The sequence below is a fragment of the Chanodichthys erythropterus genome, chromosome 23, assembly GCF_024489055.1.
Source record: "Chanodichthys erythropterus isolate Z2021 chromosome 23, ASM2448905v1, whole genome shotgun sequence".
NCBI lineage: Eukaryota > Metazoa > Chordata > Actinopteri > Cypriniformes > Xenocyprididae > Chanodichthys > Chanodichthys erythropterus.
Genome location: NC_090243.1, coordinates 22,037,802 through 22,098,749, shown reverse-complemented (window position 1 = coordinate 22,098,749; position 60,948 = coordinate 22,037,802). Strand labels below are relative to the sequence as shown.

Here is a 60,948-nt window from a genome sequence, read left to right as displayed (position 1 = left end):
ACACCAACTTGTGTACAGGCAATCCACTTGACCTGTCCCTAAACCTAACCGTCTCAGCCCCCCTGCCCCTAACCCTAACCGTCTGTCTCGGCCCCCCTGCCCCTAACCCTAACCGCCTGGGCCCCCCCGCCCCTAACCCTTACCCGCCTGGGCCCCCCTAACCCTAACCGCCTGGGCCCCCCCGCCCCTAACCCTAACCCTTACCCGCCTGGGCCCCCCCGCCCCTAACCCTGACTGCCTCCCGCCCCGGGCGGTCGTTTTGGGGGAGTTTAGGTGGTCAGGGGGAGGTTCGGGCGGTCCGTGGACGCGAGGAAGACTATGGTGGAGGAAGGTTGGTCAGGGGGAGGTTTAGGCCGTTCGTGGACAGGCGATGAAGGGTCGTCGGTCGGCAGGAGGTTTAGGCCTTGCCCTGGGGGTAAGGCCGAAACCACCCCCCCGCGCGCTAGGAGATGGGGGAGCGGGTTTCCACGGCGAGCATCGCTCCCTCCGACCCCCTAGACGTCCCGTGGCCGTCAGAGCCTATGGGCGGCGCGGGCCACGAACGGCCGGTTCCCTTGCCCCTATTAGGGAACTCCCTTACCCCCGCCGCCAAGAACAGCCTATTTTGCACTCGTGGACGGCTGTTCCAGGACGCTGACGCCGAGTGTCCATGAACGGCCGTACACGGAGTGCAAAGTAGGCCGAAAGTGGACAGATAGTACGTTCCTGTATGGGGCGCCAACGCTAGGATGCGGTGCGGAGTGTCCACGAACGGCTGTCCAAGGAGTGCGAAATAGGCCGTTCCGACACCCCCGAGTAAGGGCACTTCCCTAAGGCAGCGAAGGGAATTTAGGTCGTTGGTGGCACCCCATTCATTTAGATTGCCACTGTACGTCTAGTAACTCGGAGGGAGCGCTGCAACAAATAGACGCCCGTTTCCTTCTTAAATGAGCGGCCAAGTGTACGTTTTCATCCTTACCTCTGGCATAGGCCGAAAGGGGACAGAAAGGACGTTCCTGTACGGGGAGCCAACGCTAGGGGGCGACGTCGAGTGTCCACGAACAGCCGTACACGGAGTGCAAAATAGGCCGAAAGTGGACAGATAGGATGTTCCTGTATGGATTGCGGACGCTAGGGGGCGGTGCGGAGTGTCCACGAACGGCTGTCCACGGAGTGCGAAATAGGCCATTCCGACACCCCTGAGTAAGCGTGCTTCCCTAAGGCAGTCCAGGGGTCAGAAAGTAAAAGTCCTGCTATATATTTTTTTTCACCCGCTGAAGCGCTGTTAAAGTTAATGAGATAATTGATAATGATAATAAGTGATTAATTGAGTGATGATTGACCATTATTGAAGACACCTGATGATAACAAGCAGAATCGCCAAAGGAGATAATCACAATTTTTAAGCCACCATCACAGAGGTCATGGTTTGCTTTAGTTGGGCTCTTGACCCTTCACTTTTTAATATCGGAATTTCTTTGGTGATTCTGCTTGTTATCATCAGGTGTCTTCAATAATGCTCAATCATCACTCAATTAATTACTTAATTATCTCATTAACTTTAACACTGCTTCAGTGGGTGGGAAAAAAAATATGGCAGGACTTTTACTTTTTGAGCCCTGGGCTTTCCACCTCTGCGCGATACCTCCACGGTGGATCTGCCACGGAGTCCTTTTGCTGTGTGGGTTCAGTCTACTCCTAGTAGCCACATACTGGTCGGCCCGAGTCTGGTTCTCAGACATCATAGCACTCCTAGCAGGCACCCCTTTGTGAGATCCCCATCAGACAAGACCTGCTGTCGCAAGCTGGGGGTCTAATCCATAAGCCCTGAGGGGGACCAGCTTCTGAGCACTGGTCTCTCAACCAAGGTTTTTGAGACCAATATAAACTTTAGAGCTTCCTCCACAAGAAAACGTTATGCCCTAAAGTGGAATGTGTTTCCTTTATGGTACAAAGAATTACAGTTGGACCCAGTTGCTTCAGTGCTGGAGTTCCTCCAGAGCCATTTCTCTGATGGTCTTTCCCCATCTACGCTAAAGGTCTGTGTGGCAGCCATTGCTGTCTTCCACATGCCTTTTAGAGATGGCCCTCTGGAGAAACTCCCATTTATTATTTGTTTCCTTCGAACCACTTAAGAAGGGTTCCCCTGCCTCTAAACATTGTGGAGACTATCTCTTAAGCATATGAGGTGTGCAATTTGCCCACTTGACCAGAGGAGTGTCATCCTCCAAGGCGCTGTTATCAGGGGCTTCCCTTCAAGAGGTCTGTGATGCAGCTGGCTTTCATGAGATGCATATACTTGCATAAGATATTACAGCTTTGATCTGCCCTCCACACCGGGTTCTCAAGTCATCTTGTCCTGTGTTCACACCAAGGTATACTCTGGCTGGTGTGGCACAGTGGGTATTTCGTTCCCCTAAGCTTCGTTCTGATGCAGCAGAAACATTTCAAATTTTTTTGACAATTAAAACCTTTGAACTCAAAGGCCTCGAAAACGTACAACATCCTTGAGTCATTTGTGTTCTGAAGATGAACGAAAGTCTTACAGGTTTGGAACGACATGAGGGTGAGTAAATGATGACATAATTTTCATTTTTGTGTGAACTAACTAACTGTTTAACTCTACTCAAGGCCAAGTGTGATGAGCAGGGCGGGCGAGAGCCGTGAGGGAACGGCGCGAGGCCGGTGACGCGAGTGATAATGAGCGTCACCTGCGAGGCGTGCCGGCCTCGAGTCTCTCACGGAGGAGCTCCGGAGGCATAAAAGGAGGAGCGACATCAGTGAAGGACGAGAGAGGACCAGGCCTGGACTTTATTTTATATTTTATTATGTTTGAGGATGTTTTATTATTACTTTCGTTTTGTTGTTTGTTTATTTTTGAATTAAAGTTACGTTGAATGTTCGCCGGTTCCCGCCTCCTTCTTCCCATATCTACTAACCTTGTTACAATGGTGCCGAAACCCGGGAGGAAGGAGGGACATGCTGTCGGAGAGCCCTCGCTGCTGAGGGGGATCGCAGTGCTGCGGAGTTCGGGCAGCGCGGAAGTGAAGACCGCGAAAGGCTGCCCGAGGCGGTGGTGCTGGAGCCTTGTGAAAGGTGGGACGGAGACCCGGATGCCGTGCTCCTGGGACGAGGTGGGGTGGCTGCTGTCCTGGACCTGGAGGGAGCGGAGGAGTCGCCGCCGTCTGCCGTGGGCCGGAGCCTGCTGCCGTCCGCCATGAAGGGGAGGAGCAGGGGACGGGGGACTCGCTGCCGGCTGCCCTCAGTCGGAGGAGCCATCGCCGGCCGCCAGGAGGCGGTCGAGGATCGGGCCGTCCACCGAGCGTCCAGTGCCACCGCATGGCACCGCGAAGAAGAGCCTCTTGGCAGGCTGAGGACCGAGCGGCAGTGTGTCTGGGAGCCGGACCCAGCATTTTTTTTTTTTTTTTCTTTCTTTTTCGTCTCACCCCTCTCTCGTCCTGTCGCTCCCCTTGCTTCGTCTCCTTTCTCTCGTCTCGTCTGTCCTTACCCCCAGGTGCTGCGGCCGCCGAGACAGGCCCCATGGGGGAGTAAAGCGCAGTCTCGGAGGTACCCCCCGGCCTGCGAGGGGCGTTGGGGGTATGTGACGAGCAGGGCGGGCGAGAGCCGTAAGGGAACGGCGCGAGGCCGGTGACGTGAGTGATAATGAGCGTCACCTGCGAGGCGTGCCGGCCTCGAGTCTCTCACGGAGGAGCTCCGGAGGCATAAAAGGAGGAGCGACATCAGTGAAGGACGAGAGAGGACCAGGCCTGGACTTTATTTTATGTTTTATTATGTTTGTGTGGCCGGCAGACATCCGCGAGGGTCTGCCGGCATTACTTTCGTTTTGTTGTTTGTTTATTTTTTAATTAAAGTTACGTTGAATGTTCGCCGGTTCCCGCCTCCTTCTTCCCATATCTACTAACCTTGCTACACCAAGTGTTAGCTTTCATAACAATACTGTACACAAAATACATGATGATTTAGTGAATGAATGCTAATGAACATGCTAATTCATCTGACCTTAACGGTTGTCTGAATCATTGCCATATATTGTTTGAGCACAAAATAATGAATACAATGATGTACACATGTTAAAATGTTTTATTCCTGTTGGGAGTTTTTGTTTTACTCTTTTAAGGATGACGATAATACAATGAATATTTATTGAATTAGCATAGGCCTATATCGATGAAAACATAAAGTTATTATGATGGTTAATGTTATTTCAACCAACCCCACCCACACACACACCCATAAAGTATGATGTATGAAGGATAAAGTACATATGTGACAAAACTGTTAGTAAATCAGTGAAAGTTTTCTGACAGCAGTATTCTCACATGGCCCCTAGGTGTCAGTGTTTCCTAATTTCAACAATCCCTTTGCAGGTTGTGAAAGTTAAACTAAAATGAATATGTGTGTAGTTAGTGAAATGTGTCACTTTTCTAGAACTGTCTGTAATACAAAATATCAAAGTGTAGTTGACCCTGCACACTATCATTATGGTAAATGAGTGTGTTTAGAGAGAAATCCATCATCAGAACTTCTTGTTTTGTAAGGATTCAGTTGTTATGTGACGAGTGAGTCGCTGTTGTCATGGTGAATTTAAAGAATGGAATCCCTATATAAGGTGGCTTTACCACTCCATCACAGTGCTGTGTGCTAGTGCTGACCTCTTTAACATACACTGTAAAATCTAGACAAACAGTTATATAGAAAAAGAAAGTCTTATATATATGTCCACTTTAGAAGAATCAGATACCAGTGGTTTTCAACTGGTTTGGCTGTGGGACCCACATTTTCACATTTCTTATTAAGCCATGACCAAATGTATTCCTCAAATGGCTGACACACTGTCCCAATTTAGTTACATATAAAATGTTAGAATATCACTAAAAAATAAATTGTGTAATGTGAGGTTATAAAATAGCAGTCCCTAGTTTTTCATCCTACAATAAAGTTAGAAAGTTTGTATGAGCCATCACATTCATTATAAATCATATAGAAAATAGCACAAAAAATAGTAATAAAGTGTTATTTAGGGTTACAAAAACTAGGGTAACACTTTATTTTACAGTGTCATTGTTACATATAACCCAAAACCAAGCCAAACCCTAATCCAAACCCTATAGTAAGTGCATGTAGTTACTTAATATTACTCAGTACTTAAATGTATAATTACAGTGTAAAGACACCTTAAAATAAAGTGTAACCAAAACTAGTAACCATGGTAAATACTAGGATGAACTGTTAAAGGGACAGTAGCCTAATGAAATATTTGTCATTAATGCTAATCAAACAATGGAATATTTTAAATAAACATACATGGTAAATAAACCTACTGTATTTGAAAAACATCATAATATTATAAAACATATTATTTATGCATATTAAACAAGGATGATTGTTATAATTGCCTTTTGATCCACTTTGATAACACCCGCAATCTGCGACGCGCGTGCTCTCCATGTGATCATTTTGTCTCATCTCTGTGACGTCATACATAGCGCCCGTCATATAGACCTCATGTAGCTCTGCCCCTTTTCAACGCTTCACTCGTTGTCTTTTGACTTCCGGTTTGGATTTCCACAGCGATCTTGTGTATTTATGAATGAACTGCTCGTTTTAAAATCTTCCCTGTCTCCTGACATTTGTTAAGACATCTGTTTTAAACATTACAATGCTCATGATAACTTATTATATTATATTACTTATTATATATTAATATTAAAATATAAAAAGGTAAGGTCTTCATTTTTTTTTCATTCACAGCACAGCAGAACAACTTTAATAACACATTGTATTCCTCCTTTCAATTATTTAAGTGAGAAAATAATTATTACAAATTACTTTATTAATTTATTTTTTTGTGATCAGCTCAATTCTGACCTGTGTTACACAAGTGTTTGCTTAATAGCTAACTATCTAAAAAAAAAATAAAGGGTGAAAAGCCCAACTAAAGCAACACTACCACTATGATGGTGGCATCTTTTTTTGACCATTAACACAATATTGTTACAAGTTGCTGTGTAGGAATACACACGACGAGGCATAAAGATCAAAGAGTCAAACTTTACTAGGCAATCCAATGGAAGATACAGGAACAGAGGTTTACACACACAACATTAACACGTAAGATAACGGACAATGGTGAGAAAGGTGACTGTTTATAAAGGGAGTGCTGATGAGGGACATGCAGGTACAGAACAGAAAGGGTGCTGGGAAACGTAGTACTGGAGCTGGTGACTGTGACAGTACCTCTCCCTGGAATATCCAAAGGGGAATATCCAAAGGGGAGGGCAGGAGGGGGTTCAGGAGGAGGATGGTGAAGCTGGAGGATGAGCCGGATGGAGGCCCAGTCCCCAACCAGGATGATGGAAATCGGCTGCGACGCTGGAGGGAGGAGCCATGGTGGTGATGGTCTCAGGGCTACCTTGGAGACGAATGAAGGCGGCCTCAGCGATGGAAGAGGAACCCACGGCATAGATAGAAGGCAGATGGAGCGGTTTGATGCTGAGGTCAGGGAAGAAGGCTGAGATGGAGATTCGATCAACATTTCCAGGAGAGGATGTGGGAGAGGGAGGCTGGGAGGGATAAGTGAGTCCAATATAGAGTGGTTAAATAGCTAAGGGGCTTCTGACCTGCTCATCGTCTGATGAGAGATGGGGGACAGCCAGAGCTGTCCAGCTACACCACCATCACCTCCTCTCAATGATGTGGTTACATCGTGGGAATATTGTAAGCCATCTCCTCTGGGGCGTAAGGACCCGTGGCTCAGCCTCCAGCATCTGTCCTCGTCTCTCCTCCTCGACCCGTCACCCTGACTCCTTCACCTACGCTCCTCCCTCCCTCGTCGTCACCTACTCCCTCGAAGCTGGATGGGACCACCGACTCAAACTTCTCCTCTGATGGAAACTCCTCAGGCTCTGGGGTGATGTCAAACTCGATCGCTCCTCCTGGTGCGGGCTCTGACGTCACGGCGTGGTCGTCGTCTCCATCTGTGGTGGGTCTCTGGTTGGGAACTGGGTTCTGTGGGGTTCCGGATCGGGGCCATTTGTACTCCAAACACTTAAGCAGTGTCTCCTTCCAGTTCAAACCGGTGGTATCTGGGACATTGCAGGGTCCGTGGTAGTTCGTCCCTATCCAGAAAAGTTTTTTCAAGTCTTCATCCTCCAGCTGGCATTTGATGGCAAGGTGAACAAACTGTGACATGAAAAAGAAAAAATTGTGGCTCTCCTGAGCCACATCGATGAATTTGGCCCATTCATCCATAAGGGCGGTCCGTTTTTCTGTTACAAGTTGCTGTGTAGGAATACACACAACGAGGAATAAAGATCAAAGAGTCAAACTTTACTAGGCACTCCAATGGAAGATACAGGAACAGAGGTTTACACACATAACATTAACACATAAGATAACGGACAACAATGGTGCACTCTTAGACCTTGCTGTAGAAAAACAAACCATTTTCCATTAAAACAGTAATATACTGTAGAAAACAATGCATTCTGGGTAATATTTGTCATTTTGGAGAAAATAGCCTACAGGAATATACTGTGAGTTAACATCGCTCAAAGTCGACACTCAGAGGCTTTGTTCTAAATCACACCCTATACCCTCATTCACTATTTCCTACATTAGTTCACTAATTTAGCCCACTTGACAGACTTAATTAAGGCCATGTCCACACTAATACGTTTTCGTTTGAAAACGTATATTTTTCTCTCCGTTTTGGCCTTCCGTCCACACTGAGACAGCGTTTTAAGTCAACGAAAACATAGCTTTTGGAAAACGCTCTCCAAAACGGATACATTTGAAAACGCCGTCTACGCGTCGTAGTGTGGACTGTGAAAACGGAGGCTTTTGAATACGATGATGCATTTTTAGTCATGTGATGCAGTCATATGACCAATTCAGCCAAGACACATCTCCCAGTCTACATTCTCGCTTGCTTTGGCCACTTTATACTCCTGTGTTACTCGCAGCAACAACTCCACCACACTGTCGGTCCATTTAAAAAACTCAGTGCCTTTCCTCAACATTGCCTCAAAGTTTCAAAGAGCCGGAAAGTAAATAAACGGCTAGTGGGAATGACGCCGGTCGAAGCTTTACTCATGCGCAGTAGGGGGATGTAAGCGTTTTCATACGTTTCAGTGTGGATAAACAACTTTTGGAAAACATTTGAAAATGATAGTGTGGACGCGGAGCGTTTTTAGACGAAAACTCAGTTTTCAAATATATCCGGATTAGTGTAGACGTAGCCTAAAAAGAGATGAGCAGAAACACAAAAACTACAACTGACTTCAGCCACAAACCAGTTTGACATTATTTCTTTCATACATGTACAGAAGTTCTTGTTGAGAATTAACAGCTATGGATGTTGATGTTTTATTGAAAATAAAAATGTATTGAAGTTTACAGTCACCATCATGGAGATCGGTGTCTGCTTTAGTTGGGCTCTTGACTCTTTTCCATTATCTTTCTCTGGCTGCTGTAACTTAGTGTTTCTTGATATGGCAAAAAAAAGCCAACCACAAAGTTGGTCAGGTTTTTTGGCTGTTGTGATGATGCTGTAATCATCTTGGACTTGTTTAATTCACTGATCTTTTTCAGTGTTTAGTTTTTTAATGGGTATTTTATCTTTATTGATTATACTATATCTGTAATTCAACAGCATAAGAACCAGCAACCTTTCAGTTATTTAGGAGAATATATAAGTCTTATAGTGCATAAAATATTTTGAGTTTCTGCAAAACTTGCACAGCAGAGACATCAACAATCAGAATATGAATCTCTACAATGTTGACATCCAAAAGTTTAATGTTGCAATGCATGCTGGATGCCAGCATTGTACAAAACTCCCAGCATGCACTGCAGCATGAATAAATTATGCAACTTTATTACCACCATTGTTGAGACTGATGTGCTGATTTTTGATACCTGTGTGTGTCTAAATAATGCTGCAGCTGTTTTTTTGTGCATGGTGTTTAGAAATAAACTATTTTTAGCTGATTGTTGTTGGAACTCTTGCTGTAGTTTCACAGTGGTGATAATGTAAAATATCAGTCTGTTAATAAGGTAACAATAGATAAAACACAGTATGAATTCAGTGAATCAAGAGACCAACACAATAACCTGTGGGGTTGAAAGGTGTAAGATAAAAAGACACACCCACAAAATGTATTTTAACAGTTACAAACTGTAAGTTAAAAAACAGTTATATACTGGCGACACTGTTACCAGTAGTTTACTGTAAAATTGAGTTTTGTGGGTCACCATCGTGCTGAAGAGTAGAGCCTGTGCTTAAGTTCAGGAGAAGAACAAGTGACATTGGTGATATGCTGCATGTTGTTTTAATTAACAGGTGATGACTTTGTAGTTGCTGTTGCAGTGAAAATCTTTTTATTTAAGTTGTTGTTGTTTGTTTTGTTTTTTTTTATTCTAAAGAAATGCGTTCGTAGTTATAATGTGCATATGTTATTAGCATATAATTAAAGTTAGCTATTAAATTTAAATGGCAGTCTGAGGCAGTTGGTTTCTGCAAATGAAATGAGGTAACACAAGTTTTATTTGGTGCATGGTATCTTTACAGTAACAACCTGTAGATTACAGTAAATAACTGTACAATCAATTATTATACTGTAAAAAAAAAAGCCCGGCAAGGTCTAACAGGGTCAGGAAGGTGACTGTTTATAAAGGGAGTGCTGATGAGGGATAATGACGGTGAGTGTCTTCAGGTGCGGGTGATGATGATGAAGTGCAGGTGCAGAACAGAAGGGGTGCTGGGAAACGTAGTGCTGGAGCTGGTGACTGTGACAAATATTTTTTTTTTTATTATTATTTAACAGAATTTTATTGTAACATTTACAAATAACAGGATATATACAGTAAATTGAATTACAATGTTAAATTGTAATTTTGTCATGTGAAATTACAGGAAACTCCTGGCAACAGAGTTGCATTAAATATACAGTAAATTCTAATAAATTACAGCATTTTAATGTAATAATGAAATAATTCCCTGTGAAATTACAATAATTTATTTTAACAGTGCAGTGTTAAAATCATCTGCATAAGGGAGCTTATTCATTATCAGAAGAAAACAAGGAAATATTTTGTAACCTGTATTAATGTGACAATTTTTGTGTAACCAGTGACATCAAAAGTAGTTTGAGAAGAAAGAAAATATTTGCTGCAGAATCTTAAAACCATGGCTTCAAACATTAAAAAAAAAAAAATCAGACAAGATTGTTTAAATCAAAGACAAAAGTCAATAATGATGTTATCAAACTTTATTCGGAAAACGCCTCAGGTTACGTATGTAACCATGGTTCCCTGAGAACAGGGAACGAGACTCTGCGCTGACTGCGCTATGGGGAACGTCCTCCGTGACCCGTGCTCGAAATGCCAAAAATCATCACACTCCAATCCTATTGGCCGGCGACAGCCTGTCACGTCAAACGGCATGAACCGTGACGTATAAAGGGAGCGCCTGGGGAAACAGCCGACATCTTCTTGTCTTTTCGAGACTGTAGCAGGCATCCTGCAGCATGGCATGAAAGCGCAGAGTCTCGTTCCCTGTTCTCAGGGAACCATGGTTACATACGTAACCTGAGACGTTCCCTTTCAAAAAGGAACTCCACTCTGCGCTGACTGCGCTATGGGGAACAATATACCCATGCCGCCATGCTAGAGGAGAATGCCAGTCGAAATGTCTGGACACACATCCGGCAGTTCCAGGGAAAAACCGGGGGCAGAACTCCAAGGCTGTCAGTGACAGCATTCCCTACGGCCAACAGCCCAAGCTTAGCCTAAAAGAGGCCTTCTGAAAAAAGCCTACCATGGCTGCTCGAGCATCTGGAACCAACAGCCCGAGAGGGGGATCCCTTTAAGGGAATGTGGCCAAGGAACAAAAGGAACCTCGGCCAGTCACTCGGGGGGAAAATTCATCCCGCTGCCACCAAGGAGGCCTAGCCAGATCCAGCGAAGCTAAATCTGGCCTAGCCAACCTTGTCTGATATACAGAATCTCCAAGCGCAAACTCCAGAGAGGAGAGCAGGAAAGAGCAACTGCGAAAAGGCAGTAAGCAACTCAAACCCACACGCAGAGATGGGCATCCTGGAGAGCGGAACTCAGCTAAACGCTCTGGACCCTTGTATGAGGGGAGTACAACCACTCATCCAAAGGATCTGCTCAGCCGTTAACAAGGTGCTGAGGAGGCTCTGTGCTAAAGACCCCTGACCCAGGGGAGCACAAACCAGCCTGGGGGCCGGTCTAACGGGAGACTTCATAGAAGTCTACAACCATACCAGCTTAGGGAGCTAAGCACAATTACGCAGTTAACCCCGAGGGGAAGTACAAAGCTCAACCTAACAGACAGACTGTAAGGCGGGCACATAGTCATGGAGGCCGGGAAAAGGGCCTACAACATAACCAGAGTTCACCAGAGAACTAGAACTGAATGCAGACGGCGGTAGCCCAGAATGGCCTGTAGGGCCACACCCTATTGCATATCAAGGTGGAGCAAACACCAAGACATAACAGCTGCAAGTGCCCACGAGACAGCCCGTCCAAACCAACGAGCAGTGCACTCGGTGAATTACCTTCTACTCTTTAAGCAAGAGGAGTACAACATATGCCATCATGCGCTAAGGAAAGGCCCCGTGGGCCTATAATCCCAGCAGGCACATGGCATCAGCTCTTCTCTCTAGAAATTTGGCAAATAGTCTTAGAGCTGAAACATGACAAACCAGGGCCCAGATCAGGACGCAGACAAACTGGCTAAACCGACCGTCTGCTAGCCGCCTCACGTCACATAACTCAGATAATTCACAGCACATAGAAACACTTTCACCTAGATATTATCACATAGAGACTGTGTCTGTACCTCGAACTAGTAAATACAAAAAACTTCCAAAACCTTTTAAGGGTAAAAATTTAATTGATGTTCAAAAAATGAAAATCACAGATAAATCAGATAAACAAATGATAAAGCTTGGGTTACTGAATATTAGATCTATTTCTTCAAAAGCACTTATTGTAAATGAAATTATCACAGACAATAAACTAGACTTGCTGTGTTTGACAGAAACCTGGCTAAAACCAGACGATTACATTACTTTAAATGAATCTAGTCCTCAAGGTTATGATTATCGACACAATCCTCGACAGAAAGGCAAAGGGGGAGGTGTTGCTGTAATTTATAGTAATATATTCAGAATCATTCAAAAGAATTTCAAATATAATTCCTTTGAAGTGATGGTGCTTTATGTAACATTATGTAAGTTGACATTTGTGCTGGCTACTGTATACAGGCCACCAGGGCACCATACTGACTTTATCAAAGAATTTGCTGAGTTTCTATCAGAGTTAGTACTGGCTGCGGATAAAGTCCTTGTTGTTGGTGATTTTAATATCCATGTAGATAATAATAAAGACGCATTTGGATTGGCATTTGCAGATATTTTAAACTCTATTGGAGTTAAACAACACGTGTCAGGACCCACTCATTGTCGTAATCATACCCTAGATCTAATACTGTCGCATGGAATAGATATTGATGCTGTTGAAATTCTACAGCAGAGCGATGATATATCAGATCATTATTTAGTCTCGTGTATAATACAATTAGCCAAGGCTACAAAACCACCACCCAGCCATAAATATTGTAGAAAAATCACGTCTGCCACTAAAGATTGCTTTATAAATAATCTCCCCGAGCAGTTTCATCGCCTTAGTATACCTGACAACTTAGAAGAACTCGATGCTGCAACAGAAACTATTGGCTCTCTCTTTTCCAGCACATTAGATGCGGTCGCTCCTTTACGTCTAAAGAAGATTAAGGAAACTAATCCAACGCCGTGGTATGATGAGCACACTCGGGCTCTAAAACGAGCTGTTAGAAAAGCTGAACGTAGTTGGAAGAAAACAAAACTAGAAGTTTTTCGCCTTTCGTGGAAAGAAAAAATGATTGAGTACAGAACAGCCATAAGAAATGCTAGATCTACTTATTTTTCAAATCTCTTAATAGAAAACAAACATAATCCTAGGTATTTATTTGACACAGTGGCTAAATTAACTAGAAACAGAGATTCAACTGCTGACGTTTCCATAGAGCACAGCAGTAATGACTTTATGAACTTCTTTACTTGCAAGATTGATAATATTAGAGAGAAAATTATAAACATGCAACCGTCTACAGTTTCTCTTCAGACAGTGCACTGTAGTGTCCCTGAGGTAAAACTAGAATCATTCGCCGCTATAGGAGAGGAAGAATTATCTAAACTTATCAAATCATCAAAATCAACGACATGTATGTTAGACCCAATGCCGACTAAACTACTGAAAGAAATGCTTCCAGAGGTCGTAGGTCCACTTCTTGATATAATTAATTCATCTTTAACACTAGGACATGTGCCAAAAACCTTTAAGCAGGCTATTATCAAACCTCTTATTAAAAAACCTCAACTAGATCCGAGAGATATAGTAAATTACAGGCCAATCTCGAATCTACCTTTTCTGTCAAAGATACTAGAAAAGGCAGTTTCAACACAACTGTGTTCCTTTTTAGAAAGAAATGGAATCTGTGAGGATTTCCAGTCAGGATTTAGACCATACCATAGTACTGAGACTGCTCTCGTTAGAGTTACAAACGATCTACTCCTATCATCCGATCGTGGCTGTATTTCTCTATTAGTGTTATTAGATCTCAGTGCTGCTTTTGACACTATCGATCATAACATTCTTTTAAAAAGACTTGAAAACTATATTGGCATTAGTGGAATTGCTTTGGCATGGTTCAAATCATACTTATCTGACCGTTATCAGTCTGTGGTAGTTAATGAAGAGATGTCGTATCGATCACAGGTTAAATATGGGGTACCACAAGGCTCAGTATTAGGACCGTTGCTTTTCACTCTGTACATGCTGCCCTTAGGAGAGATAATTAGGAAGCATGGTGTTAGTTTTCACTGCTACGCTGACGATACTCAGCTCTATATTTCCTCGCGACCTGACGAAACCTACAAATTCACAAAACTAACAGAATGCATAGCTGACATTAAAAACTGGATGACAAGAAATTTCTTATTATTAAATTCAGAAAAAACTGATTTCCTAATCTTTGGACCAAAAACTTCCTCACGAAAAAACCTTGAATACTCTCTAACACTTGACGGGTGCTCCATTAAACCTTCGTCCTCAGTTAGGAACCTGGGTGTGCTCTTTGATACCAATCTTTCATTTGAAAGTCATGTTTCTAGTATCTGTAAAACCGCCTTCTTCCATCTAAAAAATATATCTAAATTACGACATATGCTCTCAATGACAAATGCGGAACAGTTGGTTCATGCATTCATGACCTCAAGACTAGATTATTGTAACGCTCTACTGGGTGGTTGTTCTGCTCGGCTTTTAAACAAACTACAGTTGGTTCAAAATGCGGCAGCTAGAGTTCTTACTAGAACCAGAAAGTATGACCATATTAGCCCAGTTCTGTCAACATTACATTGGCTCCCTATTAAACATTGTATAGATTTTAAAATCTTGCTACTTACTTATAAAGCTCTAAATGGTTTAGCTCCCCAGTACCTAAGTGAGCTCTTAATGCATTATAGTCCTTCACGTTTATTGCGATCTCAGAATTTAGGCCAGTTGATAATACCCAGAATATCAAAATCAACTGAAGGCGGCAGATCATTTTCCTATTTAGCACCTAAACTCTGGAACAATCTTCCTAGCATTGTTCGGGAAGCAGACACACTCTGTCAGTTTAAATCTAGACTAAAAACACATCTCTTTGCTCTTGCATACACATAACACATTATCAATACATTAACATTTTTCAAATCCGTTAAAGGATTGTTACGCTGCAATAATTAGGTCGGCCGGAACCGAGAACATTTCCTATAACACTAGATATACCTGTACATCAGAACAAGAATGGCATCTACGCTAATATCTGTCTCTCTGCTTATCCTGAGGTTTGCCGGGTGCTGGATCCAGGCCGTATCCAGGTCAGATGGAGAACCTGCGTCTGGACCTGACTACAACGTAGCCCAGGATCCCCGTATCCGCTTGCATATATTTATATATAATCGATTTTTAATCTCTATAATAAAAATGTACAATTCAGATTTTGATCTCCATATACATTTACATATATATATCTTCCAAGGGGTTTTTTCCCTCCTAGGACTTTTTTCCCAGTGCTAGCACGCTGGGTTTTTCTCCTAGGGGGTTTTTTCCACCCCTGGAAGTCAGCCGACATTGGCTTAATGTAGCACCATCTTGTATATGTTACATATTACCACGCTTGTTTGTACAGTTTTAACCACTTCCCTTTTTTTCTGTGCTTCTAATATGTAAAGCTGCTTTGAAACAATTACCAATTGTAAAAGCGCTATATAAATAAATTTGACTTGACTTGACTTATCAGGGTTCAAGCTAAACAGACTGACTACACAGGAGGTCATAGTCAACCTGAGACCCGGCCAGCCGGCGAAACCATCCCTTTTTGTTTGTCAAAGGTCAGCATGCTCCACAGGAGGCCTTTACGGCCTACCCGTCACATGCAACATCAGCCAGCGGCCACTAACGTTCTAGGAGCAAAAATAGAACCTGTTAGATAGACAGAAAATATTTTAGCTCGACTAGAGCTAAAGGGAATAAACGCACAATTTACTCAGTAAAAACATTTTTTTTTTGTTCTACTCTCAGCGAGAGGAGTACCAAGCTAAACTCCGACATGCTACCAAAGGAAGGCCTAAAAGTGGCCTGTAACCTTAAAAGCGCGCGGCGATAGCTAGTGCGTTTATACAACACCCAAGGGGGATGAGACATACAGAAACCCATACAAGCTAGGTAAGACATGAAAAGAGGCCTCAACGGGGGCCAACGACTTCCATAAACATCTGGCAACAACAGAGTAACGTATGACTCATCATGGAATGATGCCCGTACACGACCAGCATAGCTGGGCCAACAGGAAGCTATAAGAGAGACCTGGAAAGGCCTGCTACTTAAAGAACCATGTGGCACCAGCCCGTGGTCATGACAGGGCCCTAGCTACAAGGAAGGGCCAGTATAACCTAAAATGATAATTTTAAGGGAACTAGCTACACAACCTGAGCCTAGGCATACACATTCCAGCAGGCAATGTTAATATGCTAAACAGCGTGAGCGTAAGCAGCATCGTAGACCAACAGTGCTGTATCCAAACAAGCTGCATACAGAGAGGCTAAAAGGCAAATAGCCAACAATCAAACAGCAATGAACCCCAGATGCTGTGGTGCAAACTACCGGGAGAAGTCTGGTAAACAAAATTCCCTACACTCACCCTGAGTGTGCGATCCAACAGGTGATGCACTCAGTAATACACAAACCCTAACCGGGGAGTACAACAACACCGTATTCATATATAGAGGCCGGATAAAGCCTGCTATCATAGAAAACAGGTGTAACCTGTGGCAGCACAAGCACGCTCACATAACACGCCTGAATAAACATATGAAGGGGAAATATGGGCAAAAAACGGCCAGCAACTTCCGCAGAAGGAGGCCAGAACTAGGAACTATACAACCGCAGGGGGATAGTCATAACAGGGGGATGTAAACAAACATACACCTAACCTAGTTCTAGCCTAGCCGCTAGCTAAGGACTGTATGTAGACCACGCTACACTCGGGCTACAAATTCCCAAACACACGGAGAAAGCAGCGTGAGCGACAGCATTAGGTGGCCGAAAAACCGGCCAACACATAACTGACAATAGCGAAAGCTAGTTCTAGCTATATACATTATCAGCCGAGAAACTACACCAACGCTAAACAACAAAGCGGCCATAAAGGGCCTGCCTGTAACAGTCAGCCTAACATACAGTTATTTGCCCAAATAACCCCTAAAAACATGAACAGATGACAACTATATGCACGGGAAGCTATACAGGAAAAGCAAGGTCTATATTGAGAATGAAAAAAAAAAGGACCTGGCTTACCTCCTGCGGCTCGTAGAATGCAGATTCCTCCCCGATTCGTCACACGGAGGGGAAAAACCAAAGTCCCATAAGCCCAAAAGCACTTTCACTATCAAGCCAGACGGCGGGCCGTCAGGAATATATCCATCATAGGCCCACAACATCAGCCCGACTGTAAAGCCCGCAGCATATAGATGTCACAAACGCTACTGGGAGGCGAAGGAAGAGCGAGGGCGAGAAAAAGCCATCGCGAGAGCGGAGATCGATTACCGGCGCTGCTGGCACCGCTCCTCGATCACCTCCCTCAAATCTTGATTCTTCCTTCTAGCATCTCGCCGTCTCTGCGACTTATTCCGAGGAGGAGGAGGCGCACGAGCGGCGACACTTTCCCTCTGGGCCTGCCTCTGAGCCTCGGCTCGAGACGGCCCGGGATCTCCCGGCTGTCTGGGCCCAGAGCTCGATCTGAGCGGGATGCAAGATCTAAACGCCGCGGAGCGCGTCTTCGCCTCCCTGATCAAGATCCGTAAGCAGATCAGCCTGGTACGCCAGAAGCACCGTCATCGTGTGCAACGCTGCACCAGCCTGACCTGCAGCGGCGTAAGCCCTGCCATTCAAACGTGACGTCACCTTCAACACTCTGGACGGTAGGGCCCTCGCCGGAGTTGCCGGGCCATGGGTAGAGAGAAAAAGATCGTCTAACCTGCTGCGAGCGGGTTCCCTCCTCACGCGCTCCCAGGGCAACTGCAGTCTGCTCGAAGCACGTTCCATAACCTCCAGCAACTCCGAAAAACGCCGCGCAGGCATCTTCTGTTCTCCGGGGCTTTGGACCAAGAGAGCACTCGCTCCTGAGTCCGAGGATGTTAAAAATAAAACATCGACGTCATCCGCCAGAAGCGCGTCCTCGTCAGTCGCTTCAGCTTGAGAAAGATAGACACCCCTCTCAAATTCTTCAGTGAGCTCCACCTGCAAGTTCCGTGATTACAATCGCCGCTGAGCCTCAGCACGAGCAGGGCCGGATCCACCAGGCAGTGGTGGTGGCACCTCTCCCCTCGAGGAGAGGGCCAAACGAGAACGGAGCATTTTCATAGGAAATTGCTCACAGTTAGCACAGGCAGCACCCTCGAGTACTGTCCGTGCGTGCTCCTCGCCCAGACAAAAAAACGCACAAGTTGTGTGTGTCCTCCGGTGTCAGAAACCTGGGACAAGGATCAGCACACTTCCCGAACAATTTAGCAGACCTAATTTCTTTTGGCAGAGTGAAAATGGCGCGAGCAAAAGCAGTCGCGAAAAGACAAGAGGATGTCGGCTGTTTCCCCAGGCGCACCCTTTATACGTCACAGTTCGCGCCGTTTGACGTGATAGGCTGTCGCCGGCCGATAGGATTGGAGTGTGGTGATTTTTGGCATTTCGTGCACGGGTCACGGAGGACGTTTCCCATAGCGCAGTCAGCGCAGAGTAGAAGTTCCCTTTCGAAAGGGAACCATTCATTTTTATCCATTCATATCTATTCATCAAGAGTATTTTTACTAAAGCTCATAAAAAGATTATACATAAGGAGAAGAATATATATGTACAGTGTTTTAGATGTTAAGATGAAGAAAATACAGAACTTTGCAGTTTACAAGTACAGTATATGTGTGGTACTACCACACATACCTTTACTTACGTTTTCATACACACAAAATCGTACAACATAGATGTGCTTATAGCACTAAAATGTAAAAAATACTTATGTATTAACAGCAATAAAACGTGTTATGTAAAGTGTGAATATATAAGAATTCCCATGAATTAATATTAAAATCATGGAGTATTATTACTAAAGCTCATAAAAAGATTATACATAAGGAGAAGAGTATATCTGAACAATGTTTTAGATGTTAAGTAGAAGAAAATACAGAACTCTGCAGTTTACAAGTATGTAAATGGCTTAACATCATCAGCAGGTTACCAGCATCATGAGACAGAAATCAAATAGGACGATGTACTTGTGTGTGTCAGGGCTCTGATTATTGAAAAAAAGAAGGTGTAATAAAGGGTGGCACACTTTTTGGTGGATCTATATTCTCCAGTCTTTTCTTTACACTGTCATACTCTTTTTCCCACTGCTCCTTAGAGAGAGAGGAAGGACTGACCTCCAGAAACTTGTAGGCATCTTTGGTTTGGAGCTTAAAGATGACAAATTCTTTCTTACAGCCTGCACCAAAACTGCTCCAAGCCTGTGGAATTAAAACATTTACACATTAAACTTTTAGATGAAACCTTAGAATATCTTACTGGAAATGTTTTTGTAATCATGTAAACATGAATTTTACCTCTTTGGCTGTTTCGATTGATTCTAGAAATTCATCTTTTAGGTCAGCAAGGTCGTCAATAAGATCTTCTCCAACAAAGGTCTTTTTTTCCAGGGAGTCCAGCATTACAGAAACACGCAGCCAGAAGTGTTTAAGCTGAATCAGAATGGCCTGAATTTTTGTCAAGCTACTCTGAACTTCTTTTAGATGGATGGGGTCGGGTATGGAATCTGCAGAGGGGAAATAAATGTTTCGACAAGCCACACGTTCGCTCCCTTCTCAAACTACACTTGAATCTTGGCACGGTCTTACTATAAGCATGACTTTTCATATAGGTATACTTTAAACATAAAAGAAAACAGACTCACTCCGGTCAAAACTGGCTTGGCCAGCCTTCATCTGCCCATCAATGAGCTGGAGTTGCGTCTGCCACTCCTTTTGTTTCAGAGCAGTTTTATCAGCGATGAGGCGATTCAATTCAGCTTCAAGAGCCTTCTTATGTGCAACATTTTCAGGATCATGAACAGCATCATAAATGCTTTTAACAAGTGGCCCGATGAATGGAACGAGTGCAGCGAAGATGCCAAGGCTTTTACTTGTTTGGGTTATGGATCTGGCAAATTCTTGAATCTCTTGGCTTTTGCTGTTTATCTTTTTCTCAGTTTCAGCAAGCTCGTCTATTGTTTTTTGGTATACAGATTTCAGTTCATTCAGTGCACTTTCATCCTGCTTCAACTCCTGGTCTTGTTCTGTAATATTTTTATATGTATCATCTTTTTCCTTGACAACATCACTGGTGGACGATGCTACATCTTTGTTGTGTAAATCATACCTATACAATGTTGAAGAAATGTTGCACTAAAATTAACATTTTATAACATTGGGCTGGTGCAACTAAAGTTTAGCTGAAAACATGTTCATACTTTTGCCGGATTATAGAAGAAGAGTAATTCAATTGCTCAAGCAATTCTGAAAAACGTTTTCATGAGGAAAATGTTCTTACTTCTCCACTATCTTCTCCACATCAGTGATAATGTCTTGGATCCAGACTCGTGCTTTCTCTAGGAATTTAACTGCCAAAATAGCCTTATTTTTCTCCACAGCTTTCACCAACATGGGAAACAGCGACTGATCCAGATTTTCACTGGTCAAATTACACTGAGAGAAGGAAGAGACACAAGATCAAGTATCTCAGACTTTAAAAAACGACAATGATGATGACGAAACATTCAAAAACATTCAGAACTATTATTGTCTGGTAAATCTTGCTGTTCATAATGCTGCTGTATTAACTTTTGTTATTATAATTTAAGTTAAAATGTAAAGAAAAATGTAAGAAATGCATTTAAAATTTATAAGCATATCAAACCAAGATGATGTGTACAAACTCTTAAAGATTTTATGTAAAATATCAGTAAAAAAAAATTATAATAATTTGATATTGTGACAAATTATGTATTTATTTTCAGTAAAGGGAGAGACTATCATAACTAATTTAGCTAAATTTAATCTCTAGCTAAAAAACAGAGTATATCTATGGCATGCTATTCACTACAGACCCTTATTGTTTGGTGAATTGACACAAATTTTCCTTTTTTTTTTTCTTCTTCTAGGTGACAGAGATGAAAATACTGAAATCAAGAGAAATCTGAAACTTACTTTCAACATCGTTGCATCAGAGGAGCCAAACAGAAGCTGGTTTTCCACAGCCCGACTCCGGATGATTCTCTCCAGGTTGGGGAAGTTGGCCAGGCACAGGTAAGAGAGCTGGTAGAGAAGGGCTGTCTTCTCGGCAGCAGGGAGAAGATCTTTTACAAACCCTGGGCTCCATTGGGTCACAGCCACTGGTGAAAAAAAAAAAAAATCTATATTTTCAAATACTAAAAAATGATGGCTGGTATTGTTTTCAAATCTGTTTGATGAAATAAGATAATACTTGCTTTTGCTATCAGCCATCCTTAGTCGGTTTAGCTATGCAATGGGAAGAACAGTTTTATTGAAAATACTGTATGTAACTAGAAGGATATCTGAAAATTATTATAAAAATATTAAGTGAAACACTTACCTTTGTTTGAGCAAGTGATGGCGAGAACGAGGTATCTGGTGCTTTTATACTATATGTCCACCATATCTCCTCCCTCAGAGAGAATGAAAATATGTTACGTTCTCCTGTTCCCGCCTGCAACATTCCTGTTCTGTCCCACTCCCGCCTGCAAAAATGTATGAATAGATTTTTCTGTACGTCCATGAAATTTCATGTCGCCTAGCCACAACCTACACATCCCAGCATAAACCGATAAATTATTTGTTATTGAACCCAGATAACAACTTTGTGTCTGCCCAGATCCGGCCCACATCTGGCCAGCGTGATCTCATGAGAACACATGTGTGTTTTCACGTAAAGTGTGGTAAACGTACATTTATTTACGTTTTCATACACACAAAAACATACAACATAGATGTATTTATAGCACTAAAATGTAAAAAATACTCACATATTAACAGCAATAAAATGTGTTATGTTAAGTGTGAATATATATGAATTCCCATGTATTAATATTAAAATCATGGCATTAATGTTTTAAATCTGTTGTATTCAATTGTGATATCAATACATGTTTTAGTCAAACTTACTGAATGCAGTTTACTTATCTACTTAATATGAAAATAACATTTCTGTTTGTGCTGCAAACTCGTTTCAGAAAATTACATAATGTTAAACAAGACTACAATTTGAAACCTTATGAAAATAAATTCTGTATTTGTTTAATCATTTTGTAATATTTAGAAGGCATTTTCTCCTATGCAGCAACTGACAATACAACCATAAGATACAGCAAAGCACAACTTAAATTAACAAATCACATCAATTTTGTTTGTTTGCTGTACTTCATATCTTTATAATCCATATGTTTGTAAGAAACAGACCCGAATTCAGCCCTTTATCCTTCAATGTTCATCTTTTTCCCTGTAAAATTACATTACATTTTTAACAGTGTAGTGTTAAAATCATCTGCATAAGGGAGCTTATTCGTTATCAGAAGAAAACAAGGAAATATTTTGTCACCTGTATTAATGTGACAATTTTGTGACACCAGTGACATCAAAAGTAGTTTGATATGAAAAAAATATTTGCTGCAGAAACTTAAAACTATGGCTTCAAACATTAACAAAAAAATCAGACAAGATTGTTTAAAACAGAGACAAAAGTCAATAATGATGTTATCAAACTTTATTCTGAAAACCATTCATTTTAACCCTTCATATCTATTCATCAAGAGTATTTTTACTAAAGCTCATAAAAAGATTATACATAAGGAGAAGAATATATATGTACAGTGTTTTAGATGTTAAGATGAAGAAAATACAGAACTCTGCAGTTTACAGGTACAGTATATGTGTGGTACTACCACACATACCTTTACTTACGTTTTCATACACACAAAAACGTACAACATAGATGTGCTTATAGCACTAAAATGTAAAAAATACTTACGTATTAACAGCAATAAAATGTGTTATGTAAAGTGTGAATATATAAGAATTCCCATGTACTAATATTAAAATCATGGAGTATTTTTACTAAAGCTCATAAAAAGATTATACATAAGGAGAAGAGTATGTCTGAACAATGTTTTAGATGTTAAGTAGAAGAAAATACAGAACTCTGCAGTTTACAAGTATGTAAATGGCTAAACATCATCAGCAGGTTACCAGCATCATGAGACAGAAATCAAATAGGACGATGTACTTGTGTGTGTCAGGGCTCTGATTATTTAGAAATAGCAGGTGTAACAGAGGATGGCACACTTTTTGGTGGATCTATATTCTCCAGTCGTTTCTTTACACTTTCATACTCTTTTTCCCACTCCTCCTTAGAGAGAGAGGAAGGACTGACCTCCAGAAACTTGTAGGCATCTTTGGATTGGAGCTTAAAGATGGCAGATGCTTTCTTACAGCCTGCACCAAAACTGCTCCAAGCCTGTGGAATTAAAACATTTACACATTGAACTTTTAGATGAAACCTTAGTATATATTAGAATATCTTACTGGAAATGTTTTTGTAATCATGTAAACATGAATTTTACCTCTTTGGCTGTTTCGATTGATTCTAGAAATTCATCTTTTAGGTCAGCAAGGTCGTCAATAAGATCTTCTCCAACAAAGGTCTTTTTTTTCAGGTAGTCCAGCATTTCAGAAACACTCAGCCAGAAGTTTTTAAGCTGAATCAGAATGGCTTGAATTTTTGTCAAGCTACTCTGAACTTCTTTTAGATGGATGGGGTCAGGTATGGAATCTGCAGAGGGGAAATAAATGTTTCGACAAGCCACACGTTCACTCCCTTCTTAAACTACACTTGAATCTTGGCACAGTCTTACTATAAGCATGACTTTTCATATAGGTATACTTTAAACATAAAAGAAAACATACTCACTCTTGTCAAACCTGGCTTTGGCAGCCTTCATCTGGCCATCAATGAGCTGGAGTTGCGTCTGCCACTCCTTTTGTTTCAGAGCAGTTTTATCAGCGATTAAGATATTCAATTCAGCTTCAAGAGCCTTCATTTGTGCAATATTTTCAGGATCATGAACAGCATCATAAATGCTTTTAACAATCATCCCGATGAATGGAACAAGTGCAGAGAAGATGCCGAGGCCTTTACTTGTTTGGGTTATGGATCTGGCAAATTCTTGAATCTCTTGGCTTTTGCTGTTTATCTTTTTCTCAGTTTCAGCAAGCTCTTTTATGGTTGTTTGGTGTAGAGATTTCAGTTCATTCAGTGCACTTTCGGCCTGCTTCAACTCCTCGCCTTGTACTGTAATCTTTTTATCTGTATCATCTTTTTCCTTGACAACATCACTGGTGGACGATGCAACATCTTTGTTGTGTAAATCATACCTATACAATGTTGAAGAAATGTTGCACTAAAATTAACATTTTATAACATTGGGCTGGTGCAACTAAAGTTTAGCTGAAAACATGTTCATACTTTTGCCGGATTATAGAAGAAGAGTAATTCAATTGCTCAAGCAATTCTGAAAAACGTTTTCATGAGGAAAATGTTCTTACTTCTCCACTATCTTCTCCACATCAGTGATAATGTCTTGGATCCAGACTCGTGCTTTCTCTAGGAATTTAACTGCCAAAATAGCCTTATTTTTCTCCACAGCTTTCACCAACATGGGAAACAGCGACTCAACCAGGTTTTGACTGGTCAAAATACACTGAGAGAAGGAAGAGACACAAGATCAAGTATCTCAGACATTAAAAAACGACAATGATGATGATGAAACATTCAAAAACATTCAGAACTATTAATATCTGTATTTGTCCTGTAAATCTTGCTGTTCATAATGCTGCTGTATTAACTTTTGTTATTATAATTTAACTTTAAATGTAAAGAAAAATGTAAGAAATGCATTTAAAATTTATAAGCATTTCAAACCAAGATGATGTGTACAAACTCTTAAAGATTTTATGTAAAATATAATTAAAAAAAAAAAAAAAAAAAAAAAAAAAAGATATTGTGACAAATTATGTATTTATTTTCAGTAAAGGGAGAGACTATCATAACTAATTTAGCTAAATTTAATCTCTAGCTAGATTTCACCCTCTTTTTTGTCTTCTTCTTCTAGGTGACAGAGATGAAAATACTGAAATCAAGAGAAATCTGAAACTTACTTTCAACATAGTTGCATCAGAGGAGCCAAACAGAAGCTGGGTTTCCACAGCCCGACTCCGGATGATTCTCTCCAGGTTGGGGAAGTTGGCCAGGCACAGGTAAGAGAGATGGTAGAGAAGGGCTGTCTTCTCGGCAGCAGGGAGAAGTTCTTTTACAAACCCTGGGCTCCATTGGGTCACAGCCACTGGTGAAAAAAAAAAAAAAAATCTATATTTTCAAATACTAAAAAATGATGGCTGGTATTGTTTTCAAATCTGTTTGATGAAATAAGATAATACTTGCTTTTGCTATCAGCCATCCTTAGTCGGTTTAGCTATGCAATGGGAAGAACAGTTTTATTGAAAATACTGTATGTAACTAGAAGGATATCTGAAAATTATTATAAAAATATTAAGTGAAACACTTACCTTTGTTTGAGCAAGTGATGGCGAGAACGAGGTATCTGGTGCTTTTATACTATATGTCCACCATGTCTCCTCCCTCAGAGAGAATGAAAATATGTTACGTTCTCCTGTTCCCGCCTGCAACATTCCTGTTCTGTCCCACTCCCGCCTGCAAAAATGTATGAATAGATTTTTCTGTACGTCCATGAAATTTCATGTGGCCTAGCCACAACCTACACATCCCAGCATAAACCGATAAATTATTTGTTATTGAACCCATATAACAACTTTGTGTCTGCCCAGATCCGGCCCACATCTGGCCAGCGTGATCTCATGAGAACACATGTGTGTTTTCACGTAAAGTGTGGTATACGTACATTTACTTACATTTTCATACACACAAAAACATACAACATAGATGTATTTATAGCACTAAAATGTAAAAATACTCACATATTAACAGCAATAAAATGTGTTATGTTAAGTGTGAATATATATGAATTCCCATGTATTAATATTAAAATCATGGCATTAATGTTTTAAATCTGTTGTATTCAATTGTGATATCAATACATGTTTTAGTCAAACTTACTGAATGCAGTTTACTTATCTACTTAATATGAAAATAACATTTCTGTTTGTGCTGCAAACTCGTTTCAGAAAATTACATAATGTTAAACAAGACTACAATTTGAAACCTTATGAAAATAAATTCTGTATTTGTTTAATCATTTTGTAATATTTAGAAGGCATTTTCTCCTATGCAGCAACTGACAATACAACCATAAGATACAGCAAAGCACAACTTAAATTAACAAATCACATCAATTTTGTTTGTTTGCTGTACTTCATATCTTTATAATCCATATGTTTGTAAGAAACAGATCCGAATTCAGCCCTTTATCCTTCAATGTTCATTTTTATTCTCAGCAGCAGCGACCGTCACAGTCAAAGCCTGCGTTCGTTATGATTGAAATGTGAAAGTAGCTCCACCCTTGAGAAGCTTTACGGCACTGATATCGAACGCTCATTGGTTCTCACCTGCTTCGTCACAGATTGCGGCATGCCGTGTTTCAGTGGACTAACATTTGAAATGAGTGCACGCCTTCACAGAGATAAGCCAGATTCAACAAACCATTTTCCATTAAAACAGTACTGTATATACTGTACAATATACTGTAGAATGATGTTCGACTTCGCCAGTCGGAGATCACTAAAATTAACATTAAAGAGGTGTGTGAACTCGCAAGTACAATGTCAGGAGAAGTAATTTGTTCTGGCCCTCTTCCTGTTCGTCGGAGTGATGAGATAGTTAACAGATTATCATCACTCAATGGCTGGCTGTCTAAGTGGTGTCCGCAGAATAATATAGGTGTCATAGACAATTGGAAAAGCTTTTGGGGCAGACCTGACCTGTTGAAAAGAGATTCATCCGATATTCATCCGTCCCGGGATGGTGCTGCTCTTCTCTCTAGTAATATGGCACATAGTCTTAGAGCTGAAACATGACAAACTGGGGCCCAGGACAGGAAGCAGACAGACTGGCTAAACCGACCGTCTGCTAGCTGCCTCACGTTACAGAAGTCAGATAATTCCCAACACATAGAAACTCGCGCACCTAGATATTATCACATAGAGACTGTGTCTGTACCCTGTATTAATAAAAACAAAAAACTTCCAAACCCATTTAATAGTAAAATAATAGACCCAGTTCTGGCTGCATCTATAATTCAGATTTTTAATCCCCGTATCCGCTTACATATATTTATATATAATCTATTTTTAATCTCTATAATAAAAATTTATAATTCAGATTTTGATCTCCATATCCATTTACATATATTATATATATATCTTCCAAGGGGTTTTTTCCCTCCTAGGACTTTTTTCCCAGTGCTAGCACGCTGGGTTTTTCTCCTAGGGGGTTTTTCCACCCCTGGGAGTCAGCCGACATTGGCTTAATGTAGCACCATCTTGTATATGTTACATATTACCACGCTTGCTTGTACAGCTTATTTTTAACCACTTCCCTTTTTCTGTGCTTCTAATATGTAAAGCTGCTTTGAACAATTACCAATTGTAAAAGCGCTATATAAATAAATTTGACTTGGCTTGACTTGACTTGACTAAAAATTTAATTGATGTTCAACAAATAAAAAATAGAGATAATAATGATAAACAAATGATAAAGCTTGGGTTGTTAAGTCTTAGATCACTTTCTTCAAAAGCACTTATTGTAAACGATATTATCACAGACAATAATCTAGATGTGCTGTGTTTGACAGAAACCTGGCTAAAACCGGACGATTACATTACTTTAAATGAGTCTAGTCCTCAAGGTTATGATTATCGACACAATCCTCGACAGAAAGGCAAAGGGGGAGGTGTTGCTGAAATTTATAGTAATATATTCAGAATCATTCAAAAGAATTTCAAATATAATTCCTTTGAAGTGATGGTGCTTTATGTAACATTATGTAAGTTGACATTTGTGCTGGCTACTGTATACAGGCCACCAGGGCACCATACTGACTTTATCAAAGAATTTGCTGATCAGAGTTAGTACTGGCTGCGGATAAAGTCCTTGTTGTTGGTGATTTTAATATCCATGTAGATAATAATAAAGACGCATTTGGATTGGCATTTGCAGACATTTTAAACTCTATTGGAGTTAGACAACACGTGTCAGGACCCACTCATTGTCGTAATCATACCCTAGATCTAATACTGTCGCATGGAATTGATATTGATGCTGTTGAAATTCTACAGCAGAGCGATGATATATCAAATCATTATTTAGTCTCGTGTATACTACAGTTAGCCAAGGCTACAAAACCACCACCCAGCCATAAATACACTAAAGATTGCTTTATAAATAATCTCCCCAAGCAGTTTCATCGCCTTAGTATACCTGACAACTTAGAAGAACTCGATGCTGCAACAGAAACTATTGGCTCTCTCTTTTGCAGCACATTAGATGCAGTCGCTCCTTTACGTCTAAAGAAGATAAAGGAAACTAATCCAATGATGTGGAATGATGAGCACACTCGGGCTCTAAAACGAGATGTGAGAAAAGCCGAACGTAGTTCAAAATCAACAACATGTATGTTAGACCCAATGCCGACTAAACTACTGAAAGAAATGCTTCCAGAGGTCGTAAGTCCACTTCTTGATATAATTAATTCATCTTTAACACTAGGATACGTGCCAAAAATTTTAAGCAGGCTATTATTAAACCTCTTATTAAAAAACCTCAACTAGACCCGAGAGATTTAGTAAATTACAGGCAAAGATACTAGAAAAGGCAGTTTCAACACAACTGTGCTCCTTTTTAGAAAGAAATGGAATCTGTGAGGATTTCCAGTCAGGATTTAGACCATACCATAGTACTGAGACTGCTCTCGTTAGAGTTACAAACGATCTACTCTTATCATCCGATCGTGGCTGTATTTCTCTATTAGTGTTATTAGATCTCAGTGCTGCTTTTGACACTATCGATCACAACATTCTTCTAAAAAGACTTGAAAACTATATTGGCATTAGTGGAATTGCTTTGGCATGGTTCAAATCTTACTTATCTGACCGTTATCAGTCTGTAGTAGTAAATGAAGAGATTTAACAGGTTAAATATGGAGTACCACAAGGCTCAGTACTAGGACTGTTGCTTTTCACTCTGTACATGCTGCCCTTAGGAGAGATAATTAGGAAGCATGGTGTTAGTTTTCACTGCTACGCTGACGGTACTCAGCTCTATATTTCCTCGCGCCCTGACGAAACCTACAAATTCACAAAACTAACAGAATGCATAGCTGACATTAAAAACTGGATGACAAGAAATTTCTTATTATAAAATTCAGAAAAAACTGATATCCTAATCTTTGGACCAAAAACTTCCTCACGAAAAAACCTTGAATACTCTCTAACACTTGACGGGTGCTCCATTAAATCTTCGTCCTCAGTTTGGAACTTGGGTGTGCTCTTTGATACCAATCTTTCATTTGAAAGTCATGTTTCTAGTATCTGTAAAACCGCCTTCTTCCATCTAAAAAAACATATCTAAATTACAACATATGCTCTCAATGACAAATGCGGAACAGTTGGTTCATGCATTCATGACCTCAAGACTAGATTACTGTAACGCTCTACTGGGTGGTTGTTCTGCTCGGCTTTTAAACAAACTACAGTTGGTCCAAAATGCGGCAGCTAGAGTTCTTACTAGAACCAGAAAGTTTGACCATATTAGCCCAGTTCTGTCAACATTACATTGGCTCCCTATTAAACATCGTATAGATTTTAAAATCTTGTTACTTACTTATAAAACTCTAAATGGTTTAGCTCCCCAGTACCTAAGTGAGCTCTTAATGCATTATAGTCCTTCACGTTTATTGCGATCTCAGAATTCAGGCCAGTTGATAATACCCAGAATATCAAAATCAACTGAAGGCAGCAGATCCTTTTCCTATTTAGCACCTAAACTCTGGAACAATCTTCCTAGCATTGTTCGGGAAGCAGACACACTCTGTTTCGCTATATAAATAAATTTGACTTGACTTGACTAGAAAACAATGAATTCTGGGTAATATTTGTCATTTTCTAAGAAAGTAGCCTACAGGAATATACTGTGAATTAACAGTGCTCAAAATCGACACTCAGAGGCTGTGTTTCAAATCACATCCTATACCCTCATTCACTAATATAGTACACTTAAGAGAGTGAATGAAAAGAAGTGAGTGAATTCAGACACTGATGAACACCTGATAAGCAGAATCACTGAAGGACAGAGAAACAAGACCAGAAAAAATGAGAAGAGACAAGCAGAAACACAAGAACTGCAACTGACTTCAGCCACACTGAGTGTGAAACCAGTTCACAAACCAGTTTGACATTATTTCTTTCATACATGTACAGAAGTTCTTGTTGAGAATTAACAGCTATGGATGTTGATGTTTTATTGAAAATAAAAATTGATTGAAGTTAAACAGTCAGTAATAAGTGTAATATTGTGTAATGGCTGGAAGTCAGTTGTAGTTTCTGCTTGTTTTTCCCATTGTTGTTCCTCTTTTCAGTGAGTCTGCTTGTTAACAGCAGGTGTTCATCATTAATGCTCAATCATCACTTACATTACATTACACTTAATTATCTCACTGCAACACAGTGTCAATGTTACTTTTACTCTGTAGCGTGGACACTAGAGGATGTTTCCATGGGGTACACTGTTTCCAGTGGTTTATTGTAAAAAAACCTGGCAAGGTCTAACAGTGTAGGTAGGGTGTTGTCCTTAAAAGAAGATTGCAACAAATAAAATTATAACACTCTGAATAATAACAAACAGTTACTAAAGTTTGTATATAAACTAGAATAATATAGTATGGTAATGACTCAAATGAAGGTTTAATTCATAATTGTAATTAATCAACCAAATGCTATGAACAAAGAGGTACTGAGAACACCGAAAGGTCACTAGCACTACAGCTAAATCTAGGAAACAGTTTTTCAGACAAAGTGGATTGGTAATTACATGATGTTAAAATTGAAACCATGGTAAAACACTGTTTCAGAAAAACTTCTGATGTGTAATTCAATTTGTAAGACTTGATTTTCCTGCAAGAAAAAAACTGAGATCAAGCACCCTGCAATAAAGAAAAAAAAAATCATCTGGAGAGAAGATCTCAAATAAATAGCATAGAACAATGCCTTGCCCTCACACATCTACAGGATGCAACCCCTGCCCCCCGCCCACACACACACACTACACACACACACCCTCCTTTCCCCCTGACTCAAGTCACTGAAAGTTCTCCAAGATGTAAAATGTAACTTGTGTTTTTATTGGATTTCCTTTTTTAAGTTTGGTATCATTTCAAATTTCTCAGTAAAATGGTCTCAATTTCACAGCAGTCACTGGTATTATGAAGAAGATTGAAAACTAAGGAGAATTCTGTCCTCCTTTTGGGTGGTGTCTCTTCAAGATATCTGAAAACCCACTCCTCTCCCCCCAAAAATCATCTTAAATAACTTCTTAAAGTTAGGATGAAACTGAATACTATTCGTAAATCCCCAAAAGATTTTTAATGAAATGTATGCTTTTTTCAAATATTAAACCTTACAAAATTATAAAATTTATATTAAACTGTTTAACTACTTAAATATTTTACTTACATAAACTATATAAACTAGCATACTTGGCTAATTAGATGTCTGTGTTTCAGATGGAAGTGCTGTGGGTTGTCAATAGGGAGAGACAGCCAGAAAGGCCTCTTAAAGATCGAGCAGATCCTCTCACCCTTCCTGATCATGCTCTGCTTAGACTTTAGGCTCCCAAGAAACTCAGTAATGTATCTGGCACATATTCTGAGAGATAATTTGCAGCGAAAAACAAAAAGGTCCTCTCCACTTCCCGTGATACTTCAGATAATGGTTGCACTATGATTCTTTGCTTCTGGATCATTCCAAGCAGTTTTAAGTAAAACTGTGGGAATTAGTCAATCCAGTGTGTGCAGAATTGTTTTCAGTGTGTCAAGGGCTCTCAGTAGAATGGTGAAAAACTTCATCAAGTTCCCATCAACAGCAGCAGAACAAATCCTTTGACAGAAATTCTTTGAGATTGCAGCATTTCCAAATGTACTGGGTGCAGTGGTTGGAACACACATTGCCATTAACGTATGCCTAAATAATATGTAATACATGAATAAGTTATATTTTTAGATATTGCAAGCACGCAATGATCTAATAGCCAGATGATTCACCTGAGAAACTAATACTAATACTAATTATTTAATAATACTAAATAATACTAATAAATAATAATTTCTCTTAATACTATTACTTTAAAAACTTAACTGCATTTGTTAATTAGAACAATGACAAATTTGGTTAATAAATACATTTGCTAGTAAAAAATATTACAATACAATACAATTACAATTCTGTCGCAAAATATTTATGGAATTATTATAATTTTATCATAAAATATATTTCTTGAGAGATACTGTCATAAATATTTCTTGAATTACTAGAGTTTACATTTCTTTATTTCTAGTGTCTCTCTCCACCTGAAGCAACTCCTCCTGAACTTTTCGGAGTGCAGCAACTTCTTTCAACAGCTGGGTCTGGATGTCAATCATCTCCTCTATGCAGAACCTCTTTGGTTTGGGAGTATGGCACAGAGGAGGGTTGCCATCTAACAGGATCTGTGATCAATTCATCTCAGGCTCCAGAAGGGCCTTAAACAGAATAAATGCAACTTTCATGACACATGTATACAAGGACACGTAATAATTATAAAATTCATGAGAGATTACCTCTCCAACTTCTCTCTTCTCAGAAAGGTTCAATGTGGAAGGTGAAACAACTGGTAAAAGCTCCAAAGTCACGGTCACTGCACAGTAAATCAAACAGTAACGTTAGCGCTTGCTGAAAAAAATGTTTCTTCTGTCGCCGATTATAATAGTAAATAAAGAGGCATATTGACGTTTTAACTGACATTTAAATGAGCATATGTAACTAGCAATGTTTCATTAAAAAATACTGGTATGTAAATAATAAAAAATAGTTATCTGAATGTTCGCTCTACCTAATCAAAAGGGATAACTGCTTACCTTCTTCTTTATCCAAACCAGATTTGATGCCTGTCACCGCTACCTATCAACGCATCAAAAATAATAGATGGTGATCCACCACCTGTCATTTTTTGCTCCCTTGATCTTTCTGCTCCTTTTTTTTTAACAGTCGACTTTAGGTCTGCCCATTTCTTTCACCCCATCCGCATCCCTAATGGAGTTGGCCACAGTCGAAACGGCCTCCGCCACCCGTTCCCATGCACATCACTTATTGTGCATCGAAATACTGTTATCCAGTCTCCCAAGTAGTACTTTCTTTCTTGCAATAATTTCCTCGACAAGAACTTCCAGCTCTTGCCTAGTGAAGTTTTTATTTCTTTTCTTGTCATCCATGTTAGCTTTCCTGAGAGTAAATTCTCTTTTGACGGTTAATTTTGTTAAACTAGCGTACACATGCATGCGCTTTACATTCAAAAGCACGATCGGGATTTGTTTGCTACTTAAAAGAAATAGGCTATAATAAAGTGATACAATTAAAATGTGGCGATAATCTTCTGTAGCCAGAAACACCCATGCAGAGATTGGGGAATGTTTGAAGACACTCACTGTGTGTATGTGCATTTCAATTGATGCACTTCATGGGAAATTTAGATTTTTTTCTATCAATTGGCTTAGCAAGTTGCAATTTTGTGACAAAGGAAACTGTGTTTTTGTATGAACAAGCATGTGGCAGTTCGACTCAAATGCATTAGTAAACTCTGCACTTTCTGACTAAGAATCAGAACTGGCAAATTTGTGTCGTCAGATTCACACAAACCCGGGGCGTGTGACTCTAAGCGATATGGGTCTGTATGGGTCTGAATGAATAATTGAAAGTATGGGATACCTAGAATAATCAAATATCTAAATTAATATATAACCAATGATTAATTTCTAATTGGAAACACAACCTAAGAGTAATAATCATTTGAAATTGGAGTCAGATTAAACGAGTGAAATAAAGTGAACTTCACAGGGGTGCTAATAAAAAGGCATACATGCGTTAACGTTGGATTTCGTTTTTGGGTTAAACTGCACGTCTATTGGCTCAAAGGAATGAAACTCTTTGAGCCAATGACGGCGCGGCGTAGTCGCGCGAGCCAATGGCGAAATAGCGCGCCAACAAGCCCGCCAAAACGGGCGTGGCTTATGGCTATATAAGCCAGCGTTTCGCCGTTGGATTCAGTTCTCTCTCCTTCAGCGATGATCTATGCTTCGCTGGATCCTGCTGATCGCCTGGACGAGCTCTCTACACCGTGGAAGAGGCCCCGCAGAGGACAGCTGAATCCGCCGCCTGCTCCCGCCAGCGCCGCCGAAGACTGCCGTCCAGAGCGCTGCTCTCGCCGCCCGCCGCAAGCTTCCGGTTTCGCTTTCAGCGAGTCTCCTGCTGCCATCCGGCGAGCGTTTTTCAACGCACCAACGCAGTTCACCGCCACTGCTTCAGAGCTTCCGTTCGCGGTCTATACTGCTCTAAAAGAGCCCCCCCAAGCGGCGTTTTTACGGCGACGGCCATGGTGAGTGCGTCGGATGTCTGGGCAGGCCCCACACTCCACTCAGCGCTCCACTCAATGGCCGTCCCTCCAGGTCTTCCAGGCCAAACTCCTCCGCTCCCTGGACGAGTCTGGAATCGACGCGCCGGCCTTCCGTGACCTCCGCAGCACCACCGACCTGGCCCTGCGCGCCACGAAGACCACAGCCCAGGCCATAGGCAGGTCCATGGCCAACCTGGTTGTGTTGGAACGCCATCTCTGGCTTAACCCCACAGAGATCAAAGACGCAGACAAGATGGCCTTCTTGGATGCCCCTGTCTCGCCCTCTGGTCTCTTCGGGTCAGCCGTGGAGGGGTTCACCGAGTGCTTCTCGGCCACGCAGAAATCGTCCCAGGCAATGCGACATTTCTTGCCGAAGCGCTCCAGCTCTTCTTCTGCTGCAAATCGGTCCAAACCTGCGCCGACCCAGCCTCAGAGCAAACCTGCCCCTTCCGCATCACAGCCAGCGCCACCCAAGGAGCAGCGCCTACGGGCCCGCCCAGCGAAACGCTCCACACTCCCGAGACGCCAGGGTCCCCGCCCTAAGTTAGTGCTGGACCCAATGCCTCCGGCGTCTTCCTGATCACGCAGGAAGAAAGAGGATGGGGTTAGGTCTCGCCGCGGCCGGACCACCCCAAAGCTCTCTCGCTTACATTCCCTACCACCTCGCTTAGCTCCGGGTGCTGGAATTCATCGGGTTATGTCCCCTGGGCCCACAATGACTGCGCCCACACTAACCGCCGTTCTAATGGCGAACCCAATATTTTTACATTACCAAAAAGAGAGCAAATTTCCTCATCCTATAACGACGGTGCAAAGACCCCTGCACAGCGGTCTGTCACCGGACGCTATTCAACCCCTGGCCACACGGGTCGAGGCCTGGCAGGCCATCCCCGGAGTGTCACAGTGAGTCATCGGGACTATATCCAACGGCTACTCCCTACAGTTCGCCTGCAGGCCACCGCGCTTCAGCAGTGTGGTCACCTCTTCGGTCAAAACGGACGACGCTCATGTCCTCCGCGCAGAAGTGACGTCTCTGCTACAGAAGGGAGCCATAGAAATCGTTCCCCCCCCCAGAGAGCGAGTCGGGCTTCTACAGCCGCTACTTTGTTGTCCCCAAGAAAGATGGCGGTCTCAGACCCATCTTAGACTTAAGACTTCTGAACCTCTCCCTCATGAGACGGAAGTTCAGAATGTTGACATTGAAGCGATCCTCGCGCAAATGCCCCGGGGACTGGTTCTTCTCACTGGACCTGAAGGATGCGTACTTCCACATCCAAATAGCCCCTCGCCACAGGCCTTTCTTGAGATTCGCCTTCGAGGGTGTGGCTTATCAATACATGGTCCTGCCCTTCGGGCTGTCTCTAGCCCCCCGCACGTTACCAAGTGACATATCCCAGATACTGTCTTTCCTCCAAGAGCGGCTGGATAGCGGTCTCACCCCTTCCACGCTCAAAGTCTATGTTGCAGCCATTGGAGCATTTCACGGACCTATCGCTGGCCAGACGGTGGGCAGAAACAGCCTCGTTGTCCGTTTCCTAAGAGGCGCTAGGCGGCTTAATGCCCTAGACCACTTACCGTTCCCTCTTGGGACCTTTCCACTGTCCTTGCAGCCCTCAAGGGTCCGCCCTTCGAGCCACTGCAGTCAGCTGACCTTCGTCCTTTAACGCTTAAAACCGCTCTGCTACTTGCGCTAGCATCGGTTAAGCGCATCGGCAACCTGCAGGCCTCTCTGTGAGCCCTGCATGCCTTGAGTTCGGACCCAACGACTTGGGTGATCTTGTGATCGGTGATCTTTTGATGATGGCGCCTGTGTGCTGGGCCTGCCGTCTATCACTCCTGTGGTCGCTTGTCTGGTTGTCTGCTCTATTTTTAAACTGTTACATGCTTTTAACCTACGACTGCCAAGCACTCTTGGATATCCGCAACTCTGTTACGACCTCATTTACAAACTCTTACACTTTAGCTGTGGACTGCTCCTTTAATAAGGCAGATGAGCCGTTCATATCGGCTGTCCCGGGACATATCCGCCGGTGGCCCCTCAGCATCCCGCGGAGAAAGCGAAGGAGGAAACGAGGAAACCGCGGAGGTTATATCGTGAAGCTAAAGGCTCACCTGCGGGCTGGTTTTCTCTCGGATCCTTCCCGCGAATCGCCTTATGGCGGTTCTACTATCTGGCACCCGTGGGACGTGGCATACCGGTGGCTTCGTCATGTTCTCCCCGCGCACCCGAGCCCTGTTTTTCGTTCCGGTCCCTCGTTCCGGAGCCTCGGCTCCAGACGTCGGGGAGTGACTCACAGAAATCTGCGCACACTAAAAAGAGCGTCCTCATCTCCTGTTATCATCCCTCCACCGAAGATGGCATTATTAAATGCCCGTTCTTTGGTGAACAAGACCTTCCTACTAAAGGATTTTTACTCAGCTCACAACTTGGATTTTATGTTCATCACGGAATCCTGGATAAAGGTTGGTGATCTAACTCCGTTTTCTGAACTGATCCCTGCTGACTGTACATTTTTTAATTCTCCTCGTCCGAGTGGACGCGGGGGTGGCATAGTAACTATTTTAAAGAACTCCCCCTCTGCACGCTGTCGATTGGTCCCTGGAACGGCCTTCTCCAGCTTTGAGGCTCAGTTTCTTCATTTGGACTGGAACGGTCCTGTATGTCTAGTGGTGATTTATCGTCCTCCGCACTCCACTAAGGATTTCATACAGCATTTCACTGAACTGATTGGCAATATTGCCACAAATTACGACCGCTTCCTATTGGTGGGCGACTTTAATATCCATGTCTGCTGTCCGTCTAATCCCTTATCACATGAGTTTCTTAATATTATCAATGCTTTTAATCTTTCCCAGTGGATAAATGACTCTACACATATTTTGGGTCATACGTTGGATCTTGTACTCTCATATGGGTTTGATGTGACTGATGTTGTGCTCTCTGATTTTATGATTTCTGATCATAAGCCTATATTATTCACAGTATCTCTTCCAGAGCTCTCTCATTCTTCTAATACAACTGTAAGTCTCTCTCGTTTCTACTCTCCTCAGTTTAGCACAAATTTTAACTTGTGTTTTGCTGAATGTGGCTCACAATTGATCTTGGATCAACCATTATCTGACTTGGATGCTGATCAACATCTGAGTCTCCTGAACTCTGCCTGGCTTAAGGCAGCAAATGCAACTGCCCCTCTTAAGCCCCACAAACAGAAATCTAAATCTGATCTGTGGCAAAACTCTGATACCCGTCTCTTAAGACAGAACTGCAGAAAGGCAGAACGTAAATGGAAACAAGACAGGCTGCATATCTCTCTTCAAATGTTCAGAGACTCACTTACATCTTACCAGACTGCAGCTAAGTCTGCAAAAGCTGCATATTTCTCTAACCTAATCGAAACTAATCATTCTAAACCAAAGGTTTTGTTTTCAATTATTCAATCTGTTACCAATCCTTCTGTTAACACTTTGCCTGTTGCCTCTGATGCTCTATGTGAAAACTTCTTGAGATACTTTAGTGACAAAATTACGAAATTAAGACTTGGTGTCTGTCCCACCTTAACGTTAACCAATTCTCCAATTATGTCACCTGCCTCTGCATTTTTGGATGCTTTTGAACCCATTAATCTCCAGGAATTGAAGGAGGTGATTGTCAATCTTAAACCCTCATTTTGTCCGAGTGATATTATTCACTCCAAATTTTTTTAATTAATTATTGATTCGATTAGGCCTGGTCTGCTATCTTTTGTTAATAAGTGTCTCCAAACTGGCTCTGTTCCTGCTGACCTTGAAGTCGCCACAGTCACTCCTCTGCTCAAGAAGCCTTCACTGGACCCCACTGTCCTGAAAAATGTTCGTCCTATTTCTGTTTTACCTTTTATTTCAAAAGTTTTAGAGAAAATTGTGCTGAATCAACTTCAACATTTTATGACAAGCAATTCTATTTATGAGGTTTTTCAGTCTGGTTTTAAGTCTGCTCACAGCACTGAGTCCGCCCTTCTGAGAGTGCTAAACGACATTTACCTCTCTACTGACTCTGGGGACTCTGTGATTCTTATTCTTTTAGATTTATCAGCCGCTTTTGATACCATAGACCACTCCTTACTATTAGCTAGACTAGAGTCTTGGGTAGGTCTAAAAGCTACCGCTCTGAAATGGTTTCAGTCATACCTATCTGACAGAAGATTTTTAGTGAAACTGGGTAATTTTTCCTCTTCCCCTGCTCCTCTGACCTGTGGCCTTCCACAAGGCTCTATCTTAGCTCCCTCTCTATTCTCTCTGTACATGCTCCCTTTGGGCTCTATTCTACGAAAGCATGGTGTGTCCTTTCATTTCTATGCAGATGACACTCAAATCTATCTTCCAGTCAAGAAAAACAATTCCACTGCAATCACCTCTCTTCTCCAATGTTTAGAGGAGGTTAAACTATGGTTAGCACAAAACTTCCTCTTCTTAAACAAAGACAAGACTGAGGTAATTGTATTCGGTCCCAATGAGAACTCTCAGTGTACAAGCCCTGAGCTAGAAAGTCTATCTGCTTTTAGATCGACATGGCTGCAGAACCTAGGTATTATCATTGACCAGCATTTAAAATTTGACAGGCATATCTCCTCTGTTATTGGATCCAGTTTTTATCAGCTTCGCTTACTGTCTAAAATCAAAAACTTTCTCACCCCAAAAACTCTCAAAATGGCTGTTCATGCATTTGTTACGTCGCGTCTAGATTATTGCAATTCCTTATATTGTGGTATATCTAAATCTCAAATTGCCCGACTTCAGCTAGTCCAAAATGCTGCTGCCAGACTTCTCTTAAAGTGTCGCAAACATGAACACATCACTCCGATTCTTAGATCCCTTCATTGGCTGCCGATTTGTCAGAGAATTGACTTTAAAATTCTCCTATTCGTTTACAAATCCCTACATAACAGAGCTCCTGTTTATCTATCTGAACTCCTTCACTCCTATACTCCACCCAGAAGCCTCCGTTCCTGTGATCAGGCTTTGTTGGTCGTTCCACGCACTAGACTGAAGCGTAGAAGTGAGCGTGCATTTGCGGTAGCAGGGCCATGACTCTGGAATACTCTACCTTTAGAGATCAGGCTGGCCCCTTCCTTGCCGATTTTTAAGTCCTTGCTAAAAACTTTTTTATTTTCTTTAGTTTACTGATCTCCTTGATATGTTAACTTTTAATAGGTGGTTTTATATATATATATATATATATTTTTTTCTTTTTTCTTCTGGTTTATTTTGTTGTATGTGTGATATTCTTTCTCTTCTGTAAAGCACTTTGGTCAGCCTGGGGGCTGTTGGAAATGTGCTATACAAATAAACTTGAACTTGAACTTGAAAAAACGTTCTAAAACCCAGACATGGTTATGTCCCCAAGGTGCTCTCGACCCCGTTCAGAGCCCAGGATATTTCCCTCTCAGCGCTACCTCCTTCCACGGACGAGCGAGAGGTGCATTTACTCTGCCCCGTCAGGGCATTGAGAATCTATACTGAGTGGTCTCAGCCATTCAGGCAGTCAGACCAGCTCTTCATCTGCTTTGGCGGCCGCACCAAAGGGTCTCCGGTCTCAAAGCAATGTCTCTCGCGTTGGATAGTCGACACAATTGCTCTGTGCTACTCCTCTATGGACCTGGACTGCCCCATAAGAGTAAGAGCCTACTCCACTAGAGGCATGGCCTCATCCTGGGCATGGTCTAGTGGCGTTACTCTCAAAGACATCTGTGTCCTCGCCGTCCACTTTTGTCAGATTTTATAACTTGGACATCCCGACCTTACATGCTCGGGTCCTTTCAGTGTGAAAAGACGGCCTCCCTGAGCACTGTCATCACACGCTCTCAGGGGTCTCCTGGCCCCTGTGTCCAGCGTGATTGTATTCGTTCCCCATACGCAGTATGAGTGAGAGTATCGAAAGGGAACGTACTCGGTTACGTACATAATCTCAGTTCCCTGAGATACGGGAATGAGTACTGCGTATTATACCGGGCCCCGACACTGTGGCTCAGTATCGTCGCTTCAGTCGATCTAAAACTGAATCCAACGGCGAAACGCTGGCTTATATAGCCATAAGCCACGCCCGTTTTGGCGGGCTTGTTGGCGCGCTATTTCGCCATTGGCTCGCACGACTACGCTGCGCCGTCATTGGCTCAAAGGGTTTCATTCCTTTGAGCCAACAGACGTACAGTTATCACTGCGCTATTGTAAAAGGCTTCAGCAAGGAGGAAAAAGGAGCTTTTCCCCATATGCAGTACTCTTTCCCTTATTTCAGGGAACCGAGGTTACGTACGTAACCGAGTACGGTTTCCTACAAAGTGGTGACCCCGACGTGATCTCCAATTTCCAGTTGGCGAGTGTCTTTTCAGCGGAAAATTAGGATTTGCAACAAGCAAGAGGTTTGATCATCTTCTCTTTCTTCAGCTGTTGTGGTAAGTCCATTCTTATTTGCCTTTTAGAAGTTTTGAGGTAAAGATAACTGCATCCAATATAGACACATTAGTAGAATGGGTCAGCATACCCAGATTTAAAGGAACACTCCACTTTTTTTGAAAATAGGCTCATTTTCCAACTCCCCTAGAGTTAAACAGTTGAGGTTCTGGCGGTACCACTTTTAGCATAGCTTAGCATAGTTCATTGAATCTGATTAGACCGTTAGCATCGCGCTTAAAAATGACCAAAGAGTTTTGATATTTTTCCTATTTAAAACTTGACTCTTCTGTAGTTAAATCGTGTACTAAGACCGACGGAAAATAAAAAGTTGCGATTTTCTAGGCTGATATGGCTAGGAACTATACTCTCATTCAGGCGTAATAATCAAGGAACTTTGCTGCCGTTCCATGGCTGCAGCAGTGCAATGATATTACGCAGCGCCCGTGAGCCCCTGCTTGCACAGGGAACGTGCCTTGCAACCATGGAGACGTATGTGAGAGACGCTGCGTAATATCATTGCGCTGCTGCAGCCATGATACGGCAGCAAAGTTCCTTGATTATTACGCCTGAATGAGAGTATAGTTCCTAGCCATATCAGCCTAGAAAATCGCAACTTTTCATTTTCTGTCGGTCTTAGTACACGATTTAACTACAGAAGAGTCAAGTTTTAAATAGGAAAAATATCAAAACTCTTTGGTCATTTTTAAGCGCGATGCTAACGGTCTAATCAGATTCAATGAACTATGCTAAGCTATGCTAAAAGTGGTACCGCCAGAACCGGAGATCGGCTGAATGCATTCGAAAACGGTAAAACTCAACTGTTTAACTCTAGGGGAGTTGGAAAATGAGCCTATTTTCAAAAAAAGTGGAGTGTTCCTTTAAGACCGGAGACCGAAATCCGGTGGGGATAGAGAATAAGATAAACACATTTTATCAGGGACTCGATAGCAGCACAACAAGAGATTAACCTTAAATTGGAATAACAGCATCCAAATTTTATTCTAGTATTCCACAGAGGGTTGTAAATTAAAACTTAAATTTTGGGGTAAATAATGCCCAACTACATGTTTATTTGCTTTTCTGCAACAACATTGCAACAGTGAAAATAAGCAAATATTCACGTTAACTTGTGAAAACATCTTGTGATTGGATGAACCAATAGATAAAAGGAGAAAAATATCTCACTGGAATCCTTTGTGTGTGAAATATAAAGCTGGACAAAACAGTATAATATACTAGTTACTACAATATACTAGTTATTTTGACTCTTTGCTACTTTTCCTTTAACTCATCCAGACCGTCTAAAGTCTAAATTTCAGTACCATGTCAAAGAATCAGGTGATTAGAATGAGATTTGCTCACTAAAGATAGGACTCTGAAAAGGAGACCTTGTTTACCATTCACACTTTTGACATGTTCATCATGTGTTATTTTGTGTTCTTGTGTTCATCCAACAACCCTTTTTCTCATCTTACAATAACACCAAATTCATCAGGAAAACTGGGGCGGACACAAATGTGTCCATAAAGTGTAATGAGATTTTCCTGACACGTTCTGCTCATGCTGACCAACACAACAGATTTGGTACAACCAGTCATTCTACAGACAGAATACCATCACAGCCAAGTGCAGTTGCAAGCAAACCTGACCAAGAGGATCAGAGACATCATGTCCAGCTGCTGCAGACTCCAGTCAGCACAGTACACACATAAAGGGACTGTGTGCCACAGAGATGCATTCTGCAGTACTTTTACCTGCCTTAATGTTCTTATTTCAGTTGACAACGTGACTCGACTGACGCTGCTAGGTGCCAGCCTATGAACACTCTGAAAACAACACCCAATATATGGAAGCAGGAAATGTCCTAAAGTAGCCCCTCAGGACTGATTTGAATTTGCCCTAAGGGGCCAGGGGTGGACTGTAAGACTTGATTTTCCTGCTCAGATGAAAACTGAGATGAAAGCACCCTCCAATAAAGCAAAAAAAAAAAAATCATCTGGAGAGAACATCTCAAAGACATAGCATAGAACAACGTCTTGCCCTCACACATCTACAGTATGCAACCCCTGTACCCCCCCCCCCCCGCCCACACACACACACACACCCTCCTTTCCCCCTGACTCAAGTCACTGAAAGTTCTCCAAGATGTACAATGTAACTTGTGTATTTATTGTTTTTTCCTTTCATGTTTGGTATCATTTCAAATGTCTCAGTGCAATTGGTAATATGGTCTCAATTAGAAAGCAATCACTGGTATTATGAAGAAAAACTAAGGAGAATTCTGTCCTTCTTTTGGGTGGTGTCTCTTCAAGATATGTGAAAAACCCACTCCTCTCCCCCCAAAACAGGTGTTGGTGTAATAAAAATGTAAAATCCTTTTGTTCTGGTCTTGGTATAAAAGGTAAAGTGCAAAGCAGTCATGTGGGATCTTCTCTAGCCAGAAACCCCCATGCAGAGATTGGTGAATGTTTGAAGACGCTCACACATCACTGTGTGTATGTGCATTTTAATTGATGTTAAGCATTTATTATTTCTGAACATGCCTCTAATTGTTCAACTATGATTATGATTATGAGTATTTAAACAATCAACCTGATCAGGGAAGTTATTTTACTGGACATGTAATTAAAGTTGTTTTAAATGTTAATATCAGGTGAAGGTCCAAATGTTTCAAGTATTTGAATGACAATTGCTAAACAATAAATATATCACAAACTTAAACATAGAAATACACAATTTCATAATTACAATTATAAAACTATAAAATTTGGCAATGGCCATCTTGCACCGAGGTTCTAAATTGGCGGTGACCATTTTGTGAAGTGACTCAGGTGTGGCGGCGGCCATCTTGCACCGAGGCTCTGAGGTAGTGGCAGCCATCTTATGTCGAGGCTCTGTGATGGTGGCCATCTTGTGATTTCGGGGATCTTTAGGCAGGCAGGAATGGACAGAGTTGCTGAAGGGGTATGTGGAGGGAACTGGCGGAAGTTGAGCTGACCAGGCCACTTGTGTTTCTGATGGGCCTGGACAAGGAGGATACTTTTTCTCTTTAACCTATTGTATTGCAGGTAGATGACTTGTGGATGGCTGGAAGCTGAGTGATGAATCAGGCTCATGTAGACGGTAGGATGACACACACACACACACACACACACACACACAGATACAAGGCAAGAAGACTGGGAAGCATGCTGGATGGAATAGGTAGGTATCACCAGGGAACAGTCCAATTCATATAAACCAGAACGGACAACTAAGTGAGGTGAGTGGTGTGCTTATGTAGTGCTGTGGTGATGAGTGGATGATGATAGATGACAGGTGTGTAAATAATTACAAGCCCCCCCACTTAGCAGCACTCCTGGGTAAATATACTAGTTATTTTGTAAGACTTGATTTTCCTGCTCAGAAAAAAACTGAGATCAAGCACCCTCCAATAAAACAATAAAAATCATCTGGAGAGAAGATCTCAAAGAAATAGCATAGAACAACGCCTTGCCCTCACACATCTACGGAATCAACCCCTGCCCTCCCACCCACACACACACACACACCCTCCTTTCCCCCTGACTCAAGTCACTGAAAGTTCTCCAAGATGTACAATGTAACTTGTGTATTTATTGTTTTTTCCTTTCATGTTCGGTATCATTTCAAATGTCTCAGTGCAATTGGTAATATGGTCTCAATTAGACAGCAATCACTGGTATTATGAAGAAAAACTAAGGAGAATTCTGTCCTTCTTTTGGGTGGTGTTTCTTCAAGATATGTGAAAAACCCACTCCTCTCCCCCAAAACAGTTGTTGGTGTAATAAAAATGTACAATCATTTTGTTCTGGTCTTGGTATATAAGGTAAAGTGCAAAGCAGTCATGTGGGATCTTCTGTAGCCAGAAACCCCCATGCAGAGATTGGTGAATGTTTGAAGACACTCACACATAACTATGTGTATGTGCATTTCTATTGATGTTAAGCATTTATTATTTCGGAACTCTAATTGTTCAACTATGTATTTAGCATGATACATTTTTACTTGACAAATGTTATATTTGATTTACAGTGGATTCCTCTGAAATCATAACCAGTAGATTATTGGAGTCCATATTTCTGCGAATCTGTGTCAGGATAGATTCAAACTTCACATCATGGAACTTTTTGATTTTTGTCTAACAGCTGGCCTTGCAAGTTGCAATATTGTCACTAATAAAACTGTTTTTGTATGCAAATACCAACAAGCATGTGGCGGTTTGACTCAAATGCATTAGTAAACTCTGCACCCTCTGACTAAGAATCAGAACTGGAGAATTTGTTTTTTGAGATCCACGCAATGACCCTTTCCGTTTTGGTACTCCCTCATAACCCAATTAGGTCACTTAGGTCAGGGGATCTTTGATTACTCTGTGTGCAGGACTAAGCTAAAATATAGAGGGGACAGAGCCTTTGCAAAGGCTGGCCCCAAACTATGGAATGGCTTACTAATGTCAAATAGAACAGTACCATCACTTTCCATGTTTTATTTAAAGCTAAAATCTTATTTTTTATCCATGGTGTTTAACAACAAATTCATTTTATTGTGTGTATTTTACTCTGCTGTTTGAAGTTTACTTTTTATATATTGTTTCTAACAGAGGTGGAGATTCCAGGGGTCAGAAAGTAAAAGTCCTGCCACATTTTTATTCCACCCACTGAAGCATTAATGAGATAAATAAGTGATTAATTGAGTGATGATTGAGCATTATTGAAGACACCTGATGATAACAAGCAGAATCACTAAAGGAGAAAATCACAATTTTTAAGTCACTATCATCGAGGTCAGGGTTTGTTTTAGTTGAGCTCTTGATCCTTGACTTTTTAATATTAGATTTTGTTTGGGCAGTTTTAACTGCATTAAAACCAACCAGACAAGCAAAGTTAAAAGATGATCAGGTGTTGGTTATGTTTTCTCAAAATCATTATTTGATCTGAATCACTGAACTCATTTAGAGCCAAATCTCTGAGTTAGATTTACATTATTGATTACAGCAGCACTGTGATTCTGCAGAAGATCAGCTTATACAATACAGAATTTTTTTTAAAAAAAGTTGTCCTTATCACAAAAAAAAAAATCTTTAAGGCACACACAAACATCAAGTATCAGCCTGTGAATCTCAACAACGGTGACAAGCAACATATTCTGATCAACAGATCAACTCTGAACATCAGAAAACAAGCTACTAAAAAGTCACAGAAAAACAGCAAAATTTTAATAGTGAGAATAAATGAAATTACTAAGACAATTCAGCTCATAATTTATTCATGCAGCAATGCATGATGGGAGCCATGAATGAATTTTGATTGGTGGCTCCCAGAATGCACTGCAACATGCTTTATGATGGCCACCACTGTTGAGATTCACAGGTTGATTCTTGATGTCTGTGTGTTTAAATGAGCTCTGCTTTTTTTTTTTTTTTTTTTTAAATCAGGGGCCGTATTCACAAAACATCTTAAGGCTAAAAGTAGCTCCTAACTTGCCAATTTAGGAGAAACTCTTAAAAATAGTGGGTGTGTCAGTCCTAATTTTAGGACTCCTAAATTTTTGCTCTAAGAGTATTTCACAAAGCATTTTAGTGCTAAAACTAGCTCCTAAGTCTGTAAAACGTTAGGAGTAGTCAAGAGGACTCCTAAGTCACTACCCCGCTAGAAATTTTACGTTCCCAGAACATTCTCAGAACGTTCCCACTGGTGTTGAGTAACATTCCCATTATGTTCACAGACGGTCACGATGTGGAGTTCTTTTAAGTTTTGGGGGACATTATTTGGTGGACCTTCAGGGAACATTCAAGACATTCTCTGAACGTTTAGGGAACCATACTTTATTTGGAAATGTTCTCAGAACGTCCCCGCTGCCCTTTTCAAAAACTTGACTAATAAAAGTGGCTGTTCAAACAAAAACTATTTTCACTTCAAGCTCTATACAGGTATTTTCATAATTAATATTTTGAAACCTTTTCTTTAAATTGCAAATCTCTTGCATTAAATCATTAGCTGACAAAAATACACACATGAGCTTAATGTAACTGCTGTATCGCAGTATCACTGCATCAGTAACTACACAGTTACTGTCTTAAAATAAAGCAACATGCAGTAGAACATCAGTGTTTCTGGATCATCACTGACTGAAGCACAGGAGCTACCCTTCAGCACAATGGTGACACATAAAACTCAGATAACACAAACAACATTAAACAATAACAGGGGCTGTATTCACAAAACATTTTATCTTACCACTAAGAGTTCTCCTAAAAGTTCTTAGCTAAGAGTTTTCTCTTAAAACCTATTCACAAAGCTGCTGAGACAAACTTTTACTAAGGAATAGACTGAAGTCTTAAGTAAGAGTAAGGGCGGGGTTGACCTCGTTGCTATGGACTATACACACAGTGATTGGCTGATGGGGGAGGAGTCAGTGATTTAATCATAGAAATATTGTAGAATGAGGTGTCATGTTTCCATATTAAAATAAAGGTTTAAAAATACAAACGTTGCCCTATTCAAATAAATGTGTTTTTTTTTAATAAAAATGTTCCCACAGTCAAAATAAAATGTTGAAATATTTTTGCCATAAAGGTTTTAAAATGTAGGCTGTGTCACTAATTAAACTATACAGTTAATTGTCCACCTCTTGGATGTCTGCATCTCAAGAGAATGTAGAATTCAAGTGACAAATTATGTTTTATAAACAAAGTTTGGGAGAAACACATTCAAACGGTCTTTCTAATCAGCACGAGAAGAGGAATAAATACACAGATGAGATTATATATATTATATATATATATATATATATATATATATATATATATATATATATATATATATATATATATATATATATATTTTTTTTTACTCTATTCAATTATTTGTAAGTGTGAACCCATGTAAACCACTGCCACAGGTAATCAGACAATATTTATTTATTTATTTATTTATTTATTTATTTGTTAAAGATTAATTTTTGGCATTGATTCAAATCTATAAATTACATTTTTTTTTATTGCATTGCATTTTATTGCATTTATGAAGAAAATGATCAGCACCTAAGGCTCTATCCTCTATTCCCTCAATGGTGTTCAGTGTCTTTGTGTGGATTAGGACTGTTTGTCATTTGGTCTTAGTGACTTAGGAGTCCTCTTGACTACTCCTAACGTTTCACAGATTTAGGAGCTAGTTTTAGCGTTAAAATGCTTTGTGAAATACTCTTAGAGCAAAAATGTAGGACTCCTAAAATTAGGACTGACATGCCCATTATTTTTAAGAGTTCTCCTAAATCGGCAATTTAGGAGCTACTTTTAGCCTTAAGATGTTTTGTGAATACGGCCCCAGATCTCTCTAGATCTCTGCATCTTCACTTATTACAAACCAAATTTTACAGAACATTTGGGACGTAAAACGTCCTCTTTTGGTTATGAAAGAGCTGCAGTTCAAGGTTCATTATATGATTTTAGGGGGACGTTCCAATTTGGTTTATTTTATGGTCACATAAGAACGTTACAATGAGGATATTTAGGACATTAAACTGAACATTACTGAACTGAACATACTAGACAATGTTCTTAATACCAGTGGACGTTGTGAGAATGTTCTGGGAACGTAAAATTTTTAGCAGGACAACCTCCCACATAGAAGGCAACATTCTCAGGACCTTGCGCAACGTTCTCTAAAAGTTCTCAAAAGGTGATGAAAATTCTGAACCTTTACAGAACATTCGGGATGTTCCTTAAACGTCTTCTTTTGGTAATGAAAGTGCTGCAGTTCAAGGTTCCTTATATAACTTTAGGGGGGCGTTCTCTTTTGGTTATTCTATGGTCAAAAAAGAACGTTACACTGTAAAATGTAATTAGTTGAGTTTACTTAGAAAGCTTAATTAAACTGTTGGGTTTACATAAAAAAATTAAGGAAACCGATTGCCTTAAATTTAGCAAGTAAGTTAACTCATCATTTTGAATTGATAAAATTAGCTTCCACACAGTACAGAGTACTTAGAAATCTTGAGTATTCACTGTAAAATGTAATTAGTTGAGTTTACTTAGAAAGCTTAATTAAACTGTTGGGTTTAGCTACCACACAGTACAGAGTACTTAGAAATCTTGAGGATTGGTAATTCAATTTTACAAATTGAGTACTTAGTTCAGTCATGTTGAAAATCTTGTTCACATTATGTAGAAACTGCCTTAAATTTCTCAAACATTTTTTACTCAGTTGCAACAATGGACCATACATTTATTTGTATTTATTAAACTGGAGATACTGTTGAAAATAATAAAGTTTGATGTCACCATCATGGTGGAAAGTGTTTGCTTTAGTTGGGCTCTTGACCTTGACTTTTAACATTAGTGTTTCTTTGGCTGTTGTAACTCTGCGTTTGTAAGACATAACTGTTATGGTGAAAAAAGCCAAGAGAAATACTGGGATGATTTGTTGAAAATAATAGTTTTGTTTGATGTCACCGTGATTGAGGTCAGTCGTTGCTTTAGTTGTGCAGTTTTACTCTTGACTTTTTTAGTGTTAGTTTTACTGTGTCTGTTATAGCTGTTTGTTATGGCAACAATGACAAGAGAAAATATGATCAGCTGCTTTATGATAAGAACATAACTGTCATGTGGTGGCTTATTTGATCACTGATCTAATATGATTGAGCTTTATATGAGTAAAATATTGTGTTGACTCTTCTAGAAGTACAATGATGAAACGGTTTTAGTCAGAAAAGCTGAATGAATTTTAAAACACATTGTACACTAAACACTTTAAAACTCCATCAAAACTTCCTCACACACAGACATCTACAATCAGCGCATGAATCTCAACAATGGTGACATGCTTCATACCACAATGCATTCTGGGTGCATCATGCAAAACTCATCCATGGACTCCAGAATGCATTGCAGCATTAAGCATGTCACCATTGTTGAGATTCATACGCTGATTCTTGATGTATGTTTGTGAGTAAATCTCACTGTAGTTCAAGGTGTTTAGTGTACCATCTGTTTTAAAACTCATTCAGATTTTCTGATTAAAACTGTGCTGGATATTTACATGAATCACAGTAAAACACAGTAAGATATTGCTCATATTAAATTTAGTTACATATGTTATAAGATCAGTGAATTAAACCACTGCACAGTGATTATATTCTTATCTTGAAGCCGACACAGCATCAGATTGTGTTTTCTCTTGTTTTTCTTGCCATAACTAATTCATTTAGAACAGCCAGAGAAACCCTGACATTATAAAAACAAGTCAAACTACTCAACTAAAGTAAACTCTGATCACCATGATGGTAAGATAAAAAAAAAATTCAATAAAACATCAACAAAAAAACTCTCTCTCTTAATTCTCAATAAGAGCTTCTGTATATGGAGTTGTTTAATCCTCTGCTGAGATCAAGAGAGATTTAATATCTTCTTTTATCTTCAGTTGATTTCATCTAAGGCTGCGGCTGAAGTCAGTTATAGTTCTAGTGTTTCGATTTTTTCTGTTCTTGTTTCTTTCTTTCATTCATTCTTCTTGTTAACAGCAGCTATCTTCATTAATTCTCAATCATCACTCAATTAATTACTTAATTATCTCATTAACTCCAACACTGATTCAGTGTTACATTAGTGTGTAGTAGTGTTGTCACGATACCAAAATTTTGACTTCGATACGATACCCAACTTCAGTATCACGATACCGATACTTAAACGATACTATGGCAAAAACCTAAAACAGTAGGAAAAGTAAATAAATAACATATGACAGAACTGTGGCTAGCATTTTTATTGGCCACAATTTTGATGTTGGTAAATTACATTTTATATGATTAAAGCTGACTTTCTTATGCTTAAATTACTTTGAGTCATTTTACTTGATTTAGAAGATTTAAAACACTTTCAAACTTTTAAATGCAGACTGACCACCCAAATCAAGATTACATTTTATATCAGCTGGTATGTACAGGTGGGCAAGAGGTGGACAATGTATGAGCATGAGCTAGTATGAGAACAAGTTATTTGTGTTATGCTATATAAAAGAACAAAGAAGCAAATTACAAAAACAGTAGTAAATTAAAAATAATCTTTTTTCAGATACACTAAGTTTATTTAACATATTTAACAGGTTTTGTTGTTTGATTAACATTAATGATGGACAGGCCTATTTTATTGGGCTGCTGAATGCATGGACGTAACTGACAAATATCCAGTTATTACCCACCTGTTTACGTCCACTTAAGCCATAACCGACTGTATTCACGCGAGATACTCCACATGATGGACATTTAGACATCTGTGTGCACGTGTATTTGACTATTCAGACGCGTGGAAAACTGATCGCGCGCGCGACAGACAGAGAGAGAGAGAGAGAGCGAGAGAGAGAGAGAGAGCGCTTCTGTTGTGTGTCATTCAGCGCAATTCCGCCTATCCCTCCTTCACTAACTGCATGTAAATAACGAATTGTGTGATTGGATTGTAATTTTGTGCTACGACGATCTTCGACGACCATTAGGCTGTAAACTTAAATTATATTCAACTCGCCAAAGTGGCTAGTGGGAGTGGCTGTCATCAAGCCCTGCATGTAAGTGTTTTGACAGTGAGAATATTGATTACTGTAAATAATTAGAGCAATGTTATTAAAGCATAAATTGGTTTAATATAATTGTATAGTCCCTTCACATATTTGTTTTTTAAAATTAATTTTATTTTAGCAACCAGATATCACTTATTAGACTCAATAATACACCTCTTTGCGGATGTCTGCTTGCATGAGTAATATAAATAACACTCATTTAATTTTTGAGAGCATAAACATAACGCTGGTATCACATTCACTAACCTGTCGCTCTTTAAATTCTCTGTACAAATGGGGATGTTTGGCAAGTTGGATGCTCCCTTCGCTTGCGTTATTTTGTAACGTATTTTGCAGACGGGCTTTGTGGTGTCCGTGGGCTTGCCCTGACTGTCGGCAATGTAAGCAAAATAATGCCATATTTTGCTTTGTGCATCTGCCGTTGCGCAGTTGACAGGAATAAACACGCACTCAATGTGCCTCAGAAGCAGCGCGCTGCACACACACTGCTCCCTGCTGTCGCACATTAGGAAATACAGCTGGCACTCAAAGTACCGGTACTAATAAAATGAAGAACCGTACCGTTTCTAAAAGCAGGGTATCGCGATACCTTTCTAGTACCGGTATATCGTGCAACACTAGTGTGTAGTGTTCACTCTGAACAATGTTCATTTCATCTGGGCTAAACCATGTGGGCCCTATATGGGTGTGCTGGCTGAGAGGCGTCCCGCCAGCGGGATCGTGACAGTTAACCCCTTAACTGTCACAGTCCCGCTGGTCGGACGCCTCCCAACCAGCACACCCTTGTTTAGCACATGGTTTAGCCCAGATGAAATGAACACTACTCAGTGTGAACACTACAGGCTATTAAATGTAACACTGAATTGTTATTGGAGTTAATGAGATAATTAGGTGATAACGAGCAGAATCACTGAAGTACAGAGAAACAACAAGAACTATGACTTCAGCCACATGTGGCGGAGGGGAATATGCCACCGCCTTGTGGGGGGAATATTAAGCACTTAACTAAGGAAGACTGAGTGAGCAACAGGATCTAGGTCCTCCCACCCAATGCTTTTAGTCTTTGTACAACTAAACTGTTAGTTGTGTGTGTGATGCCTATCGTGTTGCAATATATAATGCTCAAGATGTGGTGAGGTGGGCTTCAGGATTTATTGGTTACACGGCAGCCACCTGAAGTGTGTGTAAGTATGCAGAAACCTCAGAAAATAAGTGTTTTGTCATCTACAAAACCCACCCTCCCCAGATCTAACAGGACAGGTAAGACGCCCCCACTCCTCAGTATAAGTGACACAGAATTAACAACAGTTTCAGCTTAACTAACAGATATATTTATTTACTAACCGAATAGTAATTATGTTTTGAATTATTTTTGTCTCTTTGTTTCTTTGTTTTCACAGGAGATAAACAAATTTCAAGTTCAAATAAATTTCAATTTCAATCAATAAAAAAAACAAATAAAGAAAATGAATATCAACAAATGTGTCAATTTCAGTTCCATATCACAGAAACAATCAGTGTCCCTTTTTAAACACAACGAAAATGTTCACATATATTCAAGTTAACACACACTTTCAAGAAAAGTTCACTTTTAAGTTCACTTGAATTAAAATTCACTTAAATTCACTCCAATTCGGCACGAAAAGTTCAAAAATCCAATTCAAAAAGTCCAGCGGGAAAAATGGAAAAGTTATACGCTGTCCATTCCTGAATTCACAAATGAAATCGGTCAAGAATGCGTACAGAAGAAAGTTTATGAATCCCTTTGCAGGTAAATCCACTATTCACAATTCCAATAATGATAATTGTGCGATTCAACAGTTCAGTTCTGTTCACTCACGGAAAGAAAATTATGGTTTGCTTACCAGAGTTCAGAAGAAAACAAAGAAAATAAATGTACATCACCACTCTTAGTTCGTGGATGAGGTGTTGAATGGAGTCCAACGGATGGCAGGGTAATGTCTCTTCACTCAATAACCCACAGCGATTGTACCCGCGATCCTGACGACAGCAGCTTGATCCAACGAGGCCGCAATCCCAGCTGATGGAGGCGTATTGAGAAGACGAACAACACACAGCCCAATCCGACGACTCAACGAACCCTTCTCATGATATGTAGCAGCGTTCACAGTTTCAAGTTCGTCTGAACAAATTAAACAAAACTGTATTTAAACTCAAAGAAAACACTAGAGTATTCAACTCCTACAGCGAATCACTTGTTAACCGCTAGTAGGCCTTTTTCAGCTTCACGCACACACATAGACCCGACGGAAAACTTGTTGCATCATGATCTATAACAAACTCGTTAACGCGAACGGAGACTTGGAAATAACATCATGCATCTGTAATGCGTGTCACGGGTCTAAACATAACTTTGACACTATAAACTACCCGAAATATCAACGCATTTTTCATCAGTGCGTTACAGCTCATTTTACCGTCTCACCGTTCTCTCTTCACTCTTCGCGCGCATGTCATGGCGGCGCCCATGGCAAAAATCAAAATAAAAGTCTTTTTCAAATAAAGTTATGTAGATCCCCTACATTCCCCCCTGCTAAACCCTGCCATACCATCGGACTTCCATTCAGCAACTCAGTCCCTGAAAAATAAAGAACAGAGAATAGCAGGTAAAAATTCTTTCACAGTGTAAAACATCAGTACAACCATGAAAAGGTTCAAAGTTACTCAACTTGGAAATTTGAGATACAATTACAATAAACATAACTTTTAAAACATTCAGGTTTGGATTGAATTATTTCAAGACATAATCAGTCCTATACCTAACAGGTAAAGTACCTCTGTTCTGACGTTGAGAACGTCTAGGTTCAGGAATACTTTCATTTTCACTTTCAGCATCAGAACCACCTGAATTTTCAGACTCAATTACAGACTGACCTACTGAATCATCAGCTGACATATCATCGTCATGGTCTCTAACACCCACATCTACTTCATCCCCATCTTCACTTCTACACCCTGTGTTTGTGTGAGAGTCAGGTGCAAGTGTAACAGCAGGAACTGCAAGAACATAAGTGTCTTCAGAGTCAGTATGTTCCTCTCCTGTATGTACTCTAGATCTACGTCTAGATGTGCAAGGTAGTGGCGATGACTCAAAAGTGCAATGCTTGAGTTGATCCCTATGTACTATTTTACATGGGCCTCCTTTCTCTGGGCGAATGGTGAAGACTGGGATGTCTGCGTGGTTCTGTTTCACCACAATGTAAGGTAGAGATTCCCAGTGATCTTGTATCTTCTTTCTTCCCCTATGTGAATGGTTCTGTAACAGAACACGGTCACCAGGTCTCATAAGTGCTCCATGTGATCTGCGATCATAGGCTCTTTTTCTTTGTCTTGAAGCCTCTTTGTGCTGCACGGTTGGCCAATTCAACAGCTGTTTTTAATCTGTCGTGATGGTTTTTCACCCAGTCATCAAGATTGTCAACTCCACTTTCCTCCAAGTCTCTCCCATTAAGGATATCCATCGGCATTCGGGCATCCCTCCCGAACATCAAGTAGAATGGCGAATAGCTGGTTGAAGCATGGATTCGGCTATTGTATGCCATGACCAACTCGGGTAGATACTGCTTCCAGTTCTTTTTCTTTTCTGGGGGTAACGTCCTTAGCATGTCATGCATAGTTCTGTTAAATCTTTCGCACTGGGAGTTACCTTGTGGGTGATATGGAGTTGTGCGACTTTTTCCAATTCCATAGACTTTACACAGTTCTTTGATGACATTGGCTTCGAAACAACGACCTTGATCGGAATGTAGTCGTGCGGGACAGCCATAGTGGACAAACCAGTGCTGTATCAGTGCCTTTGCTGTGGTGTGGGCAGTCTGATTTCTGGTTGGCACTGCCACCATGAAACGAGTGAACATGTCGGTCAAGACAAGGACATTCTCATATCCTCCCACAGATTCCTCCAGGAGAGTATAATCCATAGCAAGGACTTCAAGTGGTGCAGACACATTAGTGCACGTCATTGGGGCTCGAATTTTAGGGAAAACATCCTTTGCGAGAGTGCATCTCTTGCATTCATGGATCCAACTTTGAACGTTTTTGGTCATTGTTGGTCAGTAATAGCGTCTCCTCATGCGTTCCAGTGTGCTTCTTTCTCCAAAATGACCACAATGATCATGCTGACTCTCAAACACTTTATAACGCAAGGGTTCTGGAACCACCAGTTGACAAATTTCTTCCCCGTCTCTTGGATCGAGAATAGTTCTGAACAGCACTCCTTTTTTAAGCTTGAGTCGAATAAATTGTCTAGCAAGTTTCTTCAACTCCACATCCATGTCTCGCTGTTCGGATGGAGTCAGATTCTTATTTTTCAGTACAGCACGGTAGATAGGCGCTATGTTAGAGTCGTTCCTTTGTTGCTCTTCTATATCACTCCAACTATATCCAGGGATATCTGGTCACAGATACCTGGACTGATGCTTGTACTTTCTGCTGCTGTTCAGAAACTGGCCATAAGCATGTGCGCACTTCATCAGAGTTCATCTTAATGAAGTCTTTAGCAGAGTCCTCTTGCTCAGGCTCCTCACTAGATGGAATCCTTGACAACACATCTGCGTTTGTGTTTTGTCGTCCTGGCTTATAGTGGACTTCAAAATCGAACTCTGCCAGCTGAGCAGTCCACCGCTGCTCAACAGCTCCTAGATTTGCTGTCTCCAATTAGCGCAAAGGGTTATGATCAGTGACAACGGAAAACTTGGAGTAGATCAAATATTCTTTAAACTTTTCTGTCACTGCCCATTTTAGAGCAAGCAGCTCTAGCTTGAAAGCACTGTAATTTTGATCATTTTTTTCTGACCCACGAAGACCCCGACTCGCGTAGGCGATCACACGCTCAGATCCTCCATGACGTTGACTCAAGACGGCCCCGAGACCATGCAGGCTCCCGTCAGTGGTGAGTATGAAAGGCTGGCTAAAGTCTGGATATGCGAGGACTGGCGGACACATTAAACACTGCTTGAGATTGTCAAGTGCAGTCTGACACTCAGTCGACCAGTTAAAAGGTTCTAACATTTTCATCTTTCCTCCTTTTCCAACCAAAGCATGAAGTGGTCGGGCTAACTGAGCAAAACCAGGAACAAACCTCCTGTAGTAACTCATGAATCCAAGGACTTGCCTCAACTCCTTCACATTCTTGGGTACAGGCCAGGTTTCCAATGCCCGAGTTTTCTCTCCATCCACCTGTATTCCCTTGGAGGAAATTAAATGACCCAAGAATTTAACTTCAGGTTTCAAAAGGAAGCACTTGCTAGGTTTTAGCTTCAATCCATGTTGTCTCAATCGGTTGAACACAATTTCCAGCCTTTGACAATGGCTATCGAAGTCCTTCGAAAAGACAATAATATCGTCAAGGTAGATGAGCAGAATGTCAAACGTCAGATCACCGAGCACCACTCCCATCAGACGTTGAAAAGTTGCAGGAGCGTTGCAAAGTCCGAACGGCATCCTTGTCCATTCAAATAGGCCAAAGGGAGTGGTGACGGCTGTCTTTGCTCTATCTTCCTCACTCATGGCCACTTGGAAATACCCTGAAGTAAGATCAAGCGTTGAGAACAGCTGCGCATTTCCCAAGGCGTCAAGCGACTCCTCGACACGCAGAAGGGGGTAAGCGTCTTTGCAAGTCACTTTATTCAGCCTTCTATAATCGCAACAAAATCTCACACTGCCATCCTTCTTAATCACAATTACAGCTGGAGATGCCCATGGACTGCAGCTTTCTCTGAGAATACCTTGAGACACCAAATCTCGAACATGTCTTTTCACTTCCTGAAACACCTGGGGTGGAATTCTGCGATGTCTCTGCTTAATAGGAGGAGCATCTCCTGTATGGACGTTGTGTGTGACAGATGTTGTATAACCGAAGTCACAGTCATTCTTTGAAAACACATCACTGTGCTTTGTCAATAGATCTCGGAGTTTTCCACGTTGAGCTTCTGTAAGATCTTCAAGATTTGTTTGCACTGCAACAGGTAACTGCTCAGTGGTGCTTTCCTCCAATTTCACCTGATGTTGCTACACAGCCTTGACATGCAGAGCTCCTTCCTTCTCCTCAAACTCAACAAGCACTTTTGGAATAACCTCTTGCGGCTTACACAGTGTTGCTATCCTACATCGTGGCATAAGCTTTACAGCTTTCTCACTAGAGTTCAACACTCTGACTGGGACTTTACCATCAGCTGTCTTAGCGAGCACATTAGCAATCAGAACACTCTTGGGCAAGCTGACTTCTGATGAGGCCTCAACCAACACTTGGCAGCTCACTTTTGGTGGTATTCTACAGCGACCTTCCAAAACACACTCACTGAAAGGAGGGATAGTGATTGCTTGTTTCCCAGCTACTTTCACAAAACCAATCTTGTCTCCACAGCTCAATGCCTCAGTCTGCATCTTAATGTTAGCTAACACTCGTTGAACTTTGGCTTCTCCAACACCTTGGGTATACCTGTCCATCTTCTTCATACCTTCAGTAGCCATGAAAAGATTTCGGAGGTCACTCAACACATTCATCCCAACAATGCCAGGTAATCCTTTCAGCTCAGTCCCATTGTGATTGCTCTCTTTGATCACAAACACACACTTTCCATGCAACGTCTTCCCCATGCACTCAATGTCTGCTTCCAAACATCCTATGATGGGAATGTCTAAACCATTTGCTGCTGTCAGTCGAACCCAGTTGGCAGACGACAACATAACTTCTCCAAAGTGATTCTTGAAATGCGACTCTGTGATAGTAGTCACTTCCGACCCTGTGTCCAGGAGGCAAACAGTTCTTATACCAGCAATTCTCAGCTCAATGGTAAGACAATCACCAAAAGCACTTTCACAGAGGGCCTTGGAAACATTCGCTGCATCACTGTCTGCAGTGTGGCTTCTGATCACAGATGTACCTGGACACGTTGGTACTGGGGTAACTTGATCAGCTGCTTTTTCCACCTCCACTTTGTGTTTCAGAGGTTGCACTCCATTTGAATTCTCTCTGTTCTGAGGACAACGTCGGCTAGTGTGTCCTGGCTTACCACACGCATAGCATATGTATCTTCCTTCGCTATCTTTTAAAGGTGCACTCTTCATCTTGCCCTCCTCTTGAGGTTTCACTTTCTCTTTGTTATTTACCATCTGAAACAGTTCTTCTTGTCTGGCAGCTATCCGCTGAATAGCTTCATGAAGCTTCTCCAGTGTGAGAGGGGTTGAACTATCAGTCGCAGTGGTAGCTTGAACGACACCTTGTGAACGAGTACTGCTTCTCAGATTGCTTGGAACTTGCACCTCCTCTTCTTCCGACCAAGTAATAGCTTCCTGCATAAGCTGGATAAATGTCAGGTCCCTCTCAATTTTTACTCTCCTTTTCATTTCACGTCGTAGCGAGTCATCTTTGAGGCCTAACACAAGCTGTTCTTTCAGTACACCATCAGCATCAGGAACTCTGGATGGTTCACGGTTTTGGATAATACTCAGCTTCTCCTGCAAGTCATAAGCATAAGAACGGATGGTTTCTCCAGGCATTTGCTTGCGGTCGTAAAACTCTTTCAGTCTGCTGCCAATGGGAAGTTTGTCCCCATAAGTCTGGTCTAAAGCATCAAAGATCTCATCCACTGACCTCTCATTTCCATTGAGCATAAACTTAACTGTCATCTTAGCTTCATCTTTTAAATACTGCTTAACAAACTCAATTTTGTCTTCTTCTGGAATTTTCATAACCTTAAAGGCAGACTTCATTGAACTTATCCATTCCTCTACACTCAACTCACAAGGTCTGGATCTACATCCACTGAATTCTGGGAGTTTACGGTCTCTTGGGATGTAAACAGTAGATGGTGCTCTTTGGGTAGCAGCCTGTTGATCAATAACAGCTTTAGCAAGGGAAAGCGCTTCTCTCTGTTCGGCTCTGGCCTGCTCTAACATTCCTGCCTGCTCACCGAACCGTCTTTGCATCTCTGCAAACTGTCTCTTTAAGTCTTCCAATTCAGCCATTGCGTTGAATCCAAGATCAGGAACTTGCACTTAATTAGAATACTCGCTAGTTTATCCTGTTCGTGACGCCATTATGTGGCGGAGGGGAATATGCCACCGCCTTGTGGGGGGAATATTAAGCACTTAACTAAGGAAGACTGAGTGAGCAACAGGATCTAGGTCCTCCCACCCAATGCTTTTAGTCTTTGTACAACTAAACTGTTAGTTGTGTGTGTGATGCCTATCGTGTTGCAATATATAATGCTCAAGATGTGGTGAGGTGGGCTTCAGGATTTATTGGTTACACGGCAGCCACCTGAAGTGTGTGTAAGTATGCAGAAACCTCAGAAAATAAGTGTTTTGTCATCTACAAAACCCACCCTCCCCAGATCTAACAGGACAGGTAAGACGCCCCCACTCCTCAGTATAAGTGACACAGAATTAACAACAGTTTCAGCTTAACTAACAGATATATTTATTTACTAACCGAATAGTAATTATGTTTTGAATTATTTTTGTCTCTTTGTTTCTTTGTTTTCACAGGAGATAAACAAATTTCAAGTTCAAATAAATTTCAATTTCAATCAATAAAAAAAACAAATAAAGAAAATGAATATCAACAAATGTGTCAATTTCAGTTCCATATCACAGAAACAATCAGTGTCCCTTTTTAAACACACCGGAAATGTTCACATATATTCAAGTTAACACACACTTTCAAGAAAAGTTCACTTTTAAGTTCACTTGAATTCAAAATTCACTTAAATTCACTCCAATTCGGCACGAAAAGTTCAAAAATCCAATTCAAAAAGTCCAGCGGGAAAAATGGAAAAGTTATACGCTGTCCATTCCTGAATTCACGAATGAAATCGGTCAAGAATGCGTACAGAAGAAAGTTTATGAATCCCTTTGCAGGTAAATCCACTATTCACAATTCCAATAATGATAATTGTGCGATTCAACAGTTCTGTTCTGTTCACTCACGGAAAGAAAATTATGGTTTGCTTACCAGAGTTCAGAAGAAAATAAAGAAAATAAATGTACATCACCACTCTTAGTTCGTGGATGAGGTGTTGAATGGAGTCCAACGGATGGCAGGGTAATGTCTCTTCACTCAATAACCCACAGCGATTGTACCCGCGATCCTGACGACAGCAGCTTGATCCAACGAGGCCGCAATCCCAGCTGATGGAGGCGTATTGAGAAGACGAACAACACACAGCCCAATCCGACGACTCAACGAACCCTTCTCATGATTAGTAGCAGCGTTCACAGTTTCAAGCTCGTCTGAACAAATGAAACAAAACTGTATTTAAACTCAAAGAAAACACTAGAGCAGGGATGGACAACTCCGGTCCTGGAGGGCCAGTGTCCTGCAAAGTTTATCTCCATCCCTGATAAAACTCACTTGCCTATAACTTTCTACTAATCCTAAAGACCTTGATTAGCTGGTTCAGGTGTGTTTGATCAGGGTTGGAGCTAAACTCGGCTGGATACTGGCCCTCCAGGACCGGAGTTGTCC

At 41.1% G+C, this 60,948-nt stretch overlaps 2 protein-coding genes across 2 annotated transcripts; both read right to left on the bottom strand.

Moving 5' to 3' along the window:
* Positions 1-17,216: 17,216 nt before the first annotated feature.
* Positions 17,217-21,200, bottom strand: LOC137013750 (myosin-6-like). Its single transcript, XM_067377683.1, has 8 exons — positions 21,185-21,200; positions 20,904-21,088; positions 20,248-20,402; positions 19,613-20,076; positions 19,266-19,474; positions 18,998-19,169; positions 17,651-17,795; positions 17,217-17,487 (listed from the first exon to the last, which is right to left on the bottom strand). Exons 1-8 carry the CDS (start codon positions 21,198-21,200, stop codon positions 17,217-17,219), a joined length of 1,617 nt encoding a protein of 538 aa, XP_067233784.1.
* Positions 21,201-22,514: 1,314 nt separating this feature from the next.
* Positions 22,515-25,239, bottom strand: LOC137014308 (chromosome partition protein Smc-like). The gene is made up of 6 exons (XM_067378569.1): positions 25,210-25,239; positions 24,927-25,111; positions 24,315-24,469; positions 23,680-24,143; positions 23,333-23,541; positions 22,515-23,226 (listed from the first exon to the last, which is right to left on the bottom strand). Exons 1-6 carry the CDS (start codon positions 25,223-25,225, stop codon positions 23,017-23,019), a joined length of 1,239 nt encoding a protein of 412 aa, XP_067234670.1. The 5' UTR covers positions 25,226-25,239; the 3' UTR covers positions 22,515-23,016.
* Positions 25,240-60,948: the final 35,709 nt, after the last annotated feature.

Excerpts from the sequence above, each read along its gene's own strand:
- LOC137013750 (XM_067377683.1), bottom strand. Across the intron at positions 20,403-20,903 it reads CTGATGCAACGATGTTGAAA|TGTAATTTGACCAGTGAAAA; the intron begins GTAAGTTTCAGA and ends TCCTTCTCTCAG. Across the intron at positions 19,475-19,612 it reads CCAAGCCAGTTTTGACCGGA|ATTCCATACCCGACCCCATC; the intron begins GTGAGTCTGTTT and ends TCCCCTCTGCAG.
- LOC137014308 (XM_067378569.1), bottom strand. Across the intron at positions 24,470-24,926 it reads CTGATGCAACTATGTTGAAA|TGTATTTTGACCAGTCAAAA; the intron begins GTAAGTTTCAGA and ends TCCTTCTCTCAG. Across the intron at positions 24,144-24,314 it reads GTGGAGAAGATAGTGGAGAA|GTATGATTTACACAACAAAG; the intron begins GTAAGAACATTT and ends AACATTGTATAG.